This window comes from Geotrypetes seraphini, chromosome 2, assembly GCF_902459505.1.
Source record: "Geotrypetes seraphini chromosome 2, aGeoSer1.1, whole genome shotgun sequence".
NCBI lineage: Eukaryota > Metazoa > Chordata > Amphibia > Gymnophiona > Dermophiidae > Geotrypetes > Geotrypetes seraphini.
Window position 1 is genome coordinate 481,363,038 of NC_047085.1, and position 72,089 is coordinate 481,435,126.

Below are 72,089 nucleotides of genomic sequence, written 5' to 3' on the forward strand. Positions count from 1 at the left end.
GATCTATGTTCCTCCAGCGAGCGGGCGGCCGAGCGAGCGAGCGAGCGGGCGAGGGGGGGGGCTGTCTCGGAGGAGAGGGATAGCCGCCGCCGCTCAGCGCTCCCACCGAGGAGCCCAGCAACTTTCCGCACCGGCTCTTACAATGACCCGAGTCCTTTGCCGCCCCCCTTCCCTTCCCGGGGGCCCGACTACCTACCCGGCGATTCAAGCAGCGTGTGCAGCAGTCTACACACGCTGCTTCGGGGCCTTCTACTGCCCTGATTTGCTCTGCCGCATCTCTGATGATGTCATCAGGGACGTGCCAGACTAAATCAGGCCAGTAGAAGGACCCGAAGCAGCGTGTGAAGACTGCTGCACACGCTGCTTGAATCGCCGGGTAGGTAGTCGGGCCCGCGGGAAGGGAAAGGGGGTTAGAGGAAACGCTAATGCTGCTGTACAGGGAACTGCTGTGGGGGGTGGGAAATGGAGGGGGAGGGAATGCTGCTTTGGACAGACAGACAGAGGGAGGAAGGGAGACAGAAAGAAAAGAAGAAAGACACGGGCAGGTGCACAGGGAACTGGTGTGGGGGGAGGGAAATGGAGGGGTTGGGAATGCTGCTTCGGACAGACAGACAGAGGGAGGAAGGGAGATAGAAAGAAAAGAAGAAAGACACAGGGGCAGGGAGATACACAGAAAGACAAAGGGGACCAGGGACAGAGACAGACAGAAAGAAAGACAGCGGGAGTCATGTCAGGAGGGGTGCGGGATGCCGCAGAGGGAACTTTTCCAATGGGTGCAACTGGGCGGCTGTCGGGAGACTCTGATCAGGGGCAGAACAAGGTAAGTGTATCATAGGGATAAGAAGGAGGAGGGGGGAGAAAAAGGAAGGGACGCCTACTGCTGGACAGGGGGAGAAGGAAAGAGGTGCTGATGGACAGGGGGGGGTGAAGAAAAAGGAACGGAGGCCTAATGTTGGACAGGTGGAGAAGGAAAGAGGTGCTGCTGGACAGGGGTGAGGTAAAACAAAGGGAGAAGGGCTGCTGCAGCATAAGGAGAGCAGTGAAGGGGTGGTGGTGGACACAGGGGAGGTAAAAGGAAGGGAGAATGGACGGGGGAGCAGGCAAGGGGTGGTGATGTACAGCCAAGGAAAAAGAAAGACAGAAAGAAAGAAAGCGGCTAAGGAGAGAGAGAGAGAAAGAAATAAAGACAGACACACACACACACATATTCTAGCACCCGTTAATGTACTGCTGGACAGGGGGAGGTAAATGGAAGAGAAAAGGGCTACTGCTGGACAGGGCGAGCAGGAAAGGGGTGCTGCTGGAGAGAGGTGAGGTAAAAGGAAGGGAGAAGGGCTACTGCTGGACAGGGGGGAGAGACAGAAAGAAAGGGGGGGCAGGGAGAAAGAAAGAAAGACACATACAGAAAGAGAGAAAGAAATGCCTAAGTCTACACATCTATTCTAGCACCCGTTAATGCAACGGGCTAAAAATCTAGTAATAAGAATATAAGAATAGCCCTACTGGATCAGACAAATAGGCCAGCCCATGGTGGACAATCCACCAGTACCTGGAAAATACCCATTCTACCAATCCAGGGTAAGCTGATGCTTCCCCTTGTCTGTCTTAATAGCAGCCTTTGGGCTTTTCCTCCAGGAACTTGTCCAAACCTTTTTTATAACCAGCTATGTTAATAGCTCTTACCACATCCTTTGGCAATGCATACAAAAGATGAACTATTCTCTGAGTGAAAAAACATTTCTCCTATCGGTTTTAAAAGTATCCCTTTAACTTCATTGAGCGTATTAACAACTGTATCATTATGGAACTCCTCCCATATGGGAAAGACTAAAAAGGTTAGAGTTCTTCAGCTTGGAAAAGAGACAGCTGAGGGGAGATATGACCGAAGCCTACAAAATCCTGAGTGGAGCAGAATGGGTACAAATGGATCGTTTTTTCACTCTGTCAAAAATTTCAAAGACTAGGGGACACTCGATGAAGTTACAGGGAAATACTTTCAAAACCAATAGGAGGAAATATTTTTTCACTCAGAGAATAGTTAAGCTCCGGAATACATTGCCAGAGGCTGTGGTAAGAGCGGATAGCGTAGCTGGTTTTAAGAAAGGTTTGGACAATTTCTTGGAAGAAAAGTTCATAGTCTGTTATTGAGAAAGACATGGGGGAAGCCATTGCATGCCCTGGATTGGTAGCATGGAATGTTGCTACTCCTTGGGTCATGGCCAGGTACTAGTGACCTGGATTGGCTACCGTGAGAACGGGCTACTGGGCTTGATGGACTTTTGGTTTGACCCAGTAAGGCAAATTTTATGATCTTATCAAATGCATTTTATTGATAGGGAGTGTTCTGATTGTTTCAAACATAAACAAATGGTATATATAAGAAATGTCTCCTTTCAAAGTAAAATAAATAATAGCTCATGTATTAAAAAATATGTATTTTGTCTCTCTAAAAGAACAAAACTGAGAAAATTTGGTCACAACTCTACCTCTGGTTAATTTCCTTCCCTTTTACAAAACCATAGTGCCGGTTATAGTGGTAACAGCTCCAACAGTCATAGGAATTCTATGAGCATCAGAGCGATTACTGCCATGACTGGCACTAAAATACGTGCTACGGTTTTGTGAAGGGGGAATTTATGAAGAAATTAGGTTTTGTTTTATGGTAAGTGTATTCTTCACTATTCTATTTCAAAAAGGCCATGGGAAAATGAATCTTTCATGAGGGTTTTATAAATTGTGAACCCCCCCCCCCCAAAAAAAAACCCACAAATAAACCAAAAAACACCCACATCATAATGTATCCTGAATGAAGTTGATATCAAATGTTGTAAATATTTCCCACTGCACCACAACACTACCTTGTGAAAATGAATTGTTGCTATGGGATACGTGCAGAAGCAGACGATAGTTAGTAAACAGCCTCTGTATCAAAATGGTTTTCAATGAGGAAGACCAAATTCTGATTTAAAAAAAAACTTAGGGCCTCTTTTATTAAACTGCGCTGGCAGTTTTCTAGTGCGGGGAGCCGAACTAAATGGCCCGCGCTGCTCCTGACGCTCATAGAGTTCCTATGAGCGTCGGGAGCAGCACGGGCCATTCAGCGTGGCTCTCGGCGCTAAAAACTGCTAGCGCGGTTTAATAAAAGAGGGTGTTAGTACTGAAAAAAAGGTTACAGCGGTTGACGATTGTTGAAAGAGTTTCCACAGAAGGGTTGGAACAAAAATAGCCTTGATGTGCTGCTATGCAAGAGCCAATCAACAGGCACTGTGGATCATAAGCCCTGCAGCGGATGACCAGGTTCAATTCAGACGCAAGAGCACATTGACATTGTGTGCGATTTTGTATTGAGCCAGGAGGATGCAAGAGAAACAGAAATAAGCCAGACAACTGTGGTTAGGGAAAGAGAATGGGGACTTTTTGTTGCTTTGGCATTTCAAAGCTGACATTACAAGTGGTGGACACTGGAGGATTAAGTGACTTGCCTAGGGTCACAAGGAACAGCACTGGGCTTTGATCTCACAACTTCTTACCTCTCACCATTTGCTTGCCTCTGCTTCAAAACCCTAACAGGCTCGTCTCCAATCTACCTATCAGATCACTTTGTCCGTCCTGGCCCCACCCGCACACGTAACGCCCACTTGTTTGCCTTCCCGTCCCTAAAGTGCTGTATCTACAAGAGATTCCTTGACAGATCCCTGGCGTTCCAGGCATGCAAATGGAACAAATGTCTATCCACTCTCATCTCTAATTCTCCCTCCTACCAAACTTTCAGGAAGTCAATCAAAACTTATCTCTTTGACAAATATCTCTGACTCCCGCCCTCCTGGTAACTCTACTTTTAACTATGCCTTGTACCTCCCACCTTCCTGCACCTCCCACCTACCTGCCTCCTCCCTACCTGCACCTCCTACCTACCTGCACCCGACTTCCTAAGCCACGCCGATTGACTTGTTTATAACCTCTCTATCTCCTTCTTACCTGCTCCCGACTTGCTAAGTTATATTGATTGATTGACTTATTTGTAAATTTCGCTGTAGATGTACAGTCTCTTGTCATGTAAACCGCTCTGAACTATTCTGGTACTGCGGTATACAAAAATAAAGTTATTATTATTATTATTATTATTAACTTCTGGGTGCGGAGGCAGCAGCTCTACCAGTGAGCCATAGCTCTTCGGTGACGGGATAATCGCGCACCAGATGCCAGCGTGCCGATGATCCAGCGCCGACAATTCAGCGCAAGACAGAAGCGCGCGGGAGAAAAAATAATTTTTAAAGCGCTCGGACTGGGGGTTTGGGATGGCAACACCCCCACTTTATTGGTTAGTCTTCGCGCTGCCGTTGCGGGGGGGGGGTGAAACCCCCCACATTATAGAGAAAACCGAACTTCCCGAAAAAATCAGAAAAAGTTCCGTTTTCTCTATAATGGAGGTTTCCAACCCCCCGAACCCCATCCAACAGCAGCGTGAACACTAACCAATAAAGTGGGGGGTTGCCACCCCAAACCCCCCATCGGAGCTCTTTAAAAATTACTTTTTCCCCTGCACGCTTCTGTCTTGCGCCGAATTGTCGGCGCGCTGGCGTCTTGCGCGCCACTGACTATGAACCCAGCTCTTCATGGCAATCTGAAATTAAAGTGTCTTAAAAAGTGTTCAGTCCAAGAGTTAACTTTACACAACAAAGACACACGGCTGAACTGGTGCAAACAGCTGTTGACCAAGTATCCGGAGCACAGCATCAGTTTCATCTGGTTTACAGATAAAAAGATATTTACATTAGCGCCACCAATTAACACACACACAATGATCGACTGTATGTGCCTTCAACAATACTGAAACGTGAGGCTAATGCCAAACACCTACTACGGATCCGCCCGACCTTCAGCTAATCAGTCATGGTCTCGGTCGCAATCTTGAAACTCAGATTCACAGACCTGCTCTTTATCGATCCTGAAGTTAAGATCGATGGTGCATACTGCAGGGACATCCTCTTGACACAGAAGCTGTTGCCGGTGATCCGTCACATATTGGGAGACTATTTTATCTTCCAACAGGACAATGCCGTAGCACAGGGGTAGGCAATTCCGGTCCTCGAGAGACGGAGCCAGGTCAAGTTTTCAGGATATCCACAATAAATATGCATGAGATAGATTTGCATCTCAAGGAGGCAGCGCATGCAAATCCATCTCATACATATTCATTGTGGATATCCTGAAAACTTGACCTGGCTCCGGCTCTCGAGGACCGGAATTGCCTACCCCTGCCCTAGCACATCAGGCAAAGGACATCGTACAACTGCTACATCAGAAGACCCCCAGATTTCATTAGTACAGACCTCTAGCCTGTGAATTTACCAGACCTAAACCCAGCTTGACTACTGGATCTGGGGGCTGATACAGGAACGCATCTACCAGACAGCAATATTTGACATCGAAGACCTTAAACAGCGTCTCATCTCTGCTTGGGCTGAGCTGAAGCAGAGCATCGTTGACAAGTCCATAGATCAGTGGTGGCCAAGACTGAGGGTGTGCCTTCGTACAAAGGGAGCACATTTTGAACATCTGCATAATTGAAACATTACTTGTTGGATTTACATTTTTCTGCAAGACTTGACTCACTAAATTTCGTAAGAATCAGCCAAGTTCTGTGGCAGATAGGAGAAAAAACATTTTGGTGTTTTTTGTTTTTTTTTATTCACAGTGTACTTGAATGTGTTTTTATTCACAGGGTACTAGAAATGTGTTTTAATGGAAACAATATAGAAATTTTCCAAGAAATTTCCAGCTTCATTTACCCCTCCCCCCCCCCTTTTATCAAGCTGCTTAAGGGCTTTTTATCGCAAGCCACTGTGGTAAGAGTTCTGATGGTCATAGAATTCCTATGAGCATTGGATTAGTGTTGAAACATTTGCACTCTTTTTATCAAGTCATGTTAAGGTTTTTTTAATCACCAGCCACTAAGGCAATAGCTCTGATGCTCATAGGAATTTTATGAACATCAGAATTTTTACAGCAGTGGCCTCCGATAAAAAACCCTAAATATGCCTTGATAAATATAGAAATGTGATGGCTAATATAGGTAAAATGGCCCTCCAGTCTGCCCATCCGCAGTAACCATTATCTCTTCCTCTCTCTAAGAGATCCCATGTGCCTATCCCAGGCTTTCTTGAAATCAGACACAATCTCTGTCTCCACCACCTCTATCAGGAGACTGTTTCATGCATCTACCACCCTTTCTGTAAAAGAGTATTTCCTTAGATTACTCTGGAGCCTATCACCTCTTAACTTCATCCTGTGCCTTCTCACTCCAGAGCTTCCTTTCAAATGAAAGAGACTCGACTCATGCACATTTACGCCACGGAGGTATTTAAATTTCTCTATCATATCTCCCCTCTCCCACCCTTTCTCCAAAGTATACTGATTGAGATATTTAAGCCTGTCCCCCATATGCCTTATGATGAAGACCATTTTAATGGCCTTCCTCTGGACCAACTCCATCCTTTTATATCTTTTTGAAGGTGCGGCCTCCAAGATTGTACACAATATTCTAAATGAGGTCTCACCAGAGTCTTATACAGAGGCATCAATACCTCCTTTTTCCTGGCCATACCTCTCCCTATGCACCCTAGCATCCTTCTAGCTTTTGCCATCACCTTTTCAACCTGTTTAACCACCTTAAGATCATCACATACAGTCACACCTAAATCCCGCTCTTCTGTCGTGCACATAAGTTCTTCACCCCCTAAACTGTACTGTTCCCTTGGGTTTTTGCAGCCCAAATGCATGACCTTGTATTTCTTAGAATTAAAGTTTAGGTGCCAAATTTCAGACCATTCTTCAAGCTTTGCTAGGTCTTTCTTTATGTTATTCATACCATCCTGGGGGTCTATTCTATTGCAGATTATGGTATCATCTGCAAAGAGGCAAATCATACCCAATAGCCCTGCAGCAATATTGCTTATAAAAATGTTAAAAAGAAAAGGGGGAACATAAGAACATAAGAAATGCCTGCACCGGATCAGACCTTGGGTCCATCTAGTCCGGCGATCCGCACACGTGGAGGCCAAGCCAGTCCTACCCTGACGAATACCTTAGTTACTTGTATCCCTCAATGTGTCTTTCAAGAAGATGTGCATCCAACTTGCCCTTAAATCCTTGAATGGTGGTTTCCTCCACAACCGGTTCCAGGAGAGCGTTCCAGTTATAAGAATGTTTAAAAGAAAGAAAAATGAATACCATTTTGTTTATTTTTTCTTTTGGAAAAGAAAGCTGTCAACCCAGAGCAAACCTCATATGCTTAAAAAAAAAAAAAAAGTGTGTTGCCATCTTAACTCCGTTCTGGATCAGTTCTTACCCTTCACTTATAAAAATGGAATCTAATTATATATAGATTGATTGATGTTAATTTGGGGAAAAGCACTACCTGTACTGTACAAGCCAGGACATATACTCAGAACATTAAGCAAGGACCAGAATCTTATTCTCAGATACAGAGGAAGTTTATTTAGAGTACTGTACAGGTAATGCAGTAATTTATCTCTCAATTTAGGGATCTTACACAAGGGGAATGTGCCAAAAGATAAACGATGTTAGAGAATGGGCTGGTTCCATCTGATGGCCCCCAACTCCAAGCACCCCACAAATGCTCTCCCAACTGAGATCCTCTTCTAAATACCCCTCAACTCAGAATCCTCAATCTTTTCTCCCAACTTTGGGGGAACAGGAGCAATCTCCAGTCACTCCTGCTCCTTTCGGTACTAGATACTAAAAAAACACCAGTTCTAGTGATAGTCTCAAGGAGGTCTCAGTTGGAGGGAGAGGGTGGAAATATTTCAGCCTGGTCCCTTTAAGAAGCACTCAACATAAAAGTGGGTGAGACCAATGAAGTAAATCATTTTTTATATTAAATAAATATGTTTTAACTTTTTAAAATAATTTTATTATTCAGTCAATTTTTCTTTATGTTCCTCCAAAAAGGGCAGGAAATTCTTCCAGCTGATAAGTATATAAAAGCACTAATGTGCCAATCATGACTCAATAGCAATCATACGTGTGACCCCCAAAGAATGCTTCCGCTACAGAGTGGGAGGCACAGGATTCTTCAGGGGGTTACTGAGTTCTATGTACTGTATGTGTGTAGAAGAGTTTAAATAGGAGGAAATAGAGACCCCTGACCAGTTTGGGAGGAGAGAAGGGTATAAAGGGGAGATGAGGAATAGGATCGGGGCTTTTGGTTATTCTGGTTCTCTCGCACTGAGGGAGACTCAAGCTTTATTCAAATTTGATTTGATCGCTTATCTTGTTTTACTAAGCAAAATACAATTAAAAAACAAACACATAAAGTCGTACAAATTAAAATGTATTAACTGTACATAACATGAACAATACAAACACACATATAAAAGGAAAGAGGGAGTAGAACTACAATCTGTTTTTAGAGGAGAGAAAGGAAGGGGGTGAAAAAAGAAAGGAAGACAAACAGCAGCCCTGGCAACCTGCCCACCCTCCACCGCAACGATCGCAGTAGAAGAGATGGCTAATCTCCCCTGCCGTGATCGCGATCCGTCGCCGAACTGCTGTGAACCGCAGCGGGAGACATGCCCAATCTCTCCTGCCATGATCGTGATCCACCCCCTGTCGAGGCGAACCGCCAGCCCGCAACCCCTCACCCCCCCAGACAATACCGGCAAGAGGGAGCCCAACCCCTCCTGCAGAGGTGACCTCCAGCTCATGACCCCCCACCCCCCCAGACAAAACTGGCAGGGAGCCCAACCCCTCCTGCCAAGGTGATCCCCACCCCCCTAAAATACAGGCAAGAGGGATCTCAAGCCATCCTGCCCATGGCACACTCCCCACGACCGCCCCCTGAAACTCCGCCCATGTGCCTAAGGCCCAACCCACCCAATCAGGTCCAAGGCCCGCCATTCGGAGGATGGCAGGCATGCCAGGTGGAAGGGCTTGGGACCCGTCCATCCATCCAACTTAATATAAGTTCAGGGGGGTGTTGAAGGTGTATGTGTCATAGGGTTAGGGAGGGCCATTCAGGGGTTTGGGGGGTGATAGGGGGCTCAGGAGGGGTGATTGGAGGTTCGGTGGGCATTTGTGGGGGTGTGTGGTGTGGGCAGGAGGGCCTGGGATCCTTCCTGCCAGTATTTTAGGGGGGTCACCTGGGCAGGAGGGGTCAGACTCCCTCCTGCCGGTATTGTCGGGGGGGGGGGTGTCGCAGGCTTGGGGGGTCACCTCGTCAGGAGGGGTTGGTCTCCCTCCTGCCAGTATTTGAGGGAGTCGGGGGTCGCAGGGGCTCGTGCTTCAGCAGGAGGGGTTGGGCTCTCTCCTGCTGCTATTGTCGGGGGGGGGGGGGGTGTTCTCTCAGATGACTTCTATTAAAGAGAAAAGCAGATAATGGAAAAAGGGGATGTCTGTTAGAGGAGTATACATATACTTTTCCTGCTTCATAACTTTTTGATCCCTGGGAGATGACAGCTATTACCTTGCTGAAGCTTTCCTCCAATATTTGGGTTGGGGTGGGAGAGGGGAGGATAGTTAAGGGGTACTCCAAAATCAGTTTTTGTGTACATTATTTATGGTAAGCTATGCATTAACCATAAATTAGCCCAGCTAAGTGTGTTGGATGAACAGTTATGACATCACCTAAGATAAGTGCATGCACCTTAAATGTAAGGGGTTGAACTCTTCCAAAAAACATTTGTTCCTGCAGGTGGTCTTTGCACAGGATATTTATTTTAAAATATGTCTGCAGAAAAGCTTGTACTTTGCAGAGACTACCCGCAGGTCTAACATAGCTCCTTTAAGGGAGGGACAAAGAAAAGAGGAGTGGCTATAATGATTTACAAAACTCTGCTCCTTCAAGTTCACTCTACCTATAGGGATGAAGAAAAGGCAGCTTTCCGATATCTGTTAGGGAGCTTTATGCTCTGAGGGAGTGAAAGTCTTTTTTGGGAAGAAGTTGAGTAAGCTTCTGACCTCTTTGAATCTGGACCTTATACTGATAGCAGGAGATTATAATTGCATTACATTACATTATCCAGTTTTTTTATACCACTCATACAGGCTAAATTTCAAAGTGGTATAATGTGGTACTTGATCCTGTAGGGGACAGCACATTCTCTAAAGGAATATCTCAAGATATGCCCTGCCACTCTTTGAAGCAGCTTATAAAATATTTTCATCTTACTAATTTTTGGAAGGTACATTCAGAGAATTTACATTCTACATCTTAGTACATGACAGCTACTTGCAAACTGACATACTGCTAAGGGATGATTTTGGGCTTACACATCTTCAGGACTCTAGCATTGAAAATATTGCATGGTCCAACCAAAGCCCAGTTTGGGGCTCCTTTATTTGGCGACCTTCCCAGGTGTCACATTCTTTTTGGAGACTTAATGAAGCCCTCCTCAGAGAGATGGTGACACAGGAGGAGGTCCAAAAGGAACTGGGGCAATTTTTTCAGCTATATGATACAGAAGATGTAAATGATGCAATTTTATGAGAGGGCATGGGAGGGGTACGTTTATTAAATGGGGGACAAGGAGAAAATGAGAGAAATTGGCTAAAGAATGGAGCTACATTCTAAACTGGCTTGGTTGGAAAAGGCTTATATTGATACGAAACAAAGTTCAGTTTGGGTAGAAATTGATAAGGTTCGGAAAGAACTTCACAACTGGAGGCAATCGAGCTCCAACTGTGTAAACTGCAGCAGCAATGTTACAGACATGATAATAGGTCCATAGTAACAGTAAATGATGGCAGAAAAAGACCCAAATGGTCCATCCAGTCTGCCCAAACATACACTCTCTATAATTTAATGATTTAATTTAAATTGTTCTTTTTCTTAGATATTTCTGGGCCAGAAACCCAGATCTCTGCCCGGTATTGTGCATCTACTGGAGGCTCCGTTGAAGCTCATTCCAGCCCATCCTCAACTGCATGGTCATATACGTGACACAGACCGTGCAAGTCTGCCCAATACCGGCCTTAGTTCTTCAATACATACCATTATTTTCTGAATAGAGATCCTCTGTGTTCATCCCACGCTTTTTAAAACTCTGTCACCGTTTTCCTCTCCACCACCTCCCTCGGGAGCACATTCCAGGCATCAACCACCCTCTCCGTAGAGAAGAATTTCCTAACATTACTCTTGAGTCTACCACATATTATGCCTTCATATTATATCCAGTAGATTATTGACAAATAAGTTGAAAAAAGCTGGGATGAATCACTGTGGAGGACTACAGAAATCAAAGTCCCTAGTAAAACAATTACATTTTACCCTAAGAAAAAGGAGCCCTGGTATAATGTTAATCCATGCCTCAAGAGACATCAATTGAATAACCATGACTGATGCTGATGCTGGCAGAAACATCATCTCTGTTGGACGTCTGAAGCCGCCCACAACCAAAGCAGCCCGAAGCCGCCCCTAGATGAGAACTGACCTCAGCCAATCACTGAGTGGCGTGGGACTAGGCAGGAAGTGCAAAGGTCGCGTTCCTGCATCGCGCCACTCTGCTACCAAAGACAGCTGTCCAGAAGGAGAGCACGCTGGACCACCGCAACTTTTAAAAGGTATGAGGGGGAAGGTGTATTCGCTCCATAAGAAGCCCTCACTTTTCCACCCCCTTTTTAGGGGTGGGAAAAGTGCATCTTATGGTCTAAAATATATGGTAATTATTGTTATTATTTGTTGTCATTTGATAGAGATGTGATTTTTTAGCCAATCTATTTTTATCTTTATTTTACAATCTAATGGGTCTTTTTACAAAGGTGCGCAGGCAAGCAGCACATGCTAAATGATGAACCGCCTATTCTATCCCTATGCGCAGCTCAACTTTTACGAGTCCTTTTACTAAGGCGTGCTAGCCGTTTTAGCGCACGCCAAACACTAATGCGTGCGAACGCATCCATTATATCCTATGGATGTGTTGGCGTACATTAGCATTTAGCGAGTGCTTTTTAGCGGGCGCTAAATCGGCTACCGCACCTTAGTAAAAGGACTACATAGTGTGCACTGATCAGCAGCGCATCTTTATAAAAGCCTGCCTAAGACTCCAGACGTTGGCATCACTGCCGAAACATGGCTGCATTGAGTCTGATTCTAGTTGCCATCACTTGGTGTGTGAGAAGTCTGTTGAATACCACTGGACACTTTTTAATAAAAGCTGCATTAAAAGTACAAGGTCTATTGCTCCTTTTTTTGGGTACATTTCCTCACTACTCTGGTTTCCAAATGCCCTCTTGAGAAATGTTTCCTTCTACTTTTGTTTACGTCTTGGCTGTCCAGAGGAGCCAAATTCTAACATCTGTGTAGAAGAACAGGAGTTCCAAGGCTTGAATCAGTAGGGCAAGAGGGGAAAATTAAAATGTTAAAAAGGACTGAACCAAGAAATGAGCCCTGGAAGATACTTGAAGTAAGTGACTATGGGTCAGTGTCAGGTTAAAAGCGCGCCGGGACAAAGGCGCGCACAGACAATTGAGCACAGTGCGGAAGCGCACGCCGCAGAAAATTACTGTTTTTAGGGCTCCGACGTTGTGGGGGGTTGTAACCCCCCACATTTTACTGAAAACTTCACTTTTTCCCTGTTTATAGGGAAAAAGTTAAGTTTACAGTAAAATGTGGAGGGTTACAACCCCCCAAACCCCCCACAACGCCGGTGCGATCTCTATTAAGTAAACTGGGGGGGCTCCCCAACAAAACCCCCCGTCGGAGCCCCTAAAAACGGTAATTTTCTTCGGCGCGCGCCTCCATCTTGCGCTCAGTTGTCGGCGCGCGCCTTTGTCTTTCGCGGGGTTGTCTATGAACCTTATGGGTCAAAGTGGACAGGAAAAATCAGCTTAAATACTTTTGTTCTGAGGTAGCTTTCAAACTTTAAAGTTTGGTTTTCCTTAGTTAGTCTACTTATTCCCAAAGACTTGCTCGTCATGCATGTTTGTCTTGATGAAGCTTATTGGCTTTGGATTTAATCAAAACTTGATAGCAAGGTTATAAGTGTGTGTGGGTGGGTGGGGGGGAGGGAGGGTGAAGGAGGCTGGGCGGATATGAGCTTTGCAAGTGAAATCACTATTTGCAGGATGGGCGTTGCTTCCAAATGTGAAAACAAGAAGTAGCATCCTGGTACAACAATTGATTGATTTTATATACGGTACTGTTCTCCAGGACAACTCAGAGTAGGTTACATGAATTTATTCAGATACTCAAGCACTTTTCCCTGTCTGTCCTGGTAGGCTCACAATCTATCTAATGTACCTGGGGCATTGGGGGGATTAAGTGACTTGTCCAGGGTCACAAGGAGCAGCGTGGGTTTGAACCCACAACCTCAGGGTGCTAAGGCTGTAACTTTAACCACTGTGCCACACTCTCCCCCATGGCAGGTAAAATCCAAAATGGCCCATTAAGGGAACATTTGTATTTGTCTCACACTTTTGTTTAATTCAAATGCCATTTTTGTCTCCTCCACCATCTGAAAGCCATTTACAGCTTGTATTTGTTTATGTTTGGGAGAGAACACGAAAAGCCTCCAGAAATCTTTTCTTTCTTTCTTTCTTTCTTTTTTTTTTAACTATTCCTGGAAACATTTTTAATTGCTGCCAAAGATTTTATCCAGAATGCTGTTTGAAGACTGTACTTGGCTGTGTTTAGAAGGAAAAACCAAAGAGAGTTTCTTTTGGTTTCTTCTGTGTTTAGAAGGGAGCAGGAAACAAAACAAAAAAAAATCCTCAAGTTGTTTTGAACTGCTACCAGAGATATATACTGCTGTAAGACCTCCTTTCACACACACAGACACCCAGAGTAATTTGGGAAGGACAAACATTTTGAGGACATTCTAAACCGCTTTGGTTGTACCACAGAAAAGTGGTAAATCAGAAATATAATAATCTACTCTGAGTCTTTAATGCATAAACTCCATCTTTATCTCTTTCTTTCTTAGCTGAATGAATAACAGTCTAGCCCGACACAAAGCTGTGTTTCGCTGTAGAGCGTTTTCAGGAGCTAAAACTGGAAGGGGCTCCCAATCTCATGTAAACATTCACAAAAATAGTTTCAACATACACTAATTCATCACTTTTTTTTTTTTTTTTTTACTGTTTATTAACTACATCATACCTCCATTCATTATTCATTCTCAGTTGACTAGGGTGGGTTTTAAACCCTCTTCATGCTTCCTTGACTCTCTTCTCCCATTCAGCAAATGACTATAGAGATACCAGCTATATTGAAAACCTGATTGGCTAGGGGTCCCCCAGGACAGGTTTAAAAACCACTGCCTTATACCAACATGTTAGCCTTAAACGTACAGAAAACATGGGAAGAAAGGAATAAATTTAAGTGCCTCTTTTATTCTGGATAATATTCACTTGGATCTTGTAACTTCATTAAAAGTACCGGGAGTCATCACGGACGATAAACTTTCCTATCACGAACACATAAGTAGTATCAAATCCTGCTTTTATAGGTTGCGAATGATTCGCTCAATTTCTAAGTTTCTGGAGCCAAAATTGCTAAATATATTAATACACTCTTTAATTATTGTAAAACTTGACTACTGTAACTCTTTATTAATAAATATTACACAAAAAGAAAAAAAGCGCCTTCAGATAGTTCAGAATACTGCTGTTAAACTCATCTATAACGGTAAAAAAATATGATGATGTAACACCTTTTTTGATTATTAAATCTCACTGGCTCCCAATTAACCATTGTATTACCTTCAAAATTTTACTGTTAGCATTCAAAACCCTTTCCACTAATGAACCTCAATTTATCAATAAATTACTTATCCCTTATAGCACTTTCCGTCCCTTTCCTATTGTTTTTAACCTTAATTGTTTTTCCTCATATTAATCGGATTGTATTTCTTTCCTTGCCTTTCCTTGTGTTTTATTTATGTTTGTATAAGTTGGTTTTTATTATGTTTAGTAGATTTAGTCCTTTTGTTAGTTGTGTTTGTTTTCCCTAATTCTGTAATTTTTATCGATTTGTACATCGCTTAGAATTTGGAATAGGCGATTAATCAATCAAATTTTATAATAAACTTGAAACTTGAAAAGCTTATAGTAGTCCCCTCTGTGAAAGTTATTGGAACTCGACGACATGATATCTTTTCAGTGATGGCTCCGCAGCTTTGGAACGCCATGCCTCGGCATTTAAGAGAGGAAAATGATTTGAGCCGTTTTAAAAGTAATTTAAAGAGCTTTCTTTTTAAAGATGCTTTTAATCTTTAAATTGTGGGCTCCTTTTACAAAGGCGCGCTAGCGGTTTAATGCACGTAATACCGCGCGCTAAACCGCTACCACCTCCTCTTGAGCAGGCGGTAGCTTTTAGGCCAGCGCGGGGGTTAACGCGTGATGAAAAGTCGCGCTTAATAAAAGGAGCCCTATGTTTAAACTTTGTATTAGTTTCCTTCTTTGATTGCACTTTTCCCTCCCTATTGTTTTCCCCATATATGGTTCTCCTCTGTACCTTAAAACACTGAATTGTAGTTCTGTTCCCTCTTACCTTGTGTATTAGTCGGTCTCTAAGTCTATTTGTCTAACCCATTATTTTAAATTTTAAATTGTATGTCTAATTATATGTTTATATTTTTATCAATTTTGTACCTCGCTTAGTAAAACTAAATAAGCGATTCATCAAATTAAAATATAACTTGAAACTTACAAGCTCCATTGAAGAATAGTGCTTAGGTGCTTAGCATAACCCAGTATCAGCATACCTAGCATTTAAATGCCCACAGGTTTGCCCATGTGAATGCCCTCTTCTATTTAATACATTACATTAGTGACTTCTATTCCGCCCGTACCTTGCAGTTCTAGGCAGATTACAAAAGAGGCTAACTGGACATTTCCAGGAAAATTACAATTTAGGAAATTATAGGATTACAAAAAGATAACTGGACATTTCCAGGAGATTTACAATTTAGGGAGCTGCTTACATGGTGGAGACTTTGAAGAGAAAGATTGCAAGAGAGGGAGGGGGAATTTACAGAGGAGGGGAGGACGAGGGGAAGAGTTAAGATATCTGGATACATTTTTTGAATAGCAGGGTTTTGATTTCTTTTCAATATGATTTGAAGTCGCTCGTTGTTGTCAGCAAGTTGGAGATGAAGTAGTCAAGTTTCGCTACTTGCGTCGCTAGAAGGTTGTCAAACATCTTCTTGCGCTGAGTACCTTTTAATGGGGGGGGGTAGGTAATGGGGTCTTAGTTCTTCTTTGTCTAGCAGTAAGGTTCAGATTTAGGCGGTTGTTTAGGTAAGTGGGGGCAGTGCCATTTATTGCTTTGAATAATAGACAGTGTAGTTTGAATTGAATTCGTGCTTGTATTGGTAACCAGTGTGAGTCTAGGTAGGCAGTGGTAATGTGGTCAAATTTACTTAGCGAGTAGATCAATCTGACAGCTGTGTTTGGACAGTCTGTAGTTGTTTTATCATGTTTGCAGGGCATGGAAGATAGAGGATGTTGCAATAGTCCACTAGACCTAGGACTAGGGATTGGACTATGAGCCTATATAATACCTTATACCAGTGGTCCTTAAACCTGTCCTGGGGGACCCCCAGCCATTTGGGTTTTCAAGATAACCCTAATAATGCTTTGGATGTTACAAATTCATTTCAATTGTGGAACAAATGGAGAACTACATAAACAAAGGAATTTGATTTTGCTGGTGATTTAATGAAGAACTAATTATAAGCTACAATGGTTGCTGCCAAATAAATGAGTGAACATTGAAGGAAAGTTATTAGTGACTATTGTAATGGGTGTAAGAATTGGTGGGCGGGGTTCTCTTCATGTAATTGATGTTTGTATATCATGTGAGATGGTGTGTTATTTATATGTTTTTTATATATGATATCTATGAAGAGTGATTTGAAATAGTTGAGATAATTAAGGGCTCCTTTTACGAAGGCACGTTAGCGGTTTAACGCGTGTAATAGCACACGCTAAACTGCAGGCCACGCTAGCCGCTACTGCCTCCTCTTGAGCAGGCAGTAGTTTTTTGGCTAGCGCGGGGGTTAGCGTGTGATTAAAAGTTGCGCGTGCTAAAGCCGCTAACGCAGCTTCGTAAAAGGAGCCCTAAGGTGCGCTGGCATTTTTAGCGCATGCAGGAAATTACCACGTGCTACACCGTGCGCTACGCTTCTAAAACTAGTGTACCTTAGTAAAAGGAGCCCATAACTTCATATTCGGTGCATATTAGGAAAATGCTAAAATTAGAATTTTCCAATTTGGAATAAATTATTTTGACTTTAGAGTCAAAATTGACCTCGAAATGGGAACAAAATATTTAGCAGGCCCTTTTGAAAGCTAAATATAAATATAATGAGATTTCCTCACAATTGGCTAGGAAAGATTTGTTTTCTCAGCAAGCTCTGTATTAAGGAAACTCAAATAAAGCGGGAAGATTATTGGCTAATTATCTCAAAGCTAAAAAAAGAAAAGTAAAGATTGCTGCCATAAAAGATGAGAAAGGTAAAACCCATTCTCAAATTGGAGATATTTTTAAACAATTTATGGATTTATATTCTTCTGAGCCTTATTCAAATAAAGAAACTGAGGGATTAGAATTTTTTAAATTAATTCAGGGGCCAAAAATTTCCGAGCATATAAAAGAAAATCTTGAAGCGCCTATATCACTTAAGGAACTCTAGACAGCATTGAAGTCCCTCAGAGTTGGATCCGCTCTGGGTAGTGATGGATTCACTGTGGAGTTTTGGGTACATTGTTGTCACCTAAACCTCCTTTAGACAAATATAAAAGTAGATTATTTTCCATCATGACTGGGATAGCCATGCAAATGGTTACCAAAAACGGGAAAAATTGGGATTGACTTAATTTTTCCTTTTGGTGGGAATCTTTATGCTAATGCTACAAATATGAGAAAATGAATTCAGAAATTTTGTGTAATAATAAGTTATTTAAATTAACATGGAGTCCATTGACAAATTTTGTTAACGATGATTAGCTGGATTATTCTCCTGATTTCCTCTTTGATTTACACATCCAGGAAGGGTGGGAGGAGGGGGTATTATATTTTGATGTTATAATTGATTAATAAGTTGAATATGATTTTCATTATATGTCTGAAATAATGCTTTTTGTTTTTATTCTTGTATTGGGGTGGGAGGGAGGGGGAAATGTTTTTGAAGTATTTCTATGATTGATGTAAATGCAATTTAGGAAGTTAATTATATGTATATGTATATTTAAATGCATTGTTTTTGAATGAAAAATTAATAAAGATGTATTTTTAAAAAATTAAGGGATTGGTGCTATTTTATTCCCTTATCCCACTTTTTCAAAATTATTTTTGTAGCCTTAAAGTACCTACCTTCATTGTTTACATTGCAATCTCAAATATTTTTTATTTTATTTTCAATATCTACTTTTAGTTATTTCCCAAGTGAGATCCTTCTTTGTACAAAAAAAAAACCTATAGAGTTGGAAGGAAGAAAATATGTTTTATTTATTTTTACAACAGGCTTTCAGTCTCAGTCTTATTACCAAGGGAAAAGATTTTTCTCTTAGTGAAGAGGTAAATTTCATATTTCTTGCCCAATATTTTTGGAGGTACATAAGTGAATGGATTTTTTAAAGTGAAATACTATGGACTAATTTTCATAACTGTTGTGTGTAATCTTATATCTCGCTAAATCCTCATTAATTAGGCAGGTTACAAGCAGCATATTGCTACACAGAATACTGTATAAAGTTAAACACGTTACAAAGAATGCATCCTATAAAGAATACCACAAAAAAACAGGGAGTGAAATACAAAGCAGCAGTTAGGATCTGCGTACTGATAGCCTGGATTGTGCACCAAGGCCCTGAAGTAGTGGTTACCGGCCACGAAACGATTGTCAGCCTGGCCTGTTTGTGTTCAGTGCTTTTTACCATTAATCTTTCTCGGCTATTTTTTTGCTCCCACCTACTAACTTTAAACTTGTGCGAAAGTTTTTTGCCTATGATGCTTGGGTGGAAGAGTGTGGGTACGTCTCTCCGTTTGTCTGAGGCTTTTCTTTCGCTTAAGTTTTTGAGAGTTCTTAAAGTATAATCTTAAAATCATATTTAAATCTTGCTCAAAAACAAAAGATATTAGCAGAGTAGCTCTTTCAGTATCTCCATTCAAAGTTTGTTCCATAAGACCAGTAACATTCCCAAAGTCAATCTGTTTCTCTCCTCCATTCCTCATCTCTTTTTGAGGCATCTTTTTATTCGGAAGATAATAAATCTTATTTACTGGAGGAATATTGTCAGGGGAAATTTTTAAATTTTCAATTAAGTATCTTTTAAGGAAATCTTTGGGTGGAGTTCCAGGAGAAAATGGAAATTACAATGGGAAATGAGTCCGACACTTTTGCTATTTGGTAGTTGAAGGAGTTGAATAGATTCACCCTTTTTGTCCTGTCATAATTAGATTGTAAGCTCTTTAGAGCAGGGACTGTCTCTTGCATGTTTAATGTACAGCGCTGCACGTCTCTGGTAGCGCTAAAGAAATGATAAGTAGTAGCCACATTTGCTGTGAGATATCTTGTATTTTATATATTTCAGAGTTGGAAATGATAGGAAAGAAAGTAACAAAATTGCTTATTTTCTTGGGTTGACATCCTTGAGACAGCCGGTTAGGTGAAATGTGTCAGAAGAAGCTGGTCCCCACCTGACATTCGACAAGCAGCGCTCAATTAAGTGCATTTAAAAAATGTATGAAGAATTAGAATTAGAAAATTGATCATGGAAAATTGAAATTTGTAAAATTATATAAAAGCTATTCAGCTGGTTAATGAGTTCAAAATTATTTATTGTTTTCAATAAATCATAACATAAAAACATTAGAAAAAAAAGATATCATGAACAGTACCATATCAGCGAAGGCGAGGATCACCAAAAATACATATAGTGAAATATGAGTGATATAATAAGAACGTCAAGGTGTCCAGCCCTCAGGACACGGACATGTAAGTAACCTGGGGAGAAAATGAAAAATCAAGAAGAGAAGAAAGAAATGGACATTTAATTGTTCAAAAAGTGAAAGAGAATTATCATCAGTAGGCAGGGAGGAAAAAGGAGAAACTTCGGAGCGGGGCGATCGACCCAAACCCAGTATAAGGATGACGAAATATAATAATATGGGGTAAAACCAGATGATTAAGCGAGAAAGAAATGTCAGCGGTTAAAAAGAGAAAGATCTAATAGGGTCCCAAATTTTGGAAATAGTAGATTTCCTACCAGAGCGTTCAGCTGCTTTCGATTCATACGAATGGATTAAAAGTACAGTATTCCACCAAAAGGTGAGATTGAGAGAGTCGGCAGATTTCCAGTTGTGTAGAATCGTTTGTAAAGTAAGAGCAATCAGAATATTCAACAGTGTTTGTTGATGTATGGAGAGGATATCTTCCAAAGCTAATGCTCTAAAAATGAGGATATCTATGGTAAAATTGGAGCGGATTGGTAAGATGCGTTGTATAACACGCCATACAAGTGACCAAAAATTGGAAATAAGGGGGCATGCGAAGATCATATGGTGGAGGTCTCCAATGTCAGACAGACAATGCCAACAAAGGTTCAATTCACGAAGACCTGCACGAAACATTTTGTTTGGGGTCCAAAAGGTCTTATAAGATAGGAAGTACAAGGACTGGGACAAGCTTGAAGAAGCAGTAGGTCGAAGAATTTTTGTAAAATAATGATCCCAGTCCTTATCCGATCCATTCCAAGATGTGTGTGTAGACCAAATTTCAGTAGATTTTTTGGATCTAGAAAAGCTGCGAGATCTCATTTCCTTATAGAAACGGGAAGTGGAATGACCCATGTCAATACCCAATAGAGATGTGGATAATAAGACTGAAGACTGAGTATATTTATCTATAGAAGGAGAACATTTCTTTAGACAATGAGATAGTTGGAGCCATCAAAAGCATTCAGTGGTAGGGAGAGCATACTTATCTATTAGCTGAGAGAAGGAGAGAAGATTGGTTTTATCCATGACGTGTTCTATGGACCATATGCCCCGATCCATCCAAGTGCGCCAGTGAAGATGACAGTTATCAATTAAAATGTTAGAGTTGTACCACAATGGTGATGCTATGGAGTGCCAGTGATTGTGATGAGAGAAAGTATCGAAAAACTGTACGGCCTTGACGGTAGCGCCAACGGTAACGGGAAGAGTAGAGATAAGATGGGTGGGGGCATACGGTAAGCATGCAAGTGGAATTGGATTAACCAGAAGCTTTTCAATCAATAGCCAGGAAGTAGGCTGATCATTTAAGTCAGTAGAATAGAGCCAGTATGAACTATAGCGAAGAAAAGCTGCAACGTGGTAAAGGAGAAAGTCAGGGAAGCCCATCCCACCATCAGCCTTACATGATTTAAGGATATGAAGAGCAATTCGAGGAGGTTTTTTATTCCATAGGTATTCAGACAGTTTACGTTCGATTGATTTATAGAAGGCCTTAGGTGCCAATTTAGGAAGCATAGATAGATAGTAATTTACAATAGGAGCGATAGTCATCTTGATAGCCTTTAATCGTCCCCACCACGACAAAGAGAGAGGGGACCAGCGGCTCAGAAGAGAGTCAATTTTGGTGATAATATTATTGAGGTTAAGAGACATCATAGTGTCTTTATCGTAATGAAAAAGAGTTCCGAGGTATTTTAAGGAAGATGAATTCCAACGAAAAGAGTGAGGTCCACAGTCTGATAATGAAGTTGCATCATTCAATGGCATAATTTCCGATTTATCCCAGTTGATTCGGTATCCAGAATGAGCCGAAAATTCAGAGACTGTTTGAAGTAATGGAGGTATAGATGAAGCAGGATTGGTAAGAAATATAAGCAAATCATCAGCATAAGCCAAATATTTAATTTGTATGGGGCCTATTTGTATACCAGTTATAGTACTGTGTTGACGAATAAATATGAGGAGAGGTTCAAGAGCTAAATTAAACAGAAGAGGGGAAAGAGGGCATCCCTGTCTAGTACCTCTATGTAAAAAAATGGGTATAGAAAGAGAGTCATTAATGCGCAATCTAGAAAAGGGTTTAGTGTAAAATAGACGAATCCATTGGATAAATGATGAGCCACAACCAAACCATTGGAGAGTATGAAAGAGGTGGTCCCATTCCACCATATCGAACGCTTTTTCTGCATCTAAAGAAATGGCTATCATTGGGGATTTGGAAGTGTGAGCAATATCGATAACATCATGAAAGGTACGTGCATTATCTCCTATAAAACGGTTTTTCATAAATCCGACTTGATCAGAGTGGATTAAGAGACCTAATACTTTATCTAATCTAGAGGAAATAATTTTGGCTAGGATTTTGCAATCAGTATTGAGGAGAGAAATAGGTCTGTAATTCGACACTTTGGTATCATCTCTGCTTGGTTTGGGTAAAACAATAATATGTGCCTCGGTGAAAGAGCCTTGGTCGTCCGGGTTGGAGAATAGAAACTCGTAGAGCAATTTCAAAAAAGATATAAGTTCGGTGGAAAATGTTTTGTAGAATTCGACAGGAAACCCATCTGGTCCTGGGGATTTATGAGACGATAGTGATTGGATCGCATTCAAAATTTCAGATTCTAAGATAGGCTCATCTAGAGATTTAGAGAGTATAGGAGATAAAGAAGGGTGAGGAAGATCATCGTAAAACACCGGAGTTGAAGAAGAAGAGGAGGAGGAGGATGATGTATATAGCTTCTCGTAGAAGTTTGCAAATAATTGGGATATAGAGGAGTCATCAGTAATAAAGACACCATCATCAGTAACTATGGCTGCAATTTTAGATCTTTGTTTTCGGTTGGCTAGATAACGGGCTAGATAACTACTAGATTTATTAGCATATATATAAGTACCAGACTTAGAAAGTAAAAAATCTTGTTGAGCTTTATTACGAGAAAGGGTATTGTATTCAGCTTTTTTACGTATTAATTCCGGAGGAGGATGTGAAGAGGGAGATTGGCTATGTAAGGACTCGAGAGCTGAGATGTCATGTTCCAGAGTGGATAAATTGGCTGAGTCAATTTTCTTTTTCCATGAAACAAAACTCAAGATTTCACCTCTTAGACTTACTTTAAAGGCTTCCCAGACTGTGTTAAAAGAAGATACCGATGGAATATTATGAAGAAAGAAAGTAGGTATGTATGATTGTATTTTGTCCGTGAAGGACTCATCTGATATTAAGGAAGTATTTAATCGCCAATGCTGTTTAGGACTGACGGACTGGGTTTCGATATGTAATCCTATAGGAGCGTGGTCCGATAGGATTATGGGATTGATAATTGAGGCTTCTATCAGAGGAAGGAGTGATTTAGAAATAAGGAAATAGTCAATACGAGAGTAAGATTTGTGAGGAGCAGAAAAAAAGGTAAAAGATCGATCCTCAGGATGAAAAAGTCTCCAAGGATCACATAGGCCTATATCTTGAATAATGTGTTGACGTTCTGTCCAAGATTTAGAAGGGCGATATGAGGAGAGAGATTGTCTATCTTTGATGATATGAAGAGGGAGATTGAAGTCTCCACCAATTAACAGGGGATGATCGGAGAAATCAAGAAGGGTTTCCCTTAATGATGTCATGAATGAAGGTAGATCAATATTTGGAGCATATATATTAACAATGGAAATGGAAATCGAACCAAACATGACAGACGCAGCTATCCATCTGCCTTCCAAATCCGCCATTTGGCATATAACTTGAACATTAGTAGAATTTTTGAAAAGGATAGAAACACCGCGTTTTTTTATGCATAGCTGGAGAATAAAGATGTGTGTTATAACCAGGGATTTTAAGAGTAGAACATTCTCTAGAGTTGAGTTGTGTTTCTTGTAATAATAATATATCATAGTTTTTAAGTCTAAGATAGTCCATAATTTTTTGCATTTAAGAGTTTGATTAATTCCGTTGACATTCCATGAAGTAAATTTAAGGGACGTCATATGTATGGGTATAATACAAAAATAAACCTCTTATGGGATATGGGTCGTCCACCCCGCCCGACGAAAAGAAGAGAGAGAAAGGAGACATATCAAGGAAGAAGATGAAGAGATATAAGAGTTCTCTCCAGGAAAAATAGGAGATTAGTTGACAGACCGGTTTGCTGAGTGTAAGGCCAAGGAGAAAAGAGGACAGATCTCCAAAGTGACAGTATAGGAAAGTCATTGTAAGACAGGTACTTATTGTGAAATAACCACAAGATGGTTCAACAAGTCATATCATGATATAACAACAAGTGAGAACATGCTGAACGTGTAAGGTACATTATATAAAGACATAACTATAGTATTCAACAATGAGGATATCGTACAATTCAGGTAGAATAACATATCAAAGAGTTCCACCAATAGTCGGTTACTTACAAGAGAGCCACAATAGCATAAACAATATAACATATTATACAGTATATCAACGGTCATCCCTTAATATTTTAAGAAAGTGCATGGGAAAGACAACAATTGAACTTGAGGAGACATATGTTATCTGTGTTAAATCATCGGTTTGTAAGTCGAGAATGCAATATAAAAAGTATTAGTCAATGGATAATCATGGAGACATATAATTAATATATCAAGGAAGAACATGGATGAATCAATGAGATATGTGAAGGAAATATAAAAAGGAGCAGAATGAATTTATATAACATTTGTAAAGGAGTAAAAGTTGATTGTAAAATTCAATATTTGCAGAATAAGTCATTTAGGTGGAAGGTATTGGTATGAAAGAATCCATATTATAGACAAAACAAGAGGGATTATAAAATGGCTTTCATAATTGATAAATATACAAAGAGATATACGTCTAGGTCAATATATAAATATAATAAATGAATTCAATATGTAATATAAACATCATACATGAAAAAGGAAATTTACATAGTTATCTGATATTTATGAAAGAATTTATAAAGAGAAATGTGAAGAAATTCATATGTAGTTGATATGAGTCAAAATAGTTTGATATAAAAGAGTTTGTAAAACTGATGAAACACAAGGTATATTAAAACGATGTTCATAATTCATAAGTGAACATTGAAAGAAGTGTCCAGATACATATACAAGTAAAATTGAATGGTTTCAATAATTGATACGGTCAATGGACCTGAAAAAAGGAAAGTCATATAACTATCTGATACATATGAGAAAATTCATAAAGAGGAATGAAAGAAAAATTTTTTTTCCTTTTTTTTTCATGTAAAGTTAATGTGAGTTCATAAGACTTGAAATTAAAATCAAGATAAAACAAATTAGTATGAGAGAGTACATAAAACTTGTAAAATAATAGGTATAAAAAGATGATTTTCATTATTTATAAATATACAAAGAGATAAGTATCTAGATAAATAAATAAGTAAAATAGAATGGCTTTAGTAATTAATGCGATCATTAAACATGAAAAAGTGAATTCATACAACTGACTGATGTATATGAGAAAATTCATAAAGAGGAATGAAGAAAAAGTTCATATATAGTTGAAGTGTATTTAATAAAATAGAGACTCAAATATAGATGAAGTATATTAATGTGAAAAAATTCATATAATTAATAAATCAAGAGTCATAATAAAATGATTTTCATAATATATATATGCATAGAGGAATGAGTGCCCCCCCCCAAAAAATATATAGATAGAATAAATTGTTTTCAATATGTGATGCAGTTGACAAATAGGAGAAAGGAGATTCATGTAACAAACTGATATATATGTGAAAATTCATATAAAGGGGTAGGAAAAATTCATATGTTTGATGTGAATTCATAATAGTAGAGACTCAAATCAAGATAGAATGTGAAAGTTCATTGCATATGAAGAATAAGGTAGATTAGGCAATAATGTGTATAAGTAATAAATGAGCTAAATTAAAAATACATCATCATATGGAAGAGGGAAAATAAAAATAGGAATAGGTAAATATTTAAGTGTCATGGAGAAAGACGAAATGTGAACATAGGGACAAAAATAAATGAATAAGCAAAGATAACATACAGTAAAGCCTAAATATAAAGTCGGAAAGGTTAAACTTATATAATTAGGTAAGAAGTCTGATGGAATAAAAACAAAGGAGTATGTGGGAAGGAAATTAAAGTTAAAGCAGATCCGTTAATTCATAGCAACTAATGGTAAAATTTAGATAAAGAAAAGTAAAGAAAGAGAGTCAAGAAAAGGGATAGTTATGAGGGTAAAGAGGGAAACAGCATTAGTGAGGCAGTGAGGGGAGAAGTACAACGAAAGACATGAGGAAATATGCAGGTCAACATTAAGGCTAAGGTACCGTGATACATATAAGGTTATAAAGAGAGACATACTAAGATATAAAGAGAGTAGAACAAAAGGAAATATATAATGGGGGTGAGGAGATTATCGTGGGAATTATGAGAGGCCGAAATTAAATATAGGAAGTATAATGAAGAAATAAATAGGAATAGCAAATAGAAACATTCAATGTAAATTAGGAGAGATCCAAGGAATTAATGGTGATTATACGCTAAGTAACATCAGAGTCCAGCACTTGTGAAAAGGGATGAGAAGTAACTTAAAGCAGTCTTGGTAATAACGGACTTGATAGTGGCGGTGGAGCACATGGTGATTCAATCAGAGAGTAGCTATCCCATTTTGGTTTGTTGAATCCAGCGACGTAGCAGATCAGGATCAAGGTAATTAACAGTTTGATTGTGATGAGTTACCCGGAAACGAGCTGGATAAAAGAGGCCGTATTGGGCACCGAGTTCTTTCAGGTCCTGGCGGAGAGCTAAAAACGCTTTACGTTTTGCTGCAGTGGCGGGTGCCAGATCCGGGACTATAATAATCTTGCGGCCCTGGTGAATCATGGAAGCCTTCCCTTTAGTGGTGGTTAGGACTTGCAGAGCATGTTGAAACCTAAATACTTTGACCACAATAGGTCTGGGAGGGCCAGTTCCTTGCAGCGGCTTGAAGGGTGAACGATGGGCGCGTTCGATCTCGAGTGCAGGCGAGAATTCCAGATCCAGAAACTTCGGTAGCCATGCAGTGATAAAGGCTAGAATATCGTTTCCTTCAGCCCCCTCCAGCATCCCTAAAATGCGCAAATTGCATCTTCGGCTACGGTTCGATAAATCTTCAATCTCGTTGGTGAGTTTCAATATGGCTGTAGTATTTGCATGTATGATTGGCGCGTCTTTTTCTATGGCGACCATGCGGAGGGACATTTGATCGAATTGCTGCTGGGATGAAGCAATTTGTGCATGTATGGTTTCGCATGTATGGTTTCTAATTCAGATCTCATGTCCTTTGAGATATCTAAGTGAGTTTTCATGAGAGATTTAATGCTCTTAAGTTCTCTCAATATAGGATTCTCCTCTGCATCGAGCTCTTCAGATCCACCCGCCTTTTCCGGGGACGGAGGCGCCGATTTTAATCTTTTGTTAGCCGGTTGTGGATCTGTTTTGTTTTTTTTTGTGGCCATTATATTAAACTCAATGCGTTCAGCGATGTAAATGTGAATCGCAGGAATATAAGGAGCGCGAAAAAGACAGTCTTAGACCGGAAAACTTGTAATAAAGGAGAGAGCCCCAAACTCACGCAGCCATTTCGCTCAGACGCCAACCGGAAGTCTCAGCTGGTCAATGAAAAGTGCAGAGCATCGATATTTGAAGCTGATGGATCCAGAGTGCAGTGCATATATTCCTAATAATGCAAGAATAGCCATATGTAGCATATAGTTAATGACGGCAGATAAAGACCTGAACAATCCATCCAGTCTGCCCATAAGTTATACCCATTAAAAAATACATGATTATAATAACTTGTCTCTACTTTGATATTTCTGGGTCGTAGATTGTAAAGTCTGGTATTGTCTCAGGTTCCAAATGCTGAAGTTGCCGTCCAAGCTCATCTGATGACACAGCTCAAAAAATTTTATATTTATAAGATCACAACAGATTTTTTTAGAGGTTACTCCGATAGGTACTGTTATTATTTCCATTAGTATAATAAGTGCAAGCAGAGAACTCAGCCGGTTTTATAACCATTAGAGTATGGCCATTAGTTGTTATCTATTTTGTAGGCAAAAAAGCCTGGATTCTAAAAAAAAAAAAAAAAAAAGCGGCATCGGCAGCAGCCGCCTTAAAATGGCCGCCAATTGAGTGTCAGTTACGTGACAGTGCCCTTTATAGAATCACTCCTTCGGGAAAGACAGGCACTGGAAATGTAGGCAAAGGTTTTCGATGACTATGGGCTCCTTTTGCAGCTTAGCTGGGACTTTTTTGGTTTTATTCTAGTGGGCTCAGCTATTGTGCTGTGTTGTGTGCTCATACAACACATGCCCAAAAGCTGGGGGTTAAAAAAAAGACCCCCTCCAGCCCATCATCCTCCCAGGAGAGCCATCTCCAAGGAGCCAGCCAGCACCCCACTGTTGTCACTGAATTAAAAAAAAAAAATCAGCAGGAGGGATGCCCAGTCCCTCCTGTCACAGTCCAGCCCCCTCCCCACCCCCACCCCCCACCCCCCCAACCTGGCTGCACAGCCTCCCAATCTCCCTGTACCTTTTTTAGACGAACCAGCAGAATGAATACTCACTTCCTAGTGCTGGCAGGCCCATCTCATCAAAATTGCAGGCCTTACCCTTCCCAGTACATCCTAGGATGTACTATTAGAAGCCTAGGCCCTGATTGGCTCAGGCACCTAAGGCCCCTCCCAGTGCATCCCAGAATGCACTGAGAAGGGGAAGGCCCACCATTTTGAAGAGGAGGGTCAGCTGGCAGGAGGGAATGGGCATCCATCCTGCCGAGTCTTCTGAAAAAGGTATGGGGGATTGATTGGGCGGGGGGGGGGAGCTGAGGCAGGAAGAAGTGGATATCCCTTCTGCCCATTGAATTTAAAAGTGCCTATGACCCAGGGACTGCCTGTACTGTTAGAGCCAGTGTTAGCAGCTGAAAACCAGGATAATTGCCTTGGGTCCCCATATCACTAGGGGCCCCAATCTTGCCTCAAGCTAAAGGAAGCATAGCCTGAGGGTGGCTTCTGAGGACCCCTTCCTAGAATCTGCCCTAGGCCTCTGTACATCCAACACCAGTACAGCAGAAAACATGTTAATTCTACCTCCTATTATCTTCAGCCCATTGGCTCCCAGTCACTCACCGTATAACCTATAAAATTCTACTACTCTCCTTCAAAATCAAATCTTCTCACCTGCCTCTATTCTTAGACAAATTGTTAATCCCTCAAAGCTCTCCCCGTACTCTGCGATCTACAGACCAAAAACTACTTTTCATCCCCTCCCTAAAAGAATCATACTATACAAGAAAGACTAATTTTGCCGTGACAGCACCTACGCTATGGAATTCTCTCCCTCAATTTTTACGGGATGAAACCCATTTAGCCAAATTCAAAACTAATCTTAAAACTTTTCTTTTCCAAGATGCCTTTAATAAATCCTAATCCTTTCTTACTGCTTACTTATTTACCTTTATACCAAAAGTCCCACTTCTTGCTTTTCATATTTCAGTTATTCTTGAGGATTTTACTTTTACCAAGCACCCCTGTCCTTATGTTTATCCCTCCCCTCTACCACATTTCTTTTTATCTTATGTAACTTTTCCCTCCCTTTTTTTTTTTAACCCCACAGTCATGTCTGTCTGTATATGTCTAATATGTTTTACCAATATATTTCCACACTACTATAACTAGTTTTTACTTTTATTATAAAAAATTGCTTTTATTGTTAACCGGTCAGATATTTATTTTATGATCGGTATATCAAAAACTAATAAACTTGGAAACTTGGAAACTTGAGCAATTTCTAAATGTTTCTGGATAGAAATAATTGTGTGCTTACTAGATACAAATGCTTTTAGGCTTCATCTCAAATAAAATAGAATAAGAAACTTCATGTCAAAATGCCCTTCATAAGAGTATGCTGAAAATTGCTCCTTACTTTATATTAGATCAGTAGAATATGCTCAGCCATGCTTCTTAAATATATATACAAAGAACAAAGAACAGGAGTGAAGTTCTGCAGTTGAGAAAGGACCTTTAAGTGTAGGTACTATGAATGGTTCTAGTTATTATTCTCCACTTCTGCTAAAGAGTCTTACAGCCTGTCTGAATTTCACCTTTTCTTACTATATAATTTTTCCATCTGATTCAAACTTAATGTCAATTTATTGTGAGACAGAGTGAGTGCATCTGTCTTTCTTTCTCTCCATCTCTCTCCATTGTTTTGTTTGGGGTTTTTTCAATTCACTTTACGCTGGAGGAATAGGAGATCATTTTTCTTTTTAAAAAGTGTAAAGGATTGGTTCCTGTAACAATATCTATGTAATACTGACCTAATGCATTTCTTTGAAGGGGTGAATGAACAAGTGGATAAAGGTGACCCGGTTGAAATTGTGTATTTGGATTTTCAAAAAGCATTTGACAAAGTACCTCGTGAAAGCCTTCTGAGGAAATTAGAAAGTCATGGGATAGAAGGTAATGTCCTATTATGGAACAAGAACTGGTTGAAAGACAAAAAACACAGAGTGGGTTTAAATGGTCAATATTCTCAATGGAGAAGGGTAAATAATGAGGTTCCTCAGGGGTCTGTGCTGGGACCGCTGCTTTTTAACTTATTTATCAATGATCTAGAGATGGGAATAACTAGGGAGATAATTAACCCCTCCTCCTTTACAAAGCCGCGCTAGCGTTTTTAGCGCCGGCCGCCATGGTAACAGTTCCAACGATCATAGAATTCCTATGAGCGTCCGAATACTTACTTCTAAAAATGGTGGTAAATTTGCTAAATGACACAAAGTTGTTTAAAGTTGTTAAATCACAAGAGGATTGTGAAAAAATTGCAAGAGGACTTTGTGAGACTGGAAGACTGGGTGTCAAAATGGCAGAAGACGTTTAATGTGAGCAAGTGCAAAGTGATGCATGTGGGAAAGAGCAACCCAAATTATAGGTATGTGATCATGTGTTGCGAGTCACTGCCCAGGAAAAGGATCTAGGTGTCATTAATTTAATTTAATTATTTATATACCACTTATATCCTAAGTGGTTTACATTCGGGTACTTTATCATATTTCCCTATCTGTCCCGGTGGGCCCAAACTCTATCTAGTGTACCTGGGGCAATGGGGGGATTAAGTGAGTCACCCAGGGTCATAAGGAGCAGCGAGGGATTTGAACCCACAGCCTCAGGGTGCTGAAGCTGTAGCTCTAACCCCTAGCACCACACACTCCCAAATTGTTGAGAATATATTGAAACCCTCAACCCAATGTGCGGCGACTGCTATGAAAGCGAATAGAATGTTAGAAATTATCAGGAAAGGAATGGAAAACAAAGATGAAAATGTTATAAAGCCTTTGTATGGCTGTATGGTACGGCTGCACCTCAAATACTGTATGCAGTTCTGTTCGCCGTATCTCAAAAAAGATATAATGAAATTAGAAAAGGTACAGAGAAGGGCGACAAAAATGATAAAAGAGATGGGACGACTTCCCTATGAGTAGAGGCTAAAGTGGCTAGGGCTCTTTTGCTTGGAGAAGAGACGGCTCAGGGGGATATGATAGAGGTCTATAAAAAAAAAAGAGTGGCGGGGATAGGGTAGATGTGAATCGCTTGTTCACTCCAAAAATACTAGGACTAGGGGACAAGCGATGAAGCTACTAAGTAGTAGATTTAAAACAAACTGGAGAAAATATTTCTTCACACAACGTGTAATTAAACTGTGGAATTTGGTGCAGAAGAATGTGATGAAATCAGTTAGCTTAGGAGGATTTCAAAAAGGTTTGGATAATTTCCTAAAGAGAAGTCCATAGGCCATTGTTGAGATGGCTTGGGGAAATCCACTGCTTATTTCTAGGATAAGCAGCATAGGGTCTGTTTTACTACTTGAGATCTGGGTTGGCCACTGTTGGAAACAGGATACTGGGCTTGATGGGCGTTTGGTCTGTCCCAGTTTGGCAATTCGTATGCTCTTATGTTAACAGATTCTTAAGCACTTTTAGCAAAATGTGTTTGTTGTCTTTCCCCTCCACATGTATCTGTGGGCCTATATGCAAGCAAGTGCATATGTAGAAAATCTGAAGCAAAGGAAGGAGCAGGGAGCCACACTGAACATTAGTGATCACAGTCAAGGCAGGATTAATTTGTCAAGGGCCCCTAGGCGGTTCATAGACAACCCCGCGAAACACAAAGGCGCGCGCCGACAACTGATCGCAAGATGGAGGCGCGCGCCGAAGAAAATTACAGTTTTTAGGGGATCCGACGGGGGGTTTTGTTGGGGAGCCCCCCCCAGTTTACTTAATAGAGATCGCGCCGGCGTTATGGGGTGTTTGGGGGGTTGTAACTGTCCACATTTTACTGTAAACTTAACTTTTTCCCTAAAAACAGGGAAAAAGTGAAGTTTTCAGTAAAATGTGGGGGGTTACAACCCCCCAAACCCCCCACAACGCCCCCACAACGCGGCGCGATCTCTATTAAGTAAAGTGGGGGGGTTCCCCCCCATGCCCCCCGTCGGAGCCCTAAAAACAGTAATTTTGTGCGGCGCGCGCCCCCACGCTGCGCTCAATTGTCTGGGAGGCCTTTGTCCCGGCGCGCTTTTGACCTGACACCAACCTAGGCACACAAGTCCGCTGGTTGAGCTGCTGCCTCTGCACCCAGAAGTTGTGAGATCAAATCCCGGTGCTGCTCCTTGTGACCCTGGGCAAGTCACTTAATCCTCCAAGGTCGTCAGCTTTGAAATGCCAAAGCAACAAAAAGGCAGTATACAAGTCCCCTTTCCTCTTTCTTTCGGATTCCTATCTTTTTTTGAAAATGAGCTCCATAGACTCAGACAAGCACAAGAGATCTATTCAAAGAGAAAATTCATCTTTAACACTAGCAGATCATTTGTAAACCATTACAGTAAACAGAAGGTATCATGGGGCCTATATTCAAAATGATTTAATGGACCAGAAGTGGCTCCTAGCGAGTATCCTATAAATTGAGCAATATAATCTACAGGTCAAACAAAGTAAGGAACAATCATTTTTCTTAAAAATATATACAAATATAAAGAGCAAGAGTTAAGTTCTCCAATTTTTAAAAGGTGAATAAACATTGAAAGTGTGATGTGTGACTAAACATGTGGATAAAGGAGAGCTGGTTGATGCAGTATATCTAGACTTTCAGAAAGCTTTTGACAAAGTTCCTCATGAGAGACTCCTGAGAAAATGAAAGAGTCATGGGATAAGAGGCAATATTCTGCTGTGAATTGTGAATTGCGTATTGGATAAAAAACAGAGGTTAGGGCTAAATGGACATTTTTCTCAGTGGAGGAGGGTAATAGTGATGTGCCGTAGGGATATGTACTGGGACCGGTCCTATTTAACATATTTATAAATGATCTGGAAATATGAACGACAAGTGAGATGATTAGCTCTGTTTCTAAGCTCTTTTACTAAGAATTCCTATTAGCATTGGAGCAGCATTGGAGCATTTAATGCCCCTGGCTGCAGTAGAAACCTCTACCATGGTTTAGTTAAAGAAGACTTAAGAATATTATCGTCCAATATATTTTATTGAGCAACAAGAAAATCAACAATCCAAATCAAGGTAGCTCAAAATTTACATCAACAACCAACAAACCCACCCCTCCAACCCAACCCAAAACCCCTACCTCCCCCCACCCACTCTCACTGATGCGGAAAGAAAAAAAACAAAAAAACCTATAAGGGAGCTAGCAGTTCAATAGACGGCTACGAGCCAATGGAGATAATGTGGACCAGAAAGGCTCCCAAATGTGTTGAAAATGCTCGTCCGGGCAAGGAGGAGATGTCGTGAACCCCTCTCCGTTCCCAGGAAAGCAGTGTAATCATGTGACAACGCCAAAGGGAATAATCAGGCGCCTCCACTTCCATCCACTTAAGCAAAACGCATTTGATAGCAATCACCGCCATCCAACGCAGGAAAGCAGCGGCCCCAGGCCTACGGGGACGGAAGTGGAGGGAAGCTCCAAATAACACCAAGGCAGATCTTTGAACTGTAATAGTCCAAATGTCTTCAACAACAAGGAAAACAGCATCCCAGAAGGTTTGAATGGTGGGACAGGACCAAAACATATGGCCAAAGCCAGCATCCGGGGAACCACAGCGTCGACAGTCCGCTGTCTGACAGAGCCCCGCCAGAAAAGCTCTCCGGGGAGATATGTACAGATGAAGAGTCAATTTGTAATGTTGCTCCCAAAAAATAGCATATTTGCTATACAAAGGTAATTTTTTAATAGCATTCACAATTACTTCATTAGAGAATTCCACATTCAAATCACCCACCCAAGCATCTCGCAGTCTAATACAATCAAGCATAGGGGACTCGTCCTTCAGATGTCTATGGTGAAATTTCAAGGGGACAGGTTGTTGAGAGCCAAATGTAAAAGCCTCCAACAACAATTCTCGACAGGAGGCCAATAGTGAAGTGCGAGGCAAGGAGGATATGTAGTGACGAATCTGGAGATAAGCATAGACATCTGTTCGAGGTATAGTAAATTCCTCACAGAGCACGGCAAATGGTTTGATCAGCCCATCATCATCAACCAAATGAAGCAAAAAACGAGTCCCCTTTGCTTCCCAATGTACAAAACTAGCATTGTCCACCCTGGGAGGAAAACAAGCATTATAGCGCAAAGGCAGAAATGGAGAGACCAGAGGATTAAGAGAATGAAACCTGCAAACCCAGTGCCAGGTCCGACGAAGAGGGATATGCAACAACGCACTGGGCGCAGAGTCCCATTTAGAAAGCAAAGAAGAGTGAAGAAATGCACTAAAGTGAAGAGAGGTAAAGCATGAAAGTTCCAAGGAAGTATTAATAAACGTTGAGGTGCCACTAAGGAGATCATTAATATGGCGCATACCACTAGCAATAGTTAAGAAACGTAGATTCAACAACCCCAAACCACCCTTATACCAAGGTAAGGCTGCCCTCCTATAAGGGAGGCGAGCTCGCTTGCCCAACCAAAGGAACCGTTGTACCATCCGGGCAATACGCTTCTCGTCCTGCGGGAACAAATAAAGGGGAAGAACCTGAAAGACATACAGCCACTGTGGTACAACAAGCATATTATACAGACTCACCCGACCCAACAAAGAAAGGGGAAGCCCCCGCCACAATTGTAACCGAGTCCTAAAACTAGAGAACAAAGAGCCAACATTGAGAGAGTAGAGGTGTGCGAGATCCATAGGAATGCGAATGCCTAAGTAGCGAAGCTCTGACTCCGCCCAGCGCAAAGGGAAGGAACCGTGCCACGAAGTACGAACCGCCGGACTAGAAGGTAAAGCCAAAGATTTATCGAGATTAAGGGAAAGGCCGGAATGAAAACCAAACTCAGAAATAAGGTCCAACGTGAGAGGCAAAGAGACCTCAGGAGCGGTAAGGATCAAGAACATATCGTCCGCAAAAGCCAGCGTCTTCAGAGATTCACCCGCGACCCGAAGGCCCCTCACCTCCTCACAACTAAGCAATGTGCAAAGCAAGGGTTCCAAAAACAGTAGATAAAGTAAAGGAGAAAGGAGGCAGCCCTGTCTGGTTCCCCGAAAGATAGGAAAGGAATCAGTGCGAGTACCGTTAATCAACAGAGACGCCCTCGGATTGGAATATAAAGAACGGATGGCACTAAGGTAAAACCCCCCCAACCCCACGTGTTCAAGGGCGGGAAATAAAAAGGACCAGTTGACGCTGTCAAAGGCTTTTGAGGCGTCCAAGCTAACAAACAGCGAGTCAATGTTCAATTCCTGACAATGAGCTATCGCAAAGAGTACCTTGCGCACATTGCGAATGGAGTGCCGACCCCGAACAAATCCAACTTGGTCTTCATGGATCACAGAAGGAAGAAGAGGCGCAAGCCGGTTGGCCAAAAGACGAGAGAACAATTTTAAATCAACATTAAGTAAGGAGATTGGCCGATAAGACCCTGGGTCATCAGCCTCTTTACCCGGTTTCAGTAACAAGGTGACCAAGGCCTCATTGGCATAACATGGAAAGGAGCCCTTCGTTACCGCCACATTGTAATAGTCAAGTAAGGGCCCGCAGACCCGATGCGAGAGAATACGATAAAACTCACCGGAGAACCCATCCGGACCCGGAGCCCGACCCAATCCAAGAGACTTGATCGCAACCTGCAACTCCAACGCCTGGAGCGGCTCGTTAAGGCGAGTTGCTACGGCCTCAGCCAAGCGCGGCATGCCCGACGATTGTAAATAGTCAGAAATGAGGTCCCCAGAGATCTCATCCGGTGCGTCATAGAGTTGAGTAAAAAAGGCAAGAAGCGTGTCAGCCACCTGTGACGTGGTTGTCGCTCGACCCCCCCAGGTGTCCTAAGGGTCAAGATCGGTTTATGGCCCAGCCGAGCATCAACAAGACGGGCCAATAGTCACCCCGGTTTGTTACCAATGCGGTGGAATCGATGTTTGTGGAAAGCCGCCCATTTCATCGAGTGAGAGTGGAGCAACGAATTAAGAGTAGCCTGAGCAGAAAGATAATGTTCTCGCGTTACAGGAGAGGGAGCAGTCTGAAAGGCCCGCTTAGCCGCGCCAAGAGTACGTTGTAGGGTGATAATACTACGATTGATACGACGGTGTCTGGCACAAAGGAAAGAAATAATGTGACCTCGGAGCAGTCTTGGCGGTTTCCCAAAACAAAACCGGATCATCATGGTGTTGTGCATTATGGTGTAGATAGTCGTCCCACTGAGTCTCCAAAAAAGTTTTAAACTCCTCATCCTGGGCCAAATAAAAGGGGAATCGCCAAGAAGAAGAACGAACATAAGACTGATCCAGCGTAATATCAATCCAAATTGGAGCATGGTCAGAAACCGCCAAGGGGCCAATTTCCGCAGACAAAACTGAGGAGAACAGACCCACGGATACAAAAATGTAGTCAATACGAGACCAGGTGTTATGGGCTCTAGAAAGATGGGTATAGTCCCGGACCTCAGGATGTAGGAGGCGTCATGGATCCACAACCGAGAGAGTGTCACAAAGGTCAGAAAGAAGGCGTCTTTGAGTCCCAACAGTAGAAGGGGCAATCCCTGATTTGTCTAATGCAGGGTCACTAACCAAATTGAAATCACCCACCAAAAGCAAGGGATCCCCAGAGTAACGGGAGTGCAGTGCAACCAAGTCTCGTAGAAAGGCCGCCTCCGATGAGTTAGGGCCATAGACCACCAATAACAGATAACTCCGGTCCCCCAACGATATTCGTAAAAGTAAATGACGACCCTCCGGAAATTTATCAAGAACCTGCACTCCGAGAGGTGAAGATTTCCGAAACAACACCGCCACACCACAATGACGTCCAGGAGAAGACGCATAACAAACCTCCCCCACCCAAGAACGCCGTAATTTAAGATGTTCCTCATCCGTGAGCCTAGTTTCCTGCAAGCAAGCAATATCCGCACGGTGACGTTGAAGCGCTGCCAAAATTTTAGACCTCTTAATTGGGGACGTAATACCCCCTACATTCCAAGAAGTGAGCCGAAAGGGTAAACCTACCGCAGCCAGAAGAGAGCAAGAGGACGCCTCATAGACAAACAAAGCTGCCAAAAAGAAACCCCAGGAGCCCAGCCTCCCCCGGGGCCATTAGAACTACATTGCGCCCAGACAGGAACCACAAGGAAAGAAGGAAGCTCCAAAAGTAGCACCCCAGGCAGACAAAAAAGAAAGACCAAAGAAAGAAAAAAGGAAAAACAATACCCTAAACTCCCCAGAAACAGCAAACAAAGCAAGAAAAAAATATAACACAAAACCCCAGCATCAGTGAGAGTAAACCTCCCCCTCCCAGAACCCAACCCAACCCAAACCAAACCACCTCTCCCCAATACCCAATCCCAATTCCCAACAAGGTCACACTCCTAATCCCACCTAAGCGGGACCAAGAGAAGGAGTCACGAACCAATGTAACCTAGGCCCCAGACCCCCCCACCCCATCCCCTGCGCTACAGCTCACATGCATTCCAAGTAAAGCAAACATACATGCCCCATCTCGATCCCCCAACTCACTCAAACCCCCCCGACCAAGCAACCCACTCAATAGCAGACAGACCTCCCAATCATCATACTGCAAACCCACACAGGGCTACTCCAAGTAGGAAGTCTGCAAGTCAGCAAGGCGCAGACTAATAATAGGGAAGCCCAGCACCCAAATGGCTTGTCCAGTGCCCCGTAGGGGAGAACCCCAGGATGGAAACTCAGGGCTAATAGAAACCCAGCAAACCAGAGCCACTAGGTCCCAAAAGAAGGGACCACCAGGGCAAGGTAGGCGCAAGCTGGGCCCCCAAATAGCCTTCCACACATTCCACTCCAGGGAGTAAAGAAACTAGAACATTGCAGACAGAGCCCCAATCCACCAACTGAAGAGCAAGTGTCTAAAAAGGATCCTCAGAAAAGTCAGGTCCCACCAAGGATAATATCAGGGTGCTGAAGAGGGACCCGGGTCAGCCGGCAAAGCATCCAAGAAGGCTTGAGCATCCTCCACAGTGGCATAGCTCCTCCATCCAGTGCTGGTCCAGATCTTCAGGTGTGCCGGATACTGGAGCATGAAACGCTGCTTTCGATCAAACAAGGCCGAGCACACCCTGGAAAAGCGCCGCCGACGTTCCTGAAGAGCTGGGGAGTAGTTTTGAAATAGCCGAATCGGAGAACCCTCATAAGCCAGAGTATTGCGCCGTTGTTTGTAAGCCCTCATCAGCTCAGCCTTGTGTGCAGAGTTGTGGATCTTCATAATCGTGACCCTGGCGCGCGTGTGATCATCGGAGCGCTGGCCCAAACGGTGAGCCCGATCCAGTCTGATGGGCCCCATCCCTGCCGGCAAGGGAAATTCAGTGTTTAGCCAGGCTTCCAGGGTAGGCAGGAGGCGAGGATCAGGCACAGACTCTGGAAAACCGATCAGCCTGATGTTATCCCTGCGCGACCGGTTCTCCAGGTCCTCAAGTTTCTCGGCTTGACGCTGCACGAGGTCCTTGAGGGAGAGCAGGTCAGCAGCAGAAGAAGTGTGCGCCTCCTCCACTAGCACTACCCGCGACTCGAGCTCCCCCGTGTGCCTCGTGGTTTCAATAAGCAGGGATTCTAGCGATGTCAGCTGCCCCGACAAGCCCTCAAAGCGCGAATCCAGCGCTTGGACCACCGATGCGGAGAGGGCTTCAATACCCGAGTCCGCGGTTGCCATTTTGGCGTCTGATTTAGGAGGCCGGGATTCCTTATCTTTATCTTTTCGCGTTGTCCGTCCGCTCATGGCAGGGCTAGTGAGGTGCACAAACCGGTCCATGCACAGATACTGGCCCCGAAATGAAAAGCAGAGATCAATTGCAGGCTAGATGAGGCGGGGAAGATCGTGGTGCCCAGGTGCTCGAGCTAGGAACGTCCTGCTCGGCTCAACACATCACGTGACCTTACTTAAGAATATTATAAAGCCTTTATATTGCTCCATGGTGTGACCTCACCATGACTATTGAATTCAATTCTGGTCACTTTATCCAGGGCACTATTAATTCTTTGAGGGCCCCTAGGCACACAAGTACACTGGGCCCCCTGGCCCTTCCCTGCCCATACCTGCCCCTGTCCCACCCATACCCCACCCCTGGCCTGCCCCCCTTAATTTACATGTTTTCTTATTTGTTTTTATGCTTTTTATTAAATGATTATATATATATCCCCTTTCCTCATCTTCTTCTCATTCTCTTCTTTCCATCTGCCCCTTCCAGAAACTCTGTCTCCCCCCTGCCATCTCTCCTTCTTCCCCCTCCCATGGTCTGGCATCCATCATCTTCTCTCTGTTCCCCTCATAGTCTGGCATCTGTCTCCTTCCCTCCCCCTGTGGTTTTTAGCATCTCTCTCTTCTCATTTCCTCCACTCAAATCTGATATCTCTGTCTCCTTCACCATTCTTTGGCATCTCTGTTTCCTCTCTCCTCCCTTTCCTTTTCTTCTCTATTTTCTGCCTCCGTCTAAATTAAATGCTTTCTTACGATTCAGTCCTCAGTTTCCCTCTTTTCACTGTGTCTACTCACAGCTTTCCATCCCTTTTCTTCACCCCTCCACTATCTCATTAACTCTATCTTCTTCCCCTCATCCAGCATATGCCTCCCATCCAGCATGTGGGAAAGCAGCTACTGCTTTCCCATATGCGTCTGATGCTGATGGCACAAGTTCTCCCCACTTCCATCATCTGCCCTCTTCTCTCTCTCTCTCTCTTCTTCTTGTGGGGCCTGGTACCCCTGGTGGATGGTGAGAATGGTGTAGGATAGTGGTGGTTCTCTGGGATCCCAGTGGTCTGAGGCCATGCCCAGGGGTTCAGCAGGAGGTGGAGTACAGTCAGAGCCCAGCAGCCAAGGAGCAGCAGTCAGACAAAAGCCCAGGAGGACAAACCCCCAGCAACCCATAATAAGTGAGGACTCCTGCTTTCTACAGCTTTCCTAATGCAGGAAAAAATGCAAAACATCTTAATACCTCACCCACCGCAAAACCTTAACCGTTTCCCTCAACACACAAAGTAACACACTGCCAACACCTACCAGGCCTCTACACACACACACCCTCACAGGCAGTCAGGGCATAAAAAAGATCACTGAGCAGCTCCAGAATCCAGAGCAATTCACCTTCTATTCCCAAAAGTTATCCAACTTTCACTCTGTAAAAGCATCTCTTATCTTACCCCCACCTTGTCTCTCTGCCTTCATCTTTCTCTTCCTGGGAAAGAGCTGTCAGCAATTCTCTTTTGAAAGATCCAGTGGCTGCAGCAGCGGCGTACCTAGGGTAAGTGGCACCCGAGGCCCATCATTTTTTTGACACCCCCCTCATGAAAAAAAAATATTTTTTGTAATGACCATGAAACGGAATAAATGGTCAGAATAGAAACAGGCAGTGAAAATTTTCTTATATTCTAAACATAACATAACATAAATTATGTCTGAATTGTCATGACATCAGAAGTACATATGGAGTAGTTGCAGGTGATGCTTGGGACAGTTCTGATTGTGTTAGTTCGGTTTTATGTGTTTTTTGAATAGAAGGGTTTTTATTTCTTTTTTGAAGGTTTTGTAGTTTGTGGTCGAGGTCAATAGGTTGTAGAGTTGGGGGTCGAGTATTGCAGCTCAAATAGCTAGGAGGTTGTCGAACTGTTTTTTTCTTTTGACGTTTTTGGTTGGAGGGTGTGTGAATGGTGCGTGAGTTCTCCTATGTCTGGTTGAGGTGGATTGAATTATTTAGCTGAAGAAATTAGTTACCCCCTCATCCCACACACATTAATTCTCTTCCATTTTTGTTCCCATTATAAAAAACACTGATAAGTTCCCAGAAAAAAAATACATTAAAATAAGAAGTGAAAACAAAGGCCCCTACAGATGAGAACATAACATAAGAATAGCCTAACTGGGTCAGACCAATGGTCCATCATGCCCAGTAGCCCATTCTCATGGTAGCCAATCCAGGACACTAATACCTGGTCAAAACCCAAAGAGTAGCAACATTCCATGCTACCGATCCAGGGCAAGCAGACACTTCCCCCATGTCTTAATAACAGATTATGGACTTTTCCTCCAGGAATTTGTCCAAATCTTTCTTAAAACCAGCTACACTATCTGCTTTTACCATAACTTCTGGCCACTTCATTTTTAAGTTTAGATCTTTCCTTTCAAACAGAGACCTTGCTAGATGTCAAATACAGCACAAGGTAACTTCACATGGACTTAGCTGTGCAGGAAATGTGAATCTCCTCATACACCCACCATATAGTGCAAAAATGTGCAAAGGTCTGTTTTTTTCTTTCGATCACTACATAGCCTAATGCCACACAAGCAGCGCTGTTACAAACATATTCTCTAGTCAATGCTAAGGATAACAAAGTTTCCTTCCTTGGACCAGAAGGAGATACTGATAAACCACTGGAAGAGATCCCAAAACAACACCCAAAGACCCACTCAGTGTGTGAACCAGTTGAGTGGAGTGGACTAACTGGGGGGTGGAAATGGGCCCGGAGTTTGCTCAGCAGAATTTCCCAGACCACCTCTTCCTCTCAACACATTGACACGCTGCCACCACCACCACTAGGAACACCTCATTGGGTAGGCCAGCTATGCTATAAACTTTATAAAACACATTATTATATTTTCTTATAAAGCACATATTTTAACTGAACTCTCTGACATCCTCAGCCTTTCCATTCACAAAAATAGAAGGAAGAAAAGTTCCCATTTCCTGCTGTCTCATGTCCCCGGCCTATACAATATTTTTTTTTCTGCAGACCCTTCAAAAGTCTGACCAAATCCTCGTTTCACTTGCATTATAAAGTACTGAGGATGCCATCTCTCCCCAATCCCAGGTCCTAAAGTCTAAGACAGTAGCGCAAACTAATGCTGCCAAATTCAGGAAAAAAATTTTCGATTCGATTCAGCCTATTGAATTGGTTTTTCAATTCGATTTTCCTGCCCAGTTGGGTGATTTTTTTCAAAACTCCTGGTGGGTTTTATAGCTTTTTCACCCCTTTTGGCTTCTCCTAACCACACTGGCGCTGTGGTGTAAATAAAATAAAGAAACAAAAAGGACTTTTCCTCTCTCTGTTAAATCCTAGCTCACGTTTGCAGTCCAACACCAGCTCTGGCAGGATACACATTTCAAATCTGACATATTGTAATCACAAAACAGAAAATAAAATTAATTTTTCTACCTTTTGTTGTCTCCTTATATTTCAAATCTTGTTGGTCCAAGGCTCTGGTTTTCTTCTGATAACTTGCTTGCAGGGTCTCCTTCTTTCTGCATGCTAACCATCCATCTGCCAACTCTGTCCTCCCTTTCCATTTCCCTTCCCTCCCAAGGAAGTCTGGTATCTTTCCTTTTTTTCATCTCCCTCCACAGATCCATCTTTTCTTAACTACCCTTTCATCCGGCATCTCTCCCTCCTTCCCCACCACCCCAGAGTCCACCATCTCTCCCTTTCTTTTCCCAATTACCCTCCTATCCAGTATCTCTATCCCTCCTCCACACCATACCTTGTGTCCAATTTCTTTCCCTTTCTGTTCCTTCCCTCCCTAAATCCCATGGTCCATCATCTCTCTCCCTCTCCTCTATTTTCAGACCCATTATTTCTTCCCCCCCCAAAGTTTGGCATATGCACATCTCTTTGAACACCCCCTTCCCTCCGTGTACTTCTAAATCATGGTCCCCCCCAAAGGTCTGTCCCCCCTTAAAGGTCTGCCTGTCCCCCCTTGAAGGCCTGCACCCCCCTTGAAGGCCTGTCCCACCCCCTTGTAGGCCTGTCCCCCCCTTGAAGGCCTGTCCCCCCTTGTAGGCCTGTCCCCCCCTTGAAGGCCTGCCTGCCTGTCCCCCCCTTGAAGGCCTGCACCCCCTTGAAGGTCTGCACCCCCCGAAGGCCTGCACCCCCCCCGAAGGCCTGCACCCCCCCCCCGAAGGCCTGTCCCCTCCTTGAAGGCCTGTCCCACCCCTTGTAGACCTGTCCCACCCTTGAAGGCCTGCCTGCCTGTCCACCCCCTTGAAGGCCTGCACCCCTTCGAATGCCTGTCCCCCCTTTGAAGGCCTGTCCCACCCCCTTGTAGGCCTGTCCCACCCTTGAAGGCCTGCCTGTCTGTCCCCCCCCTTGAAGGTCTGCACCCCCCAAAGGCCTGCACCCCCCCGAAGGCCTGCACCCCCCCGAAGGCCTGTCCCCCCCTTGAAGGCATGTCCCCCCCTTGAAGGCCTGTCCCACCCCCTTGTAGGCCTGTCCCCCCTTGAAGGCTTGCCTGCCCCCCCTTGAAGGCCTGTCCCACCCCCTTGAAGGCCTGCACCCCTTGAAGGTTTGCACCCCCCCCGAAGGCCTGTCCCCCCCCCTTGAAGGCCTGCCTGTCCCCCCCCCTTGAAAGCCTGTCTGCCTGCCTGTCACCCTCCTCCCCCTTGAAAGCCTGCCTGCCCGCCCACCCCACCCTGAAGGCCTGATGCCCCGACCCACCCCGAAGGACTGCTCGCCCCCCTGGCCTCCCCGCACCACCTATGAAGCAGCCCGCAGCAGGATCACGACGTCAGCGATCCCTGCATTGCTTCCTGTGCCGCGGTCCCGCTCCTCCTCTGAAGTCAGAGGAGGGGCGGGACCGCGGCGCAGGAAGCAGCGCCCAAGCAGCTCAGGGATCGCTGATGTCACGATCCTGCTGCAGGCTGCTTCATAGGTGGTGCAGGAAGGTCAGTGGGGCGAGCGGTCCTTCGGGGGTGGGGGGGGGACTGAACGGCAAGGCCGAGAGCACCCCCTCAGGGCTGGCACCCGGGGCGGACCTCCCCCCCACCCCCCCTTGGTACGCCACTGGGCTGCAGACACCCTCTCATCCCGAGGCCCCTCCCATGGGGACTTCACTGATTTAATTCCAGTTCTCTTATTATGTTCAGTCCTGTCATCTCACAAGTCAAATTACTTCTCTCTCTCTTTATTTTTCTTTCTTTCTTTCTTCCTTCCTTCCTCTTTTTTTTTTCTTTTAAGAAAAGCAGTAACATCCCTTGCAGGCTCCAGGCTTACAGGAGAGGATACAAGAGAAAAGTCAAGCAGCTTTTCTTTTCATGTGCTCTCAGCAAGAGCCATAACCGGCAACCGCAGCCGGCTCTGCTCTGGAACAAGTGGGGTAGAACGGCAGCTGTGCTGTGGTCAGGAAGGTCCCGTGATGACTGCATCTGCTGGTCCATCCTCCTCTGACATCACTTCTTTCAAGCAGAGCTGGCAGACGCTGTCATCGCGGGACCTTCCTGACCTCAGCTTGGCTGCCGTTCCAACCCACTTGTTCTGGAGCAGAGCCGGCTGCATTGCAGTCAATGTCAAAGGGAGAGGGGAGACATCTTGCCATCGATGCCGGTGGGGGGGGGGGGGGCCCGTTGCAGTTATAAATTTTTTTGAAAAACTGATTCCTCTGTTTGCCCTCCTTCAGCGGGCCCCCCTGGCAATTTCAGGCTCTAGGCACATGCCTACTGGGGCTACCCTTTAATCCGGCCCTGACTGTATCTCAGAAAAAATATAGCAGATTTAAAAGAGGTTCAAAGAAGAATGACCAAGATGATAAAGGGGTTGGAACCCCTCTTATATGAGGGAAGACTAAAGAGATTTGGGCTCTTCAGCTTGCAAAAGAGGGGCAATATGATTGAAATCTACAAAATCCTGAGTGGTATAAAACATATACAAGTGAATTGATTTTTTACTCCATCAAAAATTATGAAGTCTAGGGGATGCTCAATGAAGTTACAAAGAAATACTTTTAAAATCAATAGGAAGAAATATTTTTTTTACTCAAAGAATAATTAAGTTCTGGAACTCATTGCTGGAGGATGTGGTAACAGCGGTTAACAAATAGGGGCTTAAAAAAGGTTTGGACAAATTCCTGGAGGAAAAGTCCATAGTATCCTATTGAGACAGACATGGAGGAAGCCACTGCTTGCCCTGGGATTGGTAGCATGGAATGTTGCCACCACTTGGATTTCTGCCAGATACTTGTGACCTGGATTGGCCACTGTGGAAACAGGTTACTAGATGTACCATTAATCTGACCCAATGTGGCTGTCCTTAGCTCTTATGCTTTTATAACCTTACTAGTCTTATAGCCCGTTACATTAACGGGTGCTAGAATATATGTGTGTGGGTCTGTCTTTATTTCTTTTTTTCTCTCTCTCTCCTTAGCCGCTTTCTTTCTTTCTGTCTTTCTTTTTCCTTTTCTGTCCATCACCACCCCTTGCCTGCTCCCCCTGTCCATTCTCCCTTAATTTTACCTCCCCTGTGTCCACCACCACCCCTTCACAGCTCTCCTTATGCAGCAGCATCCCTTCTCCCTTTGTTTTAGCTCCCCCCTGTCCAGCAGCACCTTCCTTCTCCCCCTGTCCAACATTAGGCCTCCATTCCTTTTTCTTCACCCACCCCCTGTCCATCAGCACCTCTTTCCTTCTCCCCTGTCCAGCAGTAGGCGTCCCTTCCTTTTTCTCCCCCATCCTCCTTCTTATCCCTATGATACAGTTACCTTGCTCTGCCCCTGATCAGAGGTTCCCGACAGTCGCCCAGTTGCACCCATTGGAAAAGTTCCCTCTGCGGCATCCCACACCCCTCCTGACGCGACTCCCGCTGTCTTTCTTTCTGTCTGTCTCTGTCCCTGGCCCCCTTTGTCTGTTTGTCTTTCTGTATATCTCCCTGTACCTGTGTCTTTCTTCTTGTCTTTCTGTCTCCCTTCCATCCTCTGTCTGAGTGTCCAAAGCAGCATTCCCTCCCCCCTCCATTTCCCTCCCCCCATACCAGTTCCCTGTGCACCTGCCCCTGTGTCTTTCTTCTTGTCTTTCTGTCTCCCTTCCTCCCTCTGTCTGTGTGTCCAAAGCAGCATTCCCTTCCCCTCCATTTCCCTCCCCCCACACCAGTTCCTTGTGCACCTGCCCCTGTCTTTCTTCTTGTCTTTCTGTTTCCCTTCCTCCCTCTGTCTGTGTGTCCAAAGCAGCATTCCCTTCCCCTCCATTTCCCTCCCCCCACACCAGTTCCCTGTGCACCTGCCCCTGTGTCTTTTTTCTTGTCGTTCTGTCTCCCTTCCTCCCTTTGTCTGTGTGTCCAAAGCAGCATTCCCTCCCCCTCCATTTCCCTCCCCCCACACCAGTTCCCTGTGCAGCAGCATTATTGTTTCCTCTACCCCCTTTCCCTTCCCACAGTCGTGACTACAAACGCGGGCCCGAGTCCTTTGCCGGCGGCCCCCCCTTCCCGCGGGTCCGAGTACACATGGCGATTCAAGCAGCGTGTCCAGCAGTCTTCACACGCTGCTTCGGGTCCTTTTACTGGCCTGATTTATTCTGGCACGTCCGGAGCAAATCAGGGCAGTAGAAGGGCCCGAAGCAGCGTGTGAAGACTGCAGGACACGCTGCTTAAATCGCCAGTCGGGGCCGCGGTAAGGGAAGGGGGGGCGGCGGAAATCTTCTTCTACCTTGCCTCTCTTCCACCTTCGGGAGTCAGCGCCAGGAGCTTTAACGGATGTTGTTTCCGCATTGAAACAATCCCGCGCCTCTTTGAAAACTGTGACGCCGCTGGAGCCGGGAGACGACGGAGAGGGCAGGGGGTGAACCGCGCATGCGCACTTCCTAGCTACAGCTCACAGAAAATGGACCCACGCTTAGGAAGTGCGCATGCGCGGCTTACCGTTTTATTATATTAGATTGGTCTGCCAAATTATCAGTTACATCGTTTACAATTGGTACAAAATACTACATAGAAACATGATGGAGGATAAAGGCCAAATGATCTATCTAGTCTGCCCATCTGCACTAACCATTATCTCTTCCTCTCTCTAAGAGATCCCATATGACTATCCCAGGCTTTCTTGAAATCAGACAGTCTCACAACTCTGCCACCTCTACTGGGAAACTCACATCCACACATCTACCACCCTTTCTATAAAAAAAAAAAATATTTTCTTAGATTACTCCTGAGCCTGAGCCTGAACCTATCACCTCTTAACTTCATCCTATACCATCTCATTCCAGAGCTTCCTTTCCAAATGAGAGACTTGATTTATGCACATTTACATCACGTAGGTATTTAAATGTCTCTCAAGAAAATATATATAGTAACAAAATTTAACCCACAAAATATGAAAAAATGTTATTAGCCAAGTGATGGTGACACCCACTGAAAAAACATTTACTTACAGTGGAGAAAAATCCTCAACCTCATTTAATATTTAGATGGCAACCCACTGGGTTTACAGCCAGTCAATGTATATATATCATAGGCAAAAAACTCAACAAATACAAAATGAAATTTTCATAATAGCTTATACTCCCATTACTGTGCACAATGTTTTCTCAGTGCATGTCATCATCACTTGGCTAATAACATTTTTCATATTTTGTGATTTAAATGCCTCTATCGTATCTCCCCCTCTCCCGCCTTTCCTCCAAAGTATACAGATTGAGATCTTTAAGTTAGATTAGATTATTATATGGATGTTCAAAATTTGATCATGTGACTCCACTTCTTAAAGCAGAACATATTCTTCCTTTAGCTATCGAATCACCTACAAATATAATATAATCACTTTTTTAGTTATGTCCTCTGGACTCCCTTCTTTTTTTGGCAGTTTTTTGGTTTATTATACTGAACAGAGATCTCTTTGTTCATCAAACCAACATCTTTTGAGTGTTCCTTCTTTCAGGCAGTTATTTTTTTTATGTAGACAGAAATTCTTCATTTTCAGTTATGGCACCTACTCTTTGGAACTCTCTTCCCATTTTTCTTTGTGAAAAAAAAAATCATTCTCTACTTTCAAAGCTCAATTAAAAGCATTATATTTCTCCCAGGCATTTTGCTCATAGTTTATCTATCTATCTATCTATCTATCTACTCTAAATTCTTTTTATATCTTTTCTTTTTAAAGTAGGTTATATTATGGTTTCCCCTTTTTCTCTTTCCCTAACTTCCCTATGCAAATTTTACTGTAATCTAACCTTTTGTTTTTTCCTTTAAGTGTTATGGAGTTTATTTTTGTATTGCTTTACCTCCCCAATTTATATTTATTGTAAATGCATGGAGGGGCATAATTTTTTAAAAAAAATTCTAAGTCACCTTTTGGCCTAAGTCCCTCGACGCAGAAAGTAGGCAGCAGGGAAATGTCAATTCTTAAAAAAAACGCCCAAAATGAGTTATTTTGGGAGAACGGCCTGCCTCTACAATCATTAGTTTAATTGTCCACACAACTATTACGTCTATCCTTAAGGCACATTCCCAACCAAAAAATTGCCCAAGTCCCAAATGCCTAAAACAAGACCTATTAGGCGAAGCAGGATTCTGTAACCCGAACCGGATCTCTCCTGCTGGCACATAACACCCCCCCTGAACCTGCGATCACCGGCAGGAGGGATCCCAAGCCCTCCTGCCGACACCCTCCGAAACCCATGAACACCCGCAGGAGGCAGCCTTAGCTTGGGATCCCTCTTGCTGTTGACGAGTTCGGGGGGGGGGGGGATTAGGGTTCAGGGAGCAGGTTTGACGGCAGGAGAGCTTGGAATCCTTCCTGCCGGTGACTGTGGGGATCTGGTGTGGGGGGGGGGTTCTGTTGGCAGAAGAGATTGGGCAACTCTCCTGCTGGGGAGATTTGGGTGGGGGGTTCGCGGCAGGAGAGATTAGGCATCTCTCCTTCTGCGATTATTACCGGTGTGGGGGTGGGGCAGGTTGCCTGGCTATATGGTATTGCTTAGTTGCCAATTATCGCACTTAACCGCATAAAAGATAGCCTCATAATCTCAAATATTCAATGCAACCTATATATAAATTGGGTTTGACAGTGTGCAGCTTGTATGTTATTATTATTATTATTATTTATTGACTTGATATGCTAGCTATACCATTCAAGGATTGAAGCAATGTAAATAAACAAATTATAAAAGGAATGCCTTTAAAATTAGGAAAGAAACACCATACATCAGGCCTATAACATAGTTACATAGTAGATGACAGCAGATAAAGACCCGAATGGTCCATCCAGTCTGCCCAACCTGATTCAATTTAATTTTTTTTTTTCTTCTTCTTAGCTATTTCTGGGCAAGAATCCAAAGCTCTACCCAGTACTGTGCTTGGGCTACAACTGCTGAAGTCTTCTTGTTCCTTGTTCCAGCTGACCCAACCACCCACTTCACTCGCAAGCAGCAGGTAAAGAGAGATAGGTGTGTCTTAAGCAAAACCTTGTAGCATGGAAACAATTGCTTGGATCAGATGAAGTTTCAAGTTTATTTCAAATTTACTACACTTCCCCCTCCCCATTTGCGGTTTCCGCACTTGCGATTTCACATAATCGTGATTTTTGAGGGGAGGGGGAAAAAAAACAAACCCATATTTTAGCCTTCCCCCCCCCCCCCCCGGCATCCCGGTCTTACCTGGTGGTCTAGCGAGCTTTCGGGGCAGGAGCGATCTTCCTACACTCCTGCCCCGTGTAGATCGCCAATAGGAAATGACTGTGGAGAGTTCCCGTCGTAGTCTTGAGAGACTACGGGAACTCCCCACAGCCATTTCCTATTGGCAATTTACATGGGGCAGGAGCGTAGGAAGATCGCTCCTGCCCCGAAAGCCCTCTAGACCACCAGGTAAGGCCGGGATGCCGGGGGAAGGCGGGAGGGAAGCGAGGGTGGGTCAGAACCAGATATTCACGATATTTCCCTATTTGCAGTCCGGCTCTGCCCCTATCCCCCGCGAATAATGAGGGAGATGTGTATACCGCCCACTCGAACCTTCTGGGCAGTGTACAAAATACCTTAATATTATATCAATTAAAAAATAATTTAGGCTAAAACAGACCAGGGGGGGAAAAAAAAAAATCAAAAAATGATTTACAGACACGGACGAACAGGAACAAAAGGGAAGAAGGGATTGGAAATTACAATTGATAGAAAAAGAGAAAACACTTAAAGGGAATAACAAAAGGTTGGGGAAATAGAATAGAAACATTACTTAAAAGTAAATCTAAGTTGTCCTGAAAAGGACAGTTTAGGTTACAAAGGCATCTCGGAAAAGGAATGTTTTTAACATGACCTTGAATTTGATCAATGTTGTATTTTCCCGCAAGTAGGTCCCACGGCAACAAGAGGGCATCCACTGAAAATCAGGGGTGGGAAATTTCATGGCGACTCCAGAAAATATTTCTTCACCGAAAGGGTGGTTGACCAATGGAATAATCTTCCACAACAGGTAATTGAGGCCAGCAGTGTGCCTGATTTTAAGAAAAGATAGGATAGGTATGTGGGATCTCTTCATGGAGGTAGTTAGGGGGGTGGGTCATTAGTGTGGGCAGATTAGATGGGCTGTGGCCCTTACCGTATACTGCCGTCATTTTCTATGTTTCTATGTTTCTATGCTGTACCAGAGAAAAAGTACATTAACAGAAAAAATTGTATTCCTCATAGTACTGATCTGTTTCAATGAGGGAACGAAAAGAAGATTTTGCGCAGTGGATCGTAGAGACCTAACTTGAGTATGAGGGATAAGCAAATTATTAATAAATTCTGGCTGGCTATTTGCTTTCGTTTTAAATGTTAGGAGTAAAATTTTGTAAGTGATCCTATGCTCTATAGGCAACCAATGAGCTTTACGAAAAAGAGGCGTAACATGATCATATTTTTTTGCATTAAATAAGATTTTTATTGCAGTATTTTGAACCATTTGGAGCCTTTTTATTTCTTTTTTTGTAGTGCCCTTGAGAAGTCAGGGAGGTAGTTCCAAAGAAAGGGAGCTAAGAAATAAAAGGCTGCATTTCTAGTTGATTCTACATATATCTGGCGGGGTTTAGGGAGGACCATTCTGTTGGAATCCAATGATTGTAGGGCTCGTGATGGGGTGTGAGGAATGTAGAGTTAATGAGATGAAAGACACTCAGCAACTGAATGAAGACACGGATAGAGAAGAAGGATGTAATCTGTGTGAATGTAAAATCTAATGTTGCGAGACTGGATCGAGGTGGCAAGCAGATTAATAAATATATTGAAGAGGGGAAAGCACTGAATCTTGTGGAGCCCCAAGATCCAAGGGGTAATCAGGGGAACGTTGTGAACCAGTGTAGACACAAAAGGAGCGCTGAGATAGAAAAAAAATGAAAACCATTGAAGTACTGTACCAGAGATGCCCAACTGGCATTTTGATTTATGTGTTTTTCCTGTCAGACTTGATGATGTCACGTTTGTGAGACAGAGCAGGAAATATATCTGTCTTCTGCATGGCAACAAAGGCTATGAAGAAGAGGGAGGAGTTTTCTGTGGATAGAAATATCAGTGGATGTTTAGCTCAGGGAGGGAGTTTTGTGATGTCAGAGTGAGCAGATCACAGGTGACAGAGGTGTGAGGGGTTTCGAGGTAGTTATGGGAGGTTGTCAAAGAGGACATAGCTTAGCGATGAGGGAAAGCAATGAGAGATTTGATAGAGTTGAATTCAATTAGATTTTTTAGTAGTTCATGAGGGAAAGGGAAAGGAATTCACCCTTTAACTCCCTTTCTTCTTGGATGGAGTTACTAAGCTGCCAAATACATCTAAATATACTGTATATAAGGGGGAGAAGAGACAGAGCTGGCCCAAGAAGCGGTAGGTTATAGGGATAGTCTGGGACCATTGCTCAGGCAATGGGCCTGATGGGCCACCACGGGAGCGGACCGCTGGGCGAGATGGTCTGCCTCAGCGGAGGCAACTTCTTATGTTCTATCAGGTGATTTCTCCCCTCCCCCCCTTTCTCACGTGAAGGGAATATTCTGGAGAGGGTGTTTTATCAATACTAGTGACTGAACATGACCCTGCATTGAATATCCGACAATAATTCTGCTACTGGTTATAAAAACACTTCACCACTATCAGCTGAATATCTACCCTTATAAGTTTATTTATTTTTGATAAACCATGATATGCCAAATGTCAATGTGGTTTACGTACAAAAGTTAAAAGAGAAAAAGGAACTCCATATCATCTTATAGGATAGAAAAGATAATATCAATTTTAAAAAGAAAAAAAAAACCTGCCTTAAATATGCAGCCCTAAAAATAATTCATAGAAATTATGTTGGTTGAATATAGAGGAGACTCTGAAAATGGATATGCTCCTAAATTTAAAAGTTCAGTGAAATTTTTAGTAACAATTTAAACACCCAGAGGGAGAGGGAGAGGACACCGCTGTGCTTATCCACGTGGGAACAAATGATGTGAGCGGGCGGAAGTATGACAGGGAAGAGCTGAAGGGCCAGCTCCGCTCACTCGGAAGACAACTGAAGATCAGGGAGGTGAGGGTGGCCTTCTCTGAGATCCTCCCAGTACCAAGAGCGGATGGAAAGAGACAAGGGGAATTGCAAGTAATCAACGCCTGGATGAGACGATGGTGCGAAGAAGAAGGCTTCGACTTCGTGCGCAACTGGACGGCGTTCTGGGGAAAAAGCAAGTACTACAGAAGGGACGGACTACACCTCAACAAAGAAGGAGCACGAGTTTTGGCAGGCAACATGAAGAAGGCAATCGAGAAGGCTTTAAACTGAAAGATAGGGGAAAGCCGACAGTCGACCACCGGTCGATGGCACGGATAGCAGGATGCCCCGACGAAGAAGCCAAGGACTACTACTCCTACACAAGAGAAGACGACCCCACAGCCAATAAGGGAGAAAAAGCAGGAAGGGACAACTCAGACATAGGAGAGGACGACCACACAGCAAACAAGGGTGATAACACAGGAGCAGTAAAGGATACCGTATTTGAAACTATAGGGACGGCCAAGAGTAGAAGGTCCAAAAAGGTAACACAAAGGGAATTTAGATGTATGTATACGAATGCTAGAAGTCTAGGTAACAAAATGGGGGAACTAGAGACAATAGCAAGACATGACATATTGGATATCATTGGCATAACAGAAACATGGTGGAATGAAGAAAACAAATGGGACACAGTACTACAGGGATACAAACTGTATAGAAGAGATCGAGTAGGGCAGAAAGGTGGAGGTATTGCTCTATATGTTAAGGAGGGAATAGATTCTGTTGAAATGGTTACAACAGAAATGAAAGAGAAGCTTGAGTCACTCTGGATCAAAATTCCTGGTCAATATGGTGCAGATACGAAAATTGGCCTTTACTATCGTCCCCCAGGACAGGCGGAGGAAACTGACTCAGAAATGATGGAGGAAATCAAACAAGAATGCAAGACGGGCAATGTAATTATATTGGGAGACTTCAATTTCCCAGGGATAGACTGGAAACTAGCAACCTCCAACTGCGGCAAGGAGGCCAAGTTCCTGGAGGTGCTAGGGGATTGCTTCCTGGAACAAATGGTAAAAGAGCCGACAAGAGGCAACGCCACCTTGGACTTGGTCCTAAATGGCCTAACGGGACCGATAACAGAAGTGGAAGTCGTGGTTCCACTGGGAACGAGTGATCACAATGTAATCAACTTTAAACTTGACATCGGGAAAGGGAAACATGCCAAAACCTTAACCACCACCTTAAACTTTAAAAAGGGTAAATACGATTGCATGAGGGCCATGGTAGAAAAACGACTAGAGAAGATGGTGGACAAACTTGAAACGGTAGATCAGGCATGGTCCCTACTGAAAAATACTATCACAGAAGCACAAGATCTCTACATTCCGAGGATTTCCAAAGATCGGAGAACAAAGAGCAAAAGAGAACCGGCATGGCTTACCATACAGGTGAAGGAAGCCATAAAAGAAAAGAAGGACTCTTTCAAAAAATGGAAATGCATAAAGACAACCGAAGCCTGGAACAAACATAAAGATGATCAGAAGAAATGTCACAAGGCGGTGAGGGATGCCAAACAGGATTATGAGGAAAAAATAGCCCAGGAGGCCAAAAACTTCAAGCCCTTCTTTAGATACGTGAAAGGGAAAAAACCTGCAAAAGAGGCAGTGGGACCCCTGGACGACCAGGGAAGAAAAGGGTACATCAAGGAAGATAAACAAATCGCAGACAAACTAAATTCCTTCTTTGCGTCTGTCTTTACGAAGGAAGACACCTCAACAATACCTGAAGCGGAGAAAGTGTTTCCAGGAGAAATAGAGGACAGCCTCACCACAGTTGAAGTGGACTTAGACCAGATATACTATCAGATCGACAAACTTAAAAGTGACAAATCCCCTGGACCGGATGGAATTCACCCGAGAGTCTTAAAGGAATTGAAGGTTGAAATCGGAGAGTTATTGCACAAACTTGCAAACCTGACAATCAGAACTGGACAGATACCGGACGACTGGAGGATAGCGAACGTCACGCCAATTTTCAAAAAAGGATCGAGAGGGGAACCGGGCAACTATAGGCCTGTGAGTCTTACGTCGGTTCCCGGTAAGATGGTTGAAGCACTGATCAAGGATAGCATAGTCCGGCACTTGGACGCACACGACTTGATGAAACCCAGTCAACATGGATTCAGGAAAGGGAAATCATGTTTGACGAATTTACTCCAATTTTTTGAGACCGTAAACGAGCAAATTGATAGTGGGAAGCCTGTGGACATAATATACTTGGACTTCCAGAAAGCGTTCGACAAAGTTCCACACGAAAGACTTCTCAGGAAACTACAAAACCATGGCATAGAGGGAGATATACAAAGATGGATAGGCAAATGGCTGGAAAACCGAAAGCAGAGAGTGGGCATAAATGGGAAGTTCTCCGACTGGGAGAAAGTGACTAGTGGTGTACCCCAGGGCTCGGTACTTGGGCCGATCCTTTTTAATATTTATATCAATGACCTGGAGGAAGGAATATCCAGTGAGATCATCAAGTTTGCAGACGATACAAAACTATGCCGGGCAATCAGATCGCAGGAGGATAGAGAGAAACTCCAGAGCGACTTGTGTCGGTTAGAAACATGGGCGGAGAAATGGCAGATGAAGTTCAATGTGGAGAAATGCAAGGTAATGCATTTAGGCAATAAAAATAAGGAATACGAGTATACAATGTCAGGTGCAACTCTGGGGAAGAGTGAACAAGAAAGGGACCTGGGTGTACTGATAGATAGGACCCTGAAGCCGTCGGCACAATGCGCGGCAGCGGCAAAGAAGGCAAATAGAATGTTGGGCATGATAAAGAAAGGAATCTCGAGTAGATCGGAGAAAGTTATAATGCCGCTTTATAGGGCAATGGTCAGACCACACTTGGAATACTGCGTCCAACATTGGTCTCCCTACCTAAAGAAGGATATAAAACTACTGGAGAGGGTGCAGAGACGAGCAACAAAACTGGTGAAGGGTATGGAGAGACTGGAATATGAGGATAGACTTATAACACTAGGATTGTTCTCCCTTGAGAAAAGGAGAATGCGTGGGGATATGATCGAGACCTTCAAAATACTGAAAGGAATCGACAAAATAGAGCAGAGAAGATTATTTACACTGTCCAATTTGACACGGACTAGAGGACATGGAATGAAGCTAAGGGGGGACAGGTTCAGGACTAATGTCAGGAAGTTCTGCTTCACTCAGAGAGTGGTTGACACCTGGAATGCCCTCCCAGAGGAGATTATTGCGGAATCGACCGTCCTAGGCTTCAAGAGCAAACTAGATGCATATCTCCTTAAGAGAGGCATATAAAGATATGGTGGACTATAAATTACGCCAGGTGTACACCTGGCGGGGCCTCCGCGTGTGCGGATCGCCGGACTTGATGGACCGAAGGTCTGATCCGGAGATGGCAGTTCTTATGTTCTTATGTTCTTAGTATGTGCATAACTTGCAAAGTTAGGAGATAAATCCTTTGAATAATGGGCCCAATGAATCCTCTTCCACATATGTGTTTTACATGTACAAACTATAACCATGAAAAATTTCCAATGCATCCACTGCTCTATTGCTGAAATATATGACGCGATTTAACCAATTACCTTTTCATTTCTCTCTTATTTTTTCTTGGAACGGGAAACCTTTCTCAACAATGATATCTGCCTAGTTTACTGGAAACCTAACAGAGTAATCTTGTGCAATACAGCAGGCAACAGGCTAAAAGATGAATCACAGGATTTTTGCATAGCTTGTTATCTGGATGATATTATATTATTTCTAGTTATATTTATGTAAAAAAAAAATATGTAACCTTTCTTTTTAAGGCGAGACTGGTATCTGAACAAGCACTGCTGGCTGACTGCTAATGAGTGCAATTTTCTTTGCAGTGTTAAAGAAACACATATTAATTTAAACTTTAATTGAACTTCTATTCATTTCATGGATCAGTAGTGCTCTGAAACATTTAATCACATAAAGGGAAGTTCTGACCTTGTAGCATAACAGACACTCTTAGGAAAGATTCACGGTGCCTCTATGCATAGCAGATCAGAACAGAACAAAATTAGTTTTAAGTCTTGAAATGCCTGACTTGAAATGACAAGATCTGTAAGAAACTGAGGGCGGAATTAGCTCAAATTTCTAGCAGAAAGGTATCTAAAATACTAATTGGCTCAATTTAAAAAAAGGGTATTTTGAAGAGAAATGAATACAGTAATCTCCAAAAATTAGTAGTGTGGACTTAAGCTTGGCATTTAGGGCCAAATTCAGTCATTCATGCTCAAAGTTAAGTGCCAGAAAAAAAATTGTCTCTAAGCACTAGTCAATAAAAGGCATATGCAAGTCCAATATCCTGTAAGGGTGAAAGAACAATAAACTTAGCTTGAATGTCATGCTCTTTTGAAACAGTCAGATCATCCTCCAAAATGAACTCCAATTCAGGGCACTCGAAGCCAAATACCTGGTGTGTGGATATATGTGTGGATGTTGGAGGTAGTGGTTGCGTGAATAGGGGGCTCGTCTGTCTTTTTTCTTAGCGGAGTATGCTTGGTTTAAGGCTGCAATTCTGAAATCCAATTTAGGCACATCAATGGCAGTACGAGGGGCCACTGAAAAGTTCTCAGCCCAAACAAGAAGAAGAATAATAACAATAATAACAGTTTATATACTGCAGGACTGTGAAGTTCTATGCGGAAAGAAGGTACAAAGATTAAAGATTACAAAGATTCCAAGAGGGTACAAAGAGATTGAGCTTAACATGGTGGAAGCTAAAGATTAGCAGCTCGGGGATCAGATATTGATGAGAGAGAGTTGTACGGGTCAGCTACCTAGATATTTCAGGAACAGATATGTTTTTAGGCGTTTACTGAATTCCCCATAGGTAGTAGGAGTAAGCGAAAGCAATTGTTCTAGATCTTTACCCCATGATGCTGCCCGATGTGAGAGAAGGTGTTGATGATGTCTTTTGAGTTTACATCCTCTAACTGGAGGGGAAACAAAGATCGAATGATGTGGAGCCATGACATTTACAAGTTATTCCACACTTATCTTGACACTTTGGTTCATATCATTGAAACGAAAAGTGTCAAAGACAGTGTGCAATAACCTGTAAGTTTCATGGCTCCACATCATTCTCTTCTTGTTGCTATTCCTCCATGTTGCTATTCTTGGTCGGGATTAGAACTTTTCAGCTGCCCCTCGTATTCTGTAAGAGTGCACCCAACTGTTGGAAATGCCCCTGACCCACCCATACTTCGCCCATGTCTATGCCCCCTTTTCGGTGGCACGCAAGATGATATAGGCACAGCTCTTTACAGATTTGTGCCTATGTAGTTGCACATGCTGGGAAAATCGAAGCAGATGAGTGCCACCCCGCTACTGAAAGAGTTACACTGGCTCCCGATTGAAAGCAGAGTGAAATTCAAGATCATGTTGCCGACTCTCAAAATCATTCATCTTTCAGAACCACAATACCTAGCAAACAGAATAAACAACCAGAAACCAACTCATGCCCTATGTTCGAGCCTAGAATACCTGCTGGAAATACCCTTCTTCAGAGACATCAAATACAAAAGTTCTCGGTGACGGCTGTAATGAAGTGGAACTCTCTTCCGAGAGAATTAAAACTAAAAAAGGACACCAAAAATTTCATGATAGGAACAAAGACGATACTCTTCATAGAACACTTTAGCAAATAAAGAAACAGGGTGAATAGCAACATGGAAGAAACAGTAGGCTACTACCCACTTGGAACATGAAAGACTGAACTCACAAATAATACAAAGAAAGATGAATATATGATATACAGAAACTATAATAATATGGTAGTATATGTACATAGATAGTATAAATAACTCATGTATTGTAACACCATTACCAAAGCTCATGCAAACCGCACTGAATTGACTCCCCAGTCATTAGTAGTAGTATAGAAGTTTCCAATAAACATAAACATTAGATCAAATTAACATCAATAATTAATTGTTTTTTTTTCATTGTTAAAATGATTATAGGATCAGCACTATAATGTATATAGGCAGTCACATACTCCATTGAGAGGAAAGGTGTTGCATTGTCAGCACTTTAATTTAAGAACTTAAGAGTTGCCATACTGGAACATAAGGAAGGTCCATCTTGTTTCCAACAAGTGTACGGCAAGATCCCAAGGAGTATGTACTTATCCAGAGATTATAACAAATCTGATCATGTTATGAGCTCTGTTATCAAGTGGCCCCAGCACTATTACCTCCTGCACCAATTCACGTGCTTCATTAAGAACTAGGTCTATGTTTAGGTTTACTAAAAATTTGATGTGCTGCAGTAGCTTATGACAGATCACAGCGGTCTGCAAAACAATATTTAAAATGCTAAAAATAGAAAAGAACTCATAAAAACATAGGATAGACCTAAAACACAATCAGAAGAGTGAAGTCAAACCAGTACCTTGTTATGCCTGAAAAGATAAACATTTTATTATAATTTCTACTAAAGATCAATATATATGATCACTTAGAGATTTTTCTTTTCCAAAAGTTAATTCAAAGAAACAAGTTTTTAATGGTGTTTTAAATGCTTTAAAATTAGATTTTAGTCTTATATACTGTATTTTTCGCTCCATAAGACGTATATTTTTCCACCCAAAAGTGGGTGGAAATCTTGGTATGTCTTATGTAGTGAATATACAAAATTTGTACCCCTCTTAGCATTGTAAAACACCTTCCCACTGCCGCAGCACCTTTTCAAAACACCCCCTCTCTGCACCGCCGCCACACCTTTTCAAAACACCCCCCCTCTCTGCACCACCACCGCACCTTTTCAAACCCCCCCCACCTCACCTTTTCAAAACACCTCCCGCTGCCGTCGTTGATACCTTTTTTAAATATCCTGGTGGTCTAGCGGTATCCCTCTCTTGCTAGATGGCTCTCAAACTCAGAAGCAAGCGTTACGCACTCCCACTTGGGCTCGCCGCTGCTTTCTGAATGGTGGCATCAGTTCTCGTGGGACTCACAAGAACTGACGCCAGCCATTCAGAATGCAAAGGCAGGCCCAAGTGGAAGCGTGTAACGCTTGCTCCTGACATCCATGCTCCTGACCTGAGTTTGAGAGCTGTCTAGAGGGAGGGAGGGATTTGAAAAGGTACGGGGTGGGTAACTCTCTACTGCTGCTTGAAAAAAGCCAGTGAAAGTTTGTTAAAAGCATATAAAATACAGTAGAATATCTTTCTGTGTAATTTTCATATTGAACTGAAATATAATGTGGTATATATGTTACCATATGTCTTAAAAAAATTTTTTTATTTCTTTATAAGTTTTCAATTTATACAATCAATATAAACTTGTACAGAAAGAGGATTCATAATGAGTAAAGTTAACTTATCACACCAAAACTAAAAAAAGTAATAATAATAACATAAATCTTCTCAAGTCCTCAAATAGATCCAAAATGTGATACAAATGCAAGTTCTAACCAAAGAAAATTAGTCTCTAAGAAATCATTAGCTATCAAAGAGTGAGGACCGTATGTCTTTTGTTGTGCCATAGTTGTACTTCAAATAGAAATAATTTATTAACTAAAAAAAAGGTACAGGAGGATATGATTTAAAATGGTACAGGGGTATGGGGGATGATTTAAGGTACTGGGGGGTACAGGAGGGTATGGGGGATGATTTAAGGTACTGGGGGGAGGTACATGGGGTAGGGGACCTGCCTGCCCTGTGCCCTGTCCCAGCCTACCACTAGACCACCAGAGGGGGGACAGGGTACAGAGCCTGTCAAGGAGTGTGGGGTTGGGTGCAGAGCCTGGCAGGGAGAATTTCGTTCAGAATGTTTTTTTTTTCTTGTTTTCCTCTTCTAAATCTAGGTTGCGTCTTATGGTCAGGTGCATCTTATGGAGCAAAAAAATATGGTAGTTCAGCAACTGGTTCCACAGTGAAGACACTAGATAAAAGAACGTCTTTGCTTGAGTTATCTCCCATTTGGTTCTTTTAACTGAGGGAAAAGACCATCTATTATCTAGAACAGACCTTAAAGCCCACAGAGGTGTATATGATATCATTAATGAATTCAGATAAGATATCCGGGATGAAAAGTACAAGGGTCATTTCATACATAATGCACAGGTTCGCAACATTGGGGAGTGGATGATACAATTGCAGTAAACCTTGTTTCACTTTCACTTCAGTGCTTGAAGCAGCAGGACGCGTGCTTAGAAGCTCTGTAGTAGAGAATGACACGGTGGTTGTTAACCGCGACTAGCCGCAGGTAACCCGCCGAAACAGGGAGAGATAAAATAGTGGTCGCTGCGGGGATGGGGCAAGGCCATTCACTGCCCCGTGGAGCAGTGAATGGTCTTGTCTCTGCAATGAAGCAATCACGGATCGCGCGGTCCAGCATCCGCACCGGATTGCCACATCCCGCATCCTGCCATATCCCTCCCTCCACCTCACCTTAGGTTCCAACTTTAATTCTTCTTCTCCCAGCCGCACATTTTCAATAAGCTGCGCGCACAGCTGCTTGAGTTGTTGAAGCTTCTCCTCTGATGCAACTTCCTGTTTCTGGTTGCATCAGATGAGAAGATTCAACAATTCAAGTAGCTGCACATGTGTGGTTTATTGAAAGCGTGCAGCTGGGAGAAGAAGAATTAAAGTCGGCATCTAAGGTGAGGTAGAGGGAGGGAGATGGTGGAAAGCTGTGATCGGGCAGGAGGGGGCTGCTGGACCGTGTGACCCATGATCGCGCGTGTTCCCTGCTCACACCAGGAAGGAGGGAGTAAAAGGGAAAGAGATGCTGGGCCAAGGAGATGAAGAGGGAGAGAAAGAAACCCACAGCAGGAAAGAAAGGGGAGGACAGGCAGGTGAGCCAGATGCTGGAAGCAGGGGGGGGGGGGAGAAAGAGGGAAAGAAGTTAGATGGGGTTGCAGAGAAGAGACACATTGGTGTAGAAGAGGGGAAATCTGGACACAGGAAAGTAACAGAAACAGAGGGGAAATTATGTGCATGTGGTATAAGGACAGAGACATAAAGTGGAGATACATGGGGGGGGGGGAATTATGTGCATGGGGACATAGGGACAGAGACATAAAGGGGACATACATGGGGATGGTATATGGATACAGGGTGTCACACCCTCACTCTCTGAGAACACCTTGAGCCGTCGGGTAGTGACATGAAGCTTGCTACTGGCGTGGTCCCTTTAGAATTAGGGTCACCTTTCAAGTTGGTAGTCGCTGGCAAATGCCCCACTAAGCTTATTCTCCAAGGATTTTGGAAAAAATCACACTGTCAGAATGGCCTTGGTGAAAACATAAGCTTTTATTCGGCCACCGGCCATGGAATTACTGTGCCGCTCCAGATTTTCCTGGTAGCATGAACATCATACAAAAACAACGGAAAAAGTTCATCTCACTCCTGATCACCAAGCCAGCAGCTCTGGGCTTGATTGGTAAAACACATACAGTCCTTAATATGCCATGAGGCTAGGCAGCGAAACAGTTAACCCAAATAACTTTCTCCTGTAGCTTTGACAGAAGAGGCATTCCTGTTCATGACTGAGGAATATGTTGTGCTGTCCTGCAGTGCATTCACTCTCTCTAGCTGGGTTGAACTTTCTCCCTAGTCCCGAGCAGGCTTTTCCCTGAGAGGGTTAATTTCCTTATCCCTACGAGGCAGGCAGACTAATTGAATTAGTTAGTTGCTAAGGCACTATCTTTACAGCTGGGCCCTTTCACGGAGTGTGGAAGTCAGGAAATTCTGGGCTTTAAACTAGCCAGCATGGCGTTTGGTTCAGCTGAGACCATAACCTGAAGAGGAGGTTACTGTATCCTTTATCAATTTTAGCAAACCAACAGGTGAAATTGCAGTACAGGATTATTTCCCTAGTAACTCCCACAGTCATTAGCTCAAAGAGCAAACAGCAAAATACAGCCTAAACAAGACCTCTGTTCACAGACCTTTTCAGGATATTCAGCTCTCCATCTCCTCTGGCCAGCTTTCCTGTATAGCCCCACTTTCCTCCAACACCATGGATTCTGGGGGAAGGAATTCAGTGGCCAAATTACCAGCCTGTTCCTCAGTCATTTCCCAGTCAGTGCTGAGGAACTGCTCAGCCCCGTCCTGCCTCTGCTCTGCTGCCAAGCCTCGTTCTGTTCCTCCTCCTTCCTCCCTCTGCTCTCTAACGAGCCTGGCTTTAAGCTGAGGGGAAGAACCACTCCCCCTTGGCTTTGGATGGGGGAAGGGAATTCCTTCCTCAGCCCATGCCATTTCTCTGAGGGGAAACTGCCTATGAGCTTTCTGCCTTACAGGCAATGGACAATAGCAAGGCAGCTTCTTCCTGCCTGGCTCTGGAACTGCTTCAGGTAAGTCTAAGCCTTCCTGTTCTATTTCCATTTCATTGTCACTCACCAGGTAGTCAGCTAATTTATTGTCCTGGGGACTGACCTGGTCAGCCCTTCTGCACTGGGGTTTATATACTTTCCTTAATTTCCCTGTGGCAAACCTTGGGGAAGACGTCCGTTTGTCACAAGGGGGGGGGGGGCAATGCCAGATACATAGGGGAGATATTAGAAATGGGGAAAATAGGAACCCAGAAGCGAGATGATTTGTGAGGTTGAGAAGGGGACCGAGCTTGCAGGCTCTGGCGGCTTGCACAAATTACATTGTAATGCTCCATGAAGGTAAAAGGGAGGGAGGGAGATGGTCGGACTGCGCGAGGGGTGCTGAAGGGCGGTAGAAAGGAACAAATGCTGAAGGGGGTGGCGAGAGGGAAGGGTGGTGGTGGAAAGGAATGAAACTGACACTGAAGGGGGGTGGAGAGGAACAGACGCTGAAGGGAAATGTGGAAGGCAGAGTGGGGAGAAGAAGCTGAAGGGAAATGGGGAACAGAGAGTGGGGAAAAGACGCTGAAGGGAAATAGGGAACAGTGAGTGGGGAGAAGACGCTGGAAAGGAAGATGCCAGACTGTGGAGGGAGTGGATGGAAGAAGATAGGTGCCATACCAATTGGGGGGGTGAAGGGAGAGGCATAGTAACAGAGCAAATGAAAGACACAGAGAAAAGACAGACAGTGGATGGAAGGAATTGAATGAGAAGATGAGGAAAGCAGAAACCAGACGACAAAGGATAAAGTAGTGTATTAGTTGTGTTGATAAAAAATTTATAAACAAAGCCCTGACAGCTGAACATCTCTTTCTCTAGTTCAGCAGCCAGAACTTTGATTTATAAGTAAGGAATAAGTTAAATATTGCAGTACTGAGGCTTGTATGGATGCTATGGTGACAGTAGTCACAGGGACAGGGCGGGGACAGTGATCGCAGGGATGGAGTGGGGACAGTGGTTGCAGGGATGGGACAGTGACAGGGATAGTGGTCACGGGGACAAATTTATACGAACAGGTCAAGGTGTGGATAATTCCTATTCTATTTGATGAGAGGTTCTGCCAAACATTGAGCCTTTTACAAAATAACTATAGGACTTCAAGTTTAGGTCCCTTCATGTACAGAAGGAGAAGCAATTTTAAAAGCTATACATGGGGAAAACAAATATAGAAAGTCCCCAACATATACTTAGGAGCAACATTTTTAAATCACTGCTTCCTCTGTAAAGAGCCTCAAACCCAACATAAATTTGCCCCCAAGGCATCTGTTCCCCCCCCCCCTTTAAGTAACAAACTGCCTCCAATGGCATCCCTTTCCCCCATAGTAACATACTTCTCCTATGGCCTTAACCATTTTGATGCAAGCACAAATCCTCCCCAGTCAATATTCTCTTGTGGCAAACATTCCTCCACAATGCAATACCCACCACGCATTTGGCCAACTACCCACCACATGTAACCCTTCTCCTAAGGTCCACCTCCCCTCCCAGGGTCAAAACTCACATGAAAGTTCCGCCTCCCCCCAAAAGACTTTTCAATCCTCAATCCCCACCCTAGATTTACTCGGGAGACTAGTGAGCTGGGAGCAATGCCTATTCACTCTCACCTTGATGATTGGGTATTTCAACATAGTCTTCATGATCTCTATCAGTGACATTGTAGCATTAGGGTCAGCCTCTTATATATGGGCATCTTGCACTGCGGGGCAGTTTGCCAAGACAGGTGCATCTGGGTGTTGTGAACTGGGTGAGTGTTGTATTGGGGACATTTGTTGTGAAGGGGATGCTTACATCAGGGTGGTTGTGGCCTCTGAAAGGTTTGTTGATATGGGGAAGGGTGAGGGATGCCTTGAGGAAAGGGGAATCAGATATCAGAGGAAGTGATTGTGGGGTAGAACATCTGGGGGGGAGCAAATAGGATTTATAGTCGCAAGAGTTACAGTAAGCACTTACACATGCATTGGGGCAGCTGTAAATACCATCTTTCTTTTTCAATTCCAAAATGTTCTCTTGAAATCTAAACAGATTCCCCCCTGCTCTGAAATGTCATTTATACATGTAGCAAACAAAACAAAACTGCAGATCTGTACAAGACGTAGGCAAAATTTTATTGTGACAAAATAAATATATGTAAACACTTTTACCAATCAAGGGACCTGACACGGTCCGTGTTTCGGACAAACCTTCGTCAGGGGTCCTATTAGGTGCAAATACAATATAAAATTTATTATTAAAATTTTAAGACGAAGGTTTGTCCGAAACACGGACCGTGTCGGGTCCCTTGATTGGGTTTACATATATTGATTTGGTTTACATATATTTATTTTGTCACAATAAAATTTTGCCTACGTCTTGTACAGATCTGCAATTTTGTTTTGTTTGCTCTCGGTTGGTTTTTTACTGCAGTTTAGGTTGGAACCCCCTTTTCTTCTTGTTTTGTTGATTTATACATGTAGGCCTCTCTACATGTTTAATGCTGTCATTTACATGTGGGGAAGCTTCTAAAATAAGGGCAATACTATTAAATTTTGAAAAAAAAAAAAAAAACCCACTGACACTGACGAGTGAAAATTAAGACAAAATGCAGTGAAGATCTCTTAGACCAATTATGTATCTTCTTGTGAGTCACAGCAATTATAGCTATCATTAGAAATAACTGTTCATGTTAAGTTACACTAAATACCAGTTGATCTGTGGCTTAACCTCACACTTTTTCATAACCAGGACTTCTCTTTCTTTATCCTGTGCTTTCTTGAATTCTATCAGCTTCATTTTCTATCATCTCTCCAAGGAAGCCATTTCAAACATCCACTACCCTTTCTGTGATTAAATATTTCCTGATATTGCTCCCGTATCCTGTAGTGAGTCATGCTGTGCCGCCTTCTTCAAGAATGTTCTTTCATCTACAAAAATCTGATTCTTGTGCATTATTAATACCTTTGAGTTATTTGAAAATTTCTGCCTTTCCTCTGGGGTATACTTGCTGTTTCATTCTTCTTAAGCCTCATTTCATAGAACTGTCTTAGATAGAAGCATAGAGGGGTTTAATCAAAAATGTGCCTTAGTCTCAGGTTGGACGTTTTGTGCAAGATGTCTACAAACCCAGCAGAAAAAAAATGTCCATTTTCAAAGCTGCCAAACATTTATCTTTTATTTTTGAAAATGAGCTAGGTATAAGTTTTGGTACTTAGGAGGTCTGCCTTTTTTGCCCATGTTCAAAAATAAAAACATCCACACAAAAAATGTACAAAAGTAAGATTTGTAGACATATGCACCAACTACCTTGTCTGTTTGGAGCAGAAGGAATTCTCATCAGCTGAGCTGGTTTCGGGGATTGCTGATGGGGGATACCTCCTGCCAGGATCACCTAAGCCGCGGAGCCCTGCACCCCTCCCTTGACATCCCCCACACTCTTCCCACATCCCAGACCTCCCGCTGACATCCCTTACATCTTCCCAACATCTCCGTCCCCCCCCCCTCACATCCCTCCAACATTCCTGGGCCCTCCTCCCACATCCCCAGAACCCCCTGTAACTTTAAACAGCAGGAGGGAAGCTCACTCTCTCCTGCCTACAGGGCTGCGTGCTGCAAATGAAGGGGCTTCCCCTTCCCAATGCATCTTTGGATTCAGTAGGAGGAGCTGAAGGCCCTGATTGGCTCGAAATCACCATTTTGAGCCAATCAGGGCAATTTTGGGATGGAGTGGGAGGGGCTGAAGGCCCTGATTGGCTCAAAAACCATTTGCTGAGAGATCAACACCGAAGATCAACATATATTTAAAAGATTCTTTTGTCGTCGCCTTTGGGAAAGAACAAGTTTACACACTGGCACCTTCTCAGGAACCACAAAACCACAGAATGCCTGATCACATGACCTTAGTTCACCTCCCCTGACATTACAGTCCAAGCATCCCTGGCCTCCACTAGCACTGTTGCTATTTATAATTGTTTTTAATTATTTTGTGACTTTGTGTGGTCAATAAACCTGTGACTTTCCAGTTCATCGACTCCACTTTGCTGACTTCTGTTTGCCAGCATTGTTATTGTGGTTTCCCTAAAAATAAAATCAGACTATATAATTTTTTAAAAACCACAAACAATTTAAATGAAATTCAATGGAAGCAAAAACGATGTAACTACAACAAAACTTTCACAAGACAAAAAAATGACGCATGTCTTTTTAAAAAATAAGCCTCATAGGCACGTATATGCCCAAATTAAATTCATTATTGACTCTCAAGGCCAGATTCCGTATATGACGCCCAGTCTCAGAAGCCGCCTAAGCGGCTTTTGAGAATCGCACACGGGTATCCTATAGAAAATCTCGTCTGTCCTCACAGACAGATGCCTAAGCCCGCATAATAATCTGATTCTCTAACCAGTGTCCATACCACAGATGCCGGTTAGAGAATCGGGTCGCCGCTGAGCTTATTGCGGCAAGGGATCTCCCTGCTGCGATAAGTTTAGCGGCAACCTGTACCCCCCCTACGAAGACTACGATAGATCTCACTCCCCCCTGCCGGAACCTCACCCTCCTGAACATCGCCGGCAACTGCCGGAACACCCCGAAGATCTCCGGCAGGAGGGATACCCAGTACTTCCTGCCGGATCCCCCATACATCGATAGTAGGAGGGATGCACAGTCCTTCCTGTTGGAACTCCTCAACACCCCCGAACATCACAGGCATCCCCCCACCAGGCCCACTCTACCCCCCCAGACTCCATCAGCCCCCCAGCCCCCTCAGCATCTCCAGAACCACCCCTACCTTAGAATCTTGGCCGGCCAGAGGCATCCTTCCCGCCTTGAGCCAGCTGGCCCGCCTTCTCATGAATGGTGGGCCTACCCCTTCCTGGTGTATCATGGAATGGATCAGGGAGGGGCCTTAGGCCTTGATTGGCCCAGGTGCTTAAGGCTCCTTCCATAGGTGGGGCCTTAGGCACCTGGGCCAACCAGAATCTTAAGCCTCATTCACAGTGCATTCTGGGATGCACTAGGTGGCCTAAGATTCTGATTGGCCAGATCCCATAGGCCACTCCCATGGGGATGTTCAGGAGTGGGAAGTATGGCAGGAGGGACTGGGCATCCCTCCTGATGTCGATGTACGGGTGGGTAGGGTGGAGTTCTGGCAGAAGGAACTAGGCATCCCTCCTGCTGGCAATGTATGGTGGTAGGGGGGAGGGGGTTTACAGCAGGAGGGCATATTCAGGGAGGATGAGTGACTGCGGCCGCTAAACCTATCATGGCAGGAAGATCCCTTGTGACGATAAGCTCAGTGGCCGTGTCTGCTTACAATGTAGATCATATAGGTGAGATCTGCAGCCATAAGGACTATTGGGATTGTAGACAGGTGGGTATAGTGGGTTTGGGGGGGCTTTCCATAACCTATAAGGGAGTTCTGGTGAGATGCTTATGTGGCACCCTTTTTGTGAAGTTCATAGCAGTGCCCTGTAAGGTGCCCTACTGCTCTATTGCCATGTCTGGGTGGCCAGTCCATTACAAGATTGGTCCCTCCCATGCCCAAATGGTCTTGCTCTGGGTGTTTGGGACTTGGACAAAATTTTGGTTGAAAATGTGGTATAAAGATGCGGTCTGGACGAATAATAGGTGTATTTTTTGAGACTGGGCATTTTCCCACTGCCGACTTTGTGCGTCTAGCGCCATACAATCAAATTTGCTTAGACGTTTGTTTTGATTATGCCCCTCCACGTATATAAAATTTGTTCATATATGCAACCAAATCTTCTTAAACATAGGAATACATAGGACTAAAGTAATCCAACACAAAAAGCAATTCAAACACCAGAAGAGCATAAAAAGCATCAAACAAAAAACAAATGGCAAATATGAACAAATTTTATATACATGCGGTTTTGTGGAGTTTTTCGAGAGACCTGTGGTTGTGATTAAGCCCCATTTTGCACAACTTGATTGTGCTGAATTATGTGGGTGCATGTATTCTGACGTTTCTTTTATTTTCTGCTTTTTTGGATGTTGCAGTGGACTTGACACAGGATTTCATACTGTTTAAGTGTTATTTTGAATTTCTTGCATATATTATATATACAGGTACTTTTTCTATCCCTAGTGTACAATCTAATGCTGGGTTTTAATAAACAGCGTAAGAACATTTTACCGTGAGCTGACAAGGCACATGCTCCAATGAGCGTCAGAGCATTTACCTCACTAGCCTGCGGTAAAATGTTCTTACGCTGTTTAGTAAAAGGAGCCCTAAGTCTTGTACATGGGGCAGTGGACGGTAAAATGATTTGCCCAAGGTTACAAGGAACTGCAATGGAAATTGAACCCAGTTCTCTGGGGTATCAGCCCACTGCACTAGCCATTAGTTGACCACTTTGCTGCCTTCAAAGCCTATGGCTTGTTCTAACTTCCTAAGTTTCATGGGTAGGAAATTTAGAAAATCTATAAATCAAATGCCCAGGCTGTCAACCATCCTGCACTAATAAACCCACCTCCATCTTGTTCTGCAACTGACTGACGATGAAATACCCATCATAACCTTTCAAACCATGAGCTTTGAAAGTGTAGACCTTGAACTGACCTTGAACTGCTTGCCAATAAACTCCTAGTCAACTCAGAAAGGCAGCTCAAACCCTTAAATTCCCACTCATCCACCCCATCACAAGCATACAATTGCAGTGAGGCCTACCCAACTGTGTCACCTTTCAGCAAGGGATCACTGCACTGCTGACGTGTTTTGATTTTGCATGTGTGGTGTTGTTTTTTTTAAGTGTTACACATATTGTGCAATATTTTAATCGAGCTTTCCTACTCTTCTTTGGACATAAGCACCATATGTTGCTTTTAAGCATTCTTTAGAATGACAGTACAGTTCTGAGCACTCAATGAAGTATCACAGTGAACGTTAATGTCATCTAACACTATCGATTTGTGACAATGTAGAAACAATAAACCTCTTTCAAGTTCAAGTTTTTAATCTGAATCTTGTCCCAATCAGAAGTGGACAGAGAGGGAGAACAGTATAATAAGAACATTAGAATGGGCTTACTGGGTCAAATCAATGGTCCATCTATCTCAGTATCCTGTATTCACGGTGGCCAATCCAGGTCATAAGTACCTGGCAAAAACCAAAAACAGTAGCAGCAATAGGAGAATATAAAGTTTGGTAATAATGGACTTCGATTAGACTAACAAAGGGCTCCTATTACTAAGGTGCGCTAGCGTTTTTAGCGCATGCACAAGATTAGCACGCGCTAGCCGAAAAATTACCGCCTGCTTAAAAGGAGGCGGTAGCGGCTAGTGCGCGTGGCATTTTAGCGCGCCTTTGTAAAAGGTGCCCAAAGTGTCAGAGTAGATAAGTTGAAGTAAAGGAGCTTCTACAAGGGATATGTACATTACTTTAGATAATAGCAATCACACCTCCGAACTTATGCATATGTTTGAATAAATAACTAAACCCCAGCAAGAAGACTTGATCTAAATATGCTTCTTCCCTTCTGTTAACTATATCTTAGTAAGGCCTAAAACAGAACACTGATATTATAACAGGAGATCATGTTAATCCATAAATATGAATACTTGGCAACTTCCAGCTCGCCTATCAGATCCAAAATTGAAAAGATTTGGTTGCCCTTAGCCGATGGTTTTGTTTGACTCCAACTATACTTGTCATATACTGTATCCACATTTTTAGGCTTGTCATAGGGTATTGTCCTTTCTCACACTTGCCATGTAAATGCTCCTTTTCAACAAAATTTGTTCTGTCTGTGCTGCAGAGATGTGATTTACAGTTGCAAGATTTTACCTTAATGTCGCTCTGTTCTAAGGTTTCTCTACATGTTAGAGGGTATGATTTCTAGTGCTAGCTCATGCCTCTACATGACAGTTTTTCTTCGGTCACAAATACCAATATATTCATTTATATATTTGTTATCTGACCTGTTATTTCTTTCACTGTTTGTATGGTTTTATGAAAACTTCAATTAAAAAGTTTTAAAAATAAAAATAACAGGAGATCATATATTAAGGAACATGTTTTTCTTAATATTCACTAGCTGATGCCCCGGCGTTGCACGGGTATTTAATTATAGCAATAACACTGTAAATGGATTCAAATAAAGATACTTTATAGTGGTGAATGAAATTATTTTTTTACAGCTTTATAAAAAGTACAATATTCAAATTATAATGTGAAATATTTGACAAAATGAATACAATACAACTAACACAAAACTTGATTATAAACAACATTTTTAGTTTCAACTCCAGGAGCAAGAACATATAAATTATTGGGTGAACCCACCCTTGAGCAAGCAGCATAGAGTTGACCATGGGAAAAACAGGGGGATCTTAAATCCACTCCACAGTATGTAATAGTCTGTCCCTGTGATTTGTTGATTGTGATAGAGAATGCAAGTCTCACTGGAATTTGCAAGCTCTTAAACTGAAAAGGAAGATGTGTTGCAAGTTTCGTTCAAATCGGGCAAGCCGTTTTTGCGTTGGCAGCTTTTTACAATTTTTCCATTGACATGAATGGGTGAAATCAGATTTTCTGTTTGTAGCTCCGCCCACATGTGCAGGTGGGCCGCGAGACCCCCAGAACATATAACCCCAGGTAGTGAGGGATCTGCATACCAAGTTTCGTTCAAATCGGTCAAGCTGTTTTTGAATTACTGTGAGAATGGCAGCTTTTTACATTTTTTCCATTGACATGAATGGGTGAAATCTGATTTTCTGTTTGTAGCTCCGCCCACGTGTGCAGGTGGGCCGCGAGACCCCCAGAACATATCATCCCAGGTAGTGAGGGATCTGCATACCAAGTTTCGTTCAAATCGGGCAAGATGTTTTTTCGTTGGCAGCTTTTTACATTTTTGCCATTGACATGAATGGGTGAAATCTGATTTTCAGGTTGTAGCTCCGCCCACGTGTGCAGGTGGGCCGCGAGACCCCCAGAGCATATCACCCCAGGTAGTGAGGGATCTGCATACCAAGTTTCGTTCAAATCGGGCAAGACGTTTTTGCGTTGGCAGCT